The sequence below is a fragment of the Hemiscyllium ocellatum genome, chromosome 23, assembly GCF_020745735.1.
Source record: "Hemiscyllium ocellatum isolate sHemOce1 chromosome 23, sHemOce1.pat.X.cur, whole genome shotgun sequence".
In the NCBI taxonomy this organism is placed as follows: domain Eukaryota; kingdom Metazoa; phylum Chordata; class Chondrichthyes; order Orectolobiformes; family Hemiscylliidae; genus Hemiscyllium; species Hemiscyllium ocellatum.
The window spans coordinates 17,117,438-17,170,807 of record NC_083423.1 but is presented as its reverse complement, the minus strand read 5'-3'; the positions used below and the strand labels follow the sequence as shown (position 1 = coordinate 17,170,807).

General features: G+C 40.5%; 1 protein-coding gene across 1 annotated transcript; it reads right to left on the bottom strand.

Moving 5' to 3' along the window:
* Nucleotides 1–532: 532 nt before the first annotated feature.
* Nucleotides 533–49,686, bottom strand: cep41 (centrosomal protein 41). The gene is made up of 11 exons (XM_060843112.1): nt 49,524–49,686; nt 45,056–45,119; nt 34,189–34,236; nt 31,460–31,521; nt 28,638–28,704; nt 28,194–28,353; nt 25,224–25,393; nt 23,887–23,954; nt 22,575–22,689; nt 16,886–17,101; nt 533–3,605 (listed from the first exon to the last, which is right to left on the bottom strand). The coding sequence occupies exons 1-11, from the start codon at nt 49,554–49,556 to the stop codon at nt 3,505–3,507; spliced, it is 1,104 nt and encodes a 367-aa protein (XP_060699095.1). The 5' UTR covers nt 49,557–49,686; the 3' UTR covers nt 533–3,504.
* Between the last annotated feature and the right edge of the window lie 3,684 nt (nt 49,687–53,370).

Sequence of the window (53,370 nt, the reverse complement as noted above, 5' to 3'; positions counted from 1 at the left end):
AATTCCATGCAAGGACTGCCACAAACACTATGTAGGACAAACAGGAAAGAAGTTAGCCACCAGGATACATGAACACCAGCTAGCCACAAAAAGACACGACCCTCTCTCCCTCGTAGCCCTACACACGGATGAAAAAAGAAACCACCATTTCGACTGGGACAACACATGTGTCCTGGGACAGGCTAAGCAAAGACATGCCAGAGAATTCCTAGAAGCCTGGCACTCCAACCACAATGCCATTACCAAACACATAGATTTAGATACCATCTATCAACCCCTCAGAAAACGAACAGGAAATGACATCACCACAAACCCCTGGAACCCCATCCAGGACAAACATAAATAGAAAGCAGGAGACAACAGCTTCACTTCATTTGGAGGTCGCCACTGATGATGTTACCTAGCCGGGTAATGAAACGTCTCGATATCAAACTTACAGCTCAGCGAGCAAACCTACACCCTAAACGAAGTTGAGTTTTTTTTTAAAAACTGCCAACCTAAGTACAGGGAAAGATTTGCCAAACACCCTTCCAAATTTTAAAACAAATACATTTTATTTTAAAAATACAAAATGTACAGACTTCTATGTTCAAAACCAAAATCCAACATCATTTGACCAATGCCACAGTCATAATCATCTAGTTGACATTCACAAAACATGCAGAACAATTACAAGGAGCAAAATATGAAGCATCCATCTGGGATGCAGTTTTTACTAGCAGTGTGCCCATTATATAATGATCTGATCTGTTCCAGGCCTCATACTGGATGCCTGATATTAGAGCAGGAAACTCCTCCACAAAAAATAACTCAAAGACCATTAACATGCACATCATATCTGTTGGTAACATTTCACATCTTCATACAAGACAGCAGAATGTGTAAGAAGAAATGTTTTTAAAAATCAGACTAAGATGCTTACAAGCTTGATCTCTGATCTGCACTAAATCAGTAACACTCAGGGTGATGTATTAAGGTCACTTATGGTTGGATCCTAGTATCCCTGGGCTAGAGAAGTGAAAATCTCCGAGGGGTCCTCATTTAGATCCTTGTCAGATAAATTCTGTTTAAAAAAGTGCATGTCTATCACAGTATTTTTTTTTAATTGGCTCTGAGGGTTTTCAGTCCCCTGGCTCAAGATCCATGCTTTAGAAAACATGAACAAATACCTGCCAATTCTGTCGGTCTTAATGCCATATGGTGATTAGTACTTGCTTATCCAACTTTGCTGTTGTGTGTATTAAATTTTCCTCTGAAAGTTGTTGCTGGAAAGGAGAACAACTGTGCAATTGTATTTGAGACACAATTAACAATAAAAGAAAGTCCTTAGAAGGTAGCCATGGCAATGAGCTGCATTTTGTGTATATAGTTAGGAAAGATGACTCCCTGCTGGAAGACTACTGGCCACTACAAAATCTTATACCCAACAGTAATGGGACACTGCTACGTTACTATTCTCATCAACCTGTTAACACATTTAGACAATAATCACCCAATGAATGTCTGTATTTGGAAAAAGACATGTCATTGAGAAAACACTGCCACATTTTCTCAGCACAAGTAAAAACCTTTTAAACAGAGGCAGAAAACATAGACAACTTCAGCTTTGTGCAGATATACAAGTATTAATTTGGCTCATTGGGAGAGAGACATAGGCAGGGGTATCAGGATGAAACGTACTACTGCGAGCATCTATGAGTCATATTGCTACACATACATGGTGGTGGAAGAAAAAGGCCTTCAAAATTGGAAGCAAAAGAAAAAAAACTTATCAACTCATTGATTGTAGCCAGGAACTAGTCAATAAGCACAGTCAATCTGCGAATCATCAGGATATAATTTGTCGTCGGCTTGACTCACTTCATTTTCTCATAGAAGCACAGACCATCAAAATAGTTTTTAGGGTTTGCACATTCGGTTAATTTGCACATTTGGCTAAAATAGAGTTTAATTAGCTCCAGAAAAGCATGACATAGGTGAATGTTACTCTAGGTCTCACAATTAAATTAAAATCAGAGATATCACCATAACACTATTCCCCTGTATGCTAGGTCCCTATAAGTTGCCAGACTGAGATGGATCTAAACAGCATAATCACTTTAAAATTGAAAATTGGGAAAGATCACTTTGTTTTTTTTTTAAAAACAATAACAAATGGAATTGTGGAATCCTAAAGTGTTTCTGAAGATACCAGAATCTCTTTTAAGAGAGTGGAATTTAACAATTAAAAGTAATTCCACTGGTTTTGGTAAACAGAAAAGAAAGCCAAAATGTTTTGAAATACATGTAAAAACTATCAATAGCTTCATACTGTATCAAGGCAGCTGCACTGAAATTAAAAGAAAATAAATCAAAGGCAGCAATTGAAAATAAACTTAACGAAGTACAAATACCTACAAATCAAGGGTAACAATGAGAGGCACTGAGCACACCACAATCCAGTTCAGTACATGCATAGACTTCATTTCAAAGAATGCTGAAGTCATATTCATGTGCATTCATTATGTATTTACTGAAACATCAGTCAGGATATACATTTGCTCTCAGAGGCTCAGATGCAAACTGAAACAGGGTACAAACTACTAACCCAAGAAACTTTTCACATTGGTTTATGAAATGCTGCCCTGACACAATGATATATATGCCAGTAGAAATGTTCTGAGTTGATTGAACAAATTTAACAATATGGGCAGTTAAAATTTTGATAAGTAGCTCAAAGTGCACTAGGTTTATAAATACATTACTTGTATTCCATTGTAGAGTTTGAGCATGTTATATGTTGGCATGTTACCAATCTAATGTACTGTTGGAATGATAAGCATCTCTTCAACTGCTATTTAATTCCTTTGCATTGCATTAAGTACTGTTTAGGACATGTCACTAGCTGAAAAAATTTGTCAACAATTTCATTTCTGAGGTAGTCATTAATCATCAAATGATAGTTGTGGGGAAGGAAGAAAATAAAATCGCTTAAAACCAATGACTGGGATTAGCCCAGAGTTTTGTGATGAGACAGAAAAGAATATTTTCCTCATTTTGTCTTTGGAACCAAAAGGGAAAATAAAAAAAAGGACAGCACTTTGTGTGAGGGTATTCTTATGGTGCAGTAAGTATTGTATCTGTATTTCTACATCCAAATCTGTGGTGGTATTTATTGTGTATTCAAAACCTGTGCTTGACAACACAGGACTCAGTAATGTTAATAGTGCTGAATAATTTTCCCTTATTTTCCTGTTTAATATTTTCCACGCCTTTTGGATGGAGTTAAAGCTATTAATAAGATTAAAGTGGGTAATTTAAGCCCAAGTAGTGCACTACATTGCTTTTCCTCAAAACGTATGTCGGCTATTGTTTTCAAAAGCATCCATTTCTAAAGATTGCTTCAAGTTTTTTTTAAAAAGAATGTCAGTGATAACTTTTTTCTAGAGCTCTTTTGCAATACAGTAGCTAATGATTAAAAAAAGCAGAAGTATTAAGAGAGTTGAAGGATTAACATTCTGTTCATTATTTCCATGGTTTATTTTGGATGCTGCCTGTCTGGGCACGAACAGAGCTGCTGGAGGACTTCAATTGCATTCTTGATGATGAGAGATGACTGAAGCTGCCTAAAAGACATTAAATAAGAAGAATGAGAACATTTTCATTGCTAAGAAAATTGTTTTAAGCTAAATGTACTCATGGAATGGACAGCACTGAACCAAACAATGTAGCAACAATAGGAATGAATGTTGAAAATAGCCGAGAATGTCTTCTCTAATTGCCTCAGATAAAGACTCCTACCAGCATAGTATTAGGGGTGGAAAAGATGAAGTTAACAAAAAGTGATAGAGTACAGTTGAAATTATTAAAAGACAATTATTTTTCAATTTGAAAATTGCAACTTGCAGAAGACAAAGCAATAAGAAAGGTCAAATAATGAGTGTGTCCTATATTCATGCCTATTTTATAACTCACTCTCATGCCTGAAGAGGAGAACAGGTCAACAACATATAGCCAAAGCCTTCAATAGACAGCTGAAAATTCATTAAAGACTCTAAAGGGGATTTTACAAATCCACTCAAATGGTAGGAACTCCAGAGCTTTTGGCCTTAGTAGCTGAAGGCTCAGCAATCAGTGTGGTAAGTCATGACAGTAATGGACCAGAAACCAAGATTAGAGATTTCTCTTCAGAACAATGAAGCTGGGGAGGCAATTATAGAGGTAGTGAGGGGGAAAATTACAGAAGGGTTTTTAAAAAAGCATGACAATTTTTAAATCAATGCTTAGCCAGCCATCAACATAGGGTAGCCAGCACAGAGGTGATGGGTGAACAGGATTTTCCCTATTGGTACATCGTGAATAATGGCAAGATGGCTTAATTAGGTACGAATGAAACAAAACCCACAGGTTCTTGACATTGAGACACTCGCTCAATTAAGTCAGCAGGTTTTGGAGAATTCAGAATCTCACTGGTGTGTGGCAAGAAACTAATTTCAAATCATATGCATCTTATTAATATCCCAACCCAATGACTGATATTGCATTTTCAATCTTTTTCTCCCCAATCGAGAAACTTCACAAAACTTCAACTCCAAGGTAAATGAGAGTGTCAACGTGTCTTAGCAACTTCTATAGCAACTCGCAGAATGATGGTACCAACTTCCCTTCACATGGAACTGCTTTTCTGCATCAGGTCCCTCCATGGTCAATAGCCCCACTCTTCCTGGACCTTCATCCATGCAACTCCATGTCAGCAAAACACCAGTCTCACAACATTGTCATGCTTGCTCTTGGTCCAATGCAGCTACCACTTCAGGTTTCAAGCATCTACATTAGAATGGAGGAACAGCCAGGAATTGCATGCTCTTTGCAGGTCAGTTTGCACTGTGGAACGTCTTATGTTGCTACACAGGAATTTTAGGCTTGAATGAACCAGGCAGTCTCTAGGTTTTAGCCCATTTTTGACGCTCTGTACATTTAGGATTTATTGAGATACAGAGAGGCAGATTGTGTCTTAGCATGACTTCTTTTTTAAAGCACAGGAGGAGAGACAGGCAACTTACAGCAGAGGAAAGCATTCGTGAGCAAACGTATATCAGTTGGGGAGGGAGCAGACATGTGGCAAAAGCACATGTATTTGAAGAAAATTACGACGTGTGAAAGTCAAAGGTGATGAAATTTAATGGGATGAGATGAACTCCAGTAGTCAAAAGGTATAGGCACAATCAGTCAAAGGCCTTGTCTGATTCTAGCCTGTGGGTTAGCCACAGTCAGACATTTTGTCCAACGCAAGTGCAGGAGTACGTGCCCTTGCAGTCCAGGGATTGGGTAACAGTCAGTCCTCCAGGTCTAGTGCAGGCAATCTGGAGATTACATGTAGGTCAGTTGGAGTGCTGTTAAGGTATCAATCCAAGGGTAGACTGCAGTCATTCAGAGCAGCCCTGCCAAATGAGTGGGTGTAGTCAATCACTGGGGCTTGATCACTAATGGCATCTTATTAAGGGGTAATAAATGGGGTTATGAGGAGAGGGGACAAATTAAGTCTGGGATTGGGTTCAATGTCGTGGGTCACAGTGGGAACGGTGAACTGATAGGAAGCAATTGCAGATAGTTTGAGTATATGATGTTCCTTGGGATGTCAGGAAGCAGAGGGAAGAGGGGAGCACTTGCCCTTGCAGAATGCAGGAGATCACCGACCATCCTGCAGCATTTTCACACTGCAAGCAGCACTAACTTGTGCTGCTGTTTCTGTCCAGGCTGGCTGGGTCTGGTGACATAGTCTCTTTTTGTGGTCAGCAGGCAAGAGGATTAACCAGCTCTCCACCACCTTGTTTACCAGAACTTTGTTCAGGAATCAAGTTTAATTTTCTTATGTAGAATTTGGCCAGAGTGGAGAGGTAAGCACCACCAGTGTGAAGGGTAGTTTTTGGCTTGTAGTGTCTGAAGTGGTGACTAATTTGGCTTTGCATATGATGCCGGGGCCTCAGAATAAGATGAAATGCTCTCCATTGCCAAGAAGGTCTTGGCAATGGAGAGCATTTCATCTTATTCAAGCGCTTTGGGACCATTAACCAAAATTCTATTGGCTTTAAGATAGTTATGAAAAAGGATAGGCCTGGCCTACATGTTAAATGTCTAAATTGGAGCCAGGCCAAATTTGATGGTATCAAACAAGATCTTTCAGAAGTGGAAGTGGGGGAGGCTGTTCACAACTAAAGGGGCATCTGGCACATAGGAGGCTTTCAAAAGATTGATAATGGGTTCTGGATGTAGATTTGCTTGCCGAGCTGGAAGGTTAATTTTTCAGATGTTTTGTCACCATACTAGGTGACATCTTCAGTGAGCCTCCGTACAAAGCATTGCTGGTGTTTCCTGCTTTCTATTTATATGTTTGGGCTTCCTTGAGGTGATGTCAGTTTCTGCGGTGACACCATTTCCTATGGTGATGTCATTTCCTGTTCTTTTTCTCAGGGGAGTGGTAAATGGGATCCAAGTCCATGTGATTGTTGATAGACTTCTGGTTGGAATGCCATGCTTCTAGGAATTCTCGTGTTTGTCTCTGTTTGGCTTGTCTGAGGATGGATGTATTGTCCCAGTCGAAGTGGTGTCTTTCCATATCTGTTCGTAAGGATACTAGAGAGGGTCATGTCGTTTTGTGGCTAGTTGATATTCAGATATCCTGGTGTCTAGCTTTCTGCCCGTTTGTCCAATGTAGTGTTTTTACAGTTCTTGCATGGTATTTTGTAAATGACAATAGTTTTGTTTGTTGTCTGTAGAAGGTCTTTCAAGTTCATTAGCTGCTGTTTTAGTGTGTTGGTGGGTTTGTGGGTTACCATGATGCCAAGGGGTCTGAGTAGTCTGCAGTCATTACCAAGATGTCTTTGATGTAGGAGAGAGTAGCTAGGGTTTCTGGATGCATTTTGTCTGCTTGTTTGGGTTTGTTGCAAGAAATTGGCGGACTGTGTTCATTGGGTACCCATTCTTTTTGAATACACTGTATAGGTGATTTTCCTCTGCTCTGCGTAGTTCCTCTGTGCTGCAGTGTGTGGTGGCTCACTGAAATAATGTTCTGATGCAGTTTCATTTGTGTATGTTGGGATGATTGCTTCTGTAGTTCAATAAATGGTCTGTATGTGTTGTTTTCCTGTAGATGTTGGTTTCAAGTTCCCCATTGGCTGTTCGCTCTACTGTGACATATAGGAAAACATATTGTTTTCCTCCTCTTTGGTGAATTTTATGCCAGTAAGGGTATTATTGATGATCTTGAAGGTTTCCTCTAATTTGTTTCGGTTAGCGATGGCAAAGGTGTCATTCACATAGCGGACCCAAAGTTTGGGCTGGATGGTTGGCAGAGCTGTTTGCTCAAGTCTCTGCATTACTGCCTCTGCTAAGAATCCTAATATCGGAGCTCCCATGGGCGTTCCGTTGGTTTGTCTGTAGGTTTTGTTTTTGAAAGTGAAGTGGGTGGTAGGCCTTGGTCCACTAGCTTGACGATACTGTCCTTGCTAATAATTGATGTGAACAGGGCTGTTAGATTAGATTAGATTCCTTACAGTGTGGAAAGAGGCCCTATGGCCCAACCAGTCCATACCGACCCTCAAAGAGTAACCCACCCAGACCCATTTCCCTCTGACTAATGAACCTAACACAATGGGCAATTTAGCATGACCATTTCACCTGACCTTCTCATCTTTGGTCTCTGGGAGAAAACCAGAGCACCCGGAGGAAATGCATGCAGACATGGGGAGAATGTGCAAACTCCACAAAGACAGTCACCTGAGGCTGGAATCGAACCTGGGTCCCTGGTGCTGTGAGGCAGCAGTGCTAACCATTGAGCCACTGTGCCGCCCCAAAGGAGACCATTATTTCATCCTCTTCTACCTTGCTGTCTTCGATGGTCTTCAGGAATTCTTGGGTGGAGTGGATGGAGTGGCGTGAGTCTTCTACTAATTGTTTTAGTCTTTGTTGCAGCTCCTTGACCAATCTGTAAGTTGGTGTTCCAGGTAGCAAGATTATGGGTTTGAGGGGGGCTCCTGGTTTGTGAATTTTGTGTAATCCGTAGAAGAGTGCTGTGTTGGATCCATCTAGTTTCATTTTTTGGAAGTTGGTCTTATTTATTTCTCCGGATTTCTGAAGTTTTTTGAGTAGGGCTGTGGTTTGGTTCTCTAGTTGGAAGATTGGACTCAGACCCTTTGGCATCATGGTAACCCACAAACCCACCAACACACTAAAACAGCAGCTAATGAACTTGAAAGACCTTCTACAGACAACAAACAAAACTATTGTCATTTACAAAATACCATGCAAGAACTGTAATAAACACTACATTGGACAAACAGGCAGAAAACTAGACACCAGGATATCTGAATATCAACCAGCCACAAAACAACATGATCCTCTCTCACTAGTATCCTGACATACAGATATGGAAGGACACCACTTCGACTGAGACAACACATCCATCCTCGAAAAAGCCAAACAGAGACAAGCACGAGAATTCCTAGAAGCATGGCATTCCAACCAGAAGTCTATCAACAAACACATGGACTTGGATCCCATTTACCACTCCCCTGAGAAAAAGAACAGGAAGTGACATCACACCCCAAAGAAACCCAAACATAAATAGAAAGCAGGAAACACCAGCAGTGTTTTGTATGGAGGCTCACTGAAAATGTTACCTAGTATGATGACGAAATGTCTGAAAATGAACCTTCTAGCTCTGCAAGCAAACCTATATCCAGAACCTGAACCGAGCTATAAATCTTTTCAAAACTCACTAATAGATAATTAGTTTTGAGGAACAGCATGATCCTGTCAGTGTGAAGGACAAAGCTGGCAGTTCTCAGGAACATTGGATAACTAGAGATATTAAGGCTCTAGTAAAGAAAAAAGGAAGCATGAGTCTGGTATTTTTAGTTGCGATCATGTGAATACCTTGATGAGTACAGGGAGCTTGGGAATACACTTAAAAGGGAAAATCAAGAGGGTAAAAAGGGGACATGAGATAGCTTTGGCAGATAAAGATTAAGAGAATCTAAAGAGATTCTACAAGTATATTAAGGGCAAGAGAGTAACTAGGGAGAGAGTAGGACCCCAGAAAAATCAAATGAGACGATCTATGTGTGAAATTACATCAGGTAGTAGAGATCCTAAAAGAATATTTTGCTTCAGTATTTACTGTGGAGAAACACCAGAAGCTAGGGAACGTGAGGAAATAAATTGGTGATGTCTTGAAAAGAGTACAGTTACAGAAGAGGAGGTGCACGATGTCTTAAAATGGATAAAGATTGACAAATCCCCAAGACCAGATCAAGCATATCTGAGGATATGAAGCTAGAGAAGAAATTACAGGGTCCCTAGCAGAGATATTTGTATCATCGATAGCCATGGATGAGGTACTGAAAGACTGGAGAATGGTTAATATTGTGGCACTATTTAAGAAAGGCTGCAAGGAAAAGCTAGGGAACTACAAACTGGTGATCTTGATGTCAGTGATGGGTAAGGTGCTGGAGGGGATTCAGAGAGATAGGATCTACATGCATTTGTTAAAAACAAGGTCTGATTAGGGATAGTCAGCAATGGCCTTGTGCATGGGAAACTGTTTTTTGCAAACTTCTTTAAGTTTTTGAAGAGGTGACCAAAAAGTTAGATGACGTCAGGGTGGTAGAAGTTGTCTACATGGACGTTAGCAATGCTTCCGACTAGGTTCCACATGGTTGTTTTACATGGGATCCAGGGAAAACTAGCCAATTGGATACAAAATTGGCTTGACGAGATGAGACAGAGGGTTGTCATTCAGACTGGAGGCCTGTAACCAGCGCTGTGCCGCAAGGTTCAATGTTATTTGCAATTTATATAAATGGCTTAGACAAGAATGTAGGGGGCATTAGGAGCACGTGAGGACTACAGATGCTGGTGATCAGAGTTGAGAGTGTGGTGCTGTAAAAGCACAGCTGTCAGGCAGCATCTGTGGAGCAAGAGAATCGATGTTTTGGGTATAAGCCCTTCATCAGGAATGAGGCTTGTGGGGTTGGGGGCTGAGAGATAAATGAGAGGGGGATGGGGTTAGGGGGAAGGTAGTTTAGAATGCGATAGGTAGATGAAGGGGAGGGAGAAGGTGATAGGTCAGAGAGAAGGGTGGAGAGGACAGATGGGAAAGGTGATGGACAGGTCAGGAGGGAGGTGCCAAGTTGGTGGCTTGGGATTAGAATAATGTGGAGGGGAGGGGAAGTGAGAAAACTGGTGAAATCCACATTGATTCTGCGTGGTTGCAGGATCCCAAGGCGGAATAGGAGGCATTCTTCCTCCAGGTGTCAGGTGGTAAGGGTTTGGTGATGGAGGCGGCCCAGGACCTGCATGACCTTGGCAGAGTGGGAGGGGGCGTTGAAGTATTCAGCCATGGGGCAGTGGGGTTGGTTAGTGCGGGTGTCCCAGAGATGTTCTCTGAAACAATCCGCAAGTTGGCGTCCTGTCTCCCTGATGTAGAGGGAGGTGCAACAGATACAATAGATGACATTGGTGGAGGTACTGGTAAATTTCTGTCAGATGTGCAAGGATCTGACAGGGGGCATTGTAAGCTTGTGGATGACTCCAAAAATTGGTGGTATAGTGGATAGTGAAGGCGGCTCGGAGTTCCATGGAATCTTGATCAACTGGGCCAGAGGGTCATAGAATGGTAGATGATGGTTAATTTAGATAAAAATGAGGTGTTGCACTTTGGTAAGACAAACCAGCACAGAGCTTAAATAGTTAATGATAGGACCCTGAGGAATACTGGTGAACAGAGTGACCTAGGCTAGGGGTGCAGATACATAGCTCCTTGAAAGTGGATCACAGGTAGACAGGGTGGTTTGGCACACTTGCTTTGATCAGTCAGAGCATTGACTAAAGGAATTGGGATATCATGTTAAAGCTGTACAAGAGATTAGTAAGGAGAAAGTGAGGACTGCAGATGTTGGAGATCAGAGCTGAAAAATGTGTTACTGGAAAAGCACAGCAGGTCAGGCATCCCTGTGCATTATGAAATTTGTGAGTGCAGAGCTCATTAAAAATAAGTTAAAATGGTTAAAAAATATCACAGATACGCAATTTTTGGAAGTGGTATTAATTTTTGTTTTACTAAGCCCTTGGCGCAAATAAGAGAATTTGTGATTTGTGATTTCATGCGTATAGAGGATTTGCTGTAATTTGCATATTTAATAAGGTAAGATACGCATATTTGTACAAGTTAACTAGCTACAAGATTCCCCATGGGAGACTGGTTAGCAAGGTTAGATCTCATGGAATACAGGGAGAACTAGCCATTTGGATACAGAACTGACTCAAAGGTAGAAGACAGAGGGTGGTGGTGGAGGGTTGTTTTTCAGACTGGAGGCCTGTGACCAGTGGAGTGCCACAAGGATTGGTGCTGGGCCCTCAACTTTTTGTCATTTACATAAATGATTTGGATGTGAGCATCAGAGGTACAGTTAGTAAGTTTGCAGATGACACCAAAATTGGAGGTGTAGTACACAGCGAACAGGGTTACCTCAGATTACAGCAGGATCTGGACCAGATGGGCTGTGATGTGGGAGATGGAGTTTAATTCAGATAAATGCAAGGTGCTGCATTTTGGGAAAGCAAATCTTAGCAGGACTTATACATTTAATGGTAAAGTCCTAGAGAGTGTTGCTGAACAAAGAGACCTTGGAGTGCAGGTTCATAGCTCCTTGAAAGTGGAGGTGTAGGTAGATAGGATAGTGAAGGCGGCGTTTGGTATGCTTTCCTTTTTTGGTCAGCGTATTGAGTACAGGAGTTGGGAGGTCATGTTGCGGCTGTACAGGACATTGGTTAGGCCAATGTTGGAATATTGCGTGCAATTCTGGTCTCCTTCCTATTGGAAAGATGTTGTGAAACTTGAAAGGGTTCAGAAAAGATTTACAAGCATGTTGCCAGGGTTGGAGGATCTGAGCTAGAGGGAGAGGCTGAACAGGCTGGGGCTGTTTTCTCTGGAGCGTCGGAGGCTGAGGGGTGACTTTATAGAGGTTTACAAAATTACGAGGGTCATTGATAGGGTAAATAGACAGACAAAGTCTTTTCCCTGGGGTCGGGGAGTCCAGAACTAGAGGGCATAGGTTTAGGGTGAGAGGGGAAAGATACAAAAGAGACCTAAGGGGCAACGTTTTCACGCAGAGGGTGGTACGTGTATGGAATGAGCTGCCAGAGGATGTGTTGGAGGGTGGTACAATTGCAACATTTAAGAGGCATTTGGATGGATATATGAATAGGAAGGGTTTGGAGGGATATGGGCCAGGAGCTGGCAGGTGGGACTAGATTGGGTTGGGATATCTGGTCGGCATGGACAGGTTGGAACAAAGGGTCTGTTTCCATGCTGTACATCTCTGTGACTCTATGACTCTGGGCAATGGTAGAAGCAAAGCCATAAAATTTTCTTGCCATCATTCCTTTTAACTGCAAATGGAAAAAAACTTCGGTCATTGGTAAGAGTTAGGACAAGGACACCAGAGTTTTGAATGAGCTCAAGGTTACAGAAGACAAAACGTGGAAGACCAATCAGGAGCCTGTCAGAATAGTCAAGATTAGCAGTAACAAAAGCATGGGTGAGGGTTTCAACAGATAAAATGAAGAGGTTATACAGGCAGTAATAAGCCATCTCAGCAGTGACATAGATGTGACCAGAAATTCATCTTGGGATCAAATATAATACAGAGGTGACAATCATCTGATTCAGACTCAGACAACTGTCAGGGAGATGATAAGAGTTGATCAGTTAGGATGGAAAATTGGGAGTGCAGGACAAAGGCAATGTCTTTATGTCTTCCCTCTATTTAGTGAGGGCATTTCTGCATATTCAGTGTCAGATACAGGTGGCTCAGTGGTTAGCACTGCTGCCTCACAGTGCCAAGGACCCAGTTTGATTCCAGCCTCAGGCGACTGTCTGTATGGAGTTTCTCCGTGGGTTTCCTCCGGGTGATCTGGTTTCCTCCCACAGTGCAAAGATGTGCAGGAGAGGCGAATTGGCCATGCTAAACCATCCATAGTATTAGGTGCATTAGTGAGAGGGAAATGAGTCTGGGTGGGTTACTCTTCGGAGGCTGAAGGGCCTGTTTCTACACTGTCGGGAATCTAATTTAAAGAAAAGTAATCTAAAAATTTAGAGACAGTAAACGAATTAGCAGGCGGTGGCGAGATAGAACTGGGGGTTATCAGGTTTCGTAGTCAATAGCCTTAGGACAGCTTTAACATCTCATGCAAAGGATGTCTACCTTCAATAATACAAGACTGACTACTATCAAACTGCACTGGATAGTTCAAACATAAAACTGACCCAGAAAGTATAATACCGCAAGCAGAGACCAGCTCAACTTTCTCTTAAACAATGTTTGCACTTGGTGAGCTTTTAGACTTCCTTTAAGTCAGAGAAGTACAGCACAGAAACAGACCTTGCAGTCCAACCCATCCCTGCTGACCAGATATCTTAACCTAATCTAGTCCCAGTTGCCAGCACTTGGCCCATATCCTTCTAAAGCCTTCTTATTAATACACCCATTCGGATGCCTTTTAAAATGTTGTAATTGTACCAGCCTCCACCACTTCCTCTGTAGCATCAAGGGGTGGAGAATTCGATGTTTTGGGTGTAAAACATCTTCAGTTCTGAAGAATGGTTCCACCTGAAATGTTGACTTTTCCACCTCCTGATGCTGCATGGCTTGCTGTGTCCTTCCAGCCTCCTACTTGTTTACCTTGGATTCCAACATCTGCAGTTTTTTTATGTCTCCACTCTGGCAGCTCACTCCATTTCCCTCTGCGTGAAAACATTGCCCCTAAGGACCCTTTTAAACTTTTTCCCCCTCTCATTCTAAACCAATACTCTCCAGTTCTGGAGTTCCCCATCCCAGGGAAAAGACCTTGATTTACCCTGTCTACGTCCCTCATGAGTTCATAGACCTCTACAATGTCACCCCTCAGCCTCTGACACTCCAGGAAAAACAGATCCAGCCTATTCAGCCTCTCCCTGTAGCTCAAATCCTCCAACCCTGGCAACATCCTTGTCGATCTTTTCTGAACCCTTTCAAGTTTCACAACACCCTTCCAATAGAAGGGAGACCAGAATTGCACACAATATTCCAAAAGTGGCCTAACTGATGTCCTGTACAGCTGCAACATGACTTCCCAATTCCAAAACTCAATGCTGCAACCAATAAAAGAAAGCATACCCAACGTTTTCTTCACTATCCTGTCTGTGATTCCACTTTTAATGAACTATGAACCTGCACTCCAAGTCCTGCTCTGATTTGTCTTTACAAAATGCAGCACCTCACATTTATCTAAGTTAACTGCCATCTGGCACTCCTCAACCCATTGGCCCATCTCATCAAAATCCCATTGTGCTCGGAGGTTACCTCCTTTGCTATTCACTATACTTCCAATTTTGGCGTCACGTGCAAACCTACTAACTATAGCTCCTATGTTCACATCCAAATTATTGATATAAATGACGAAAAGTGGTGGACCCAGCACCGATCCGCGTGCATACCAATGGTCACAGGCCTCCAAGCTATAAAACAACCCTCCACCACCACCCTATCTATACCACCTTTGAGCCAGTTCTGTATCCAAATAGCTAGTTCTCCCCGTATTCCATGAGATCTAACCTTACTAACCAGTCTACCATGAGGAACCTTGTTGAATGCCTTACTGAAGTCAATAGAGGTCATGGCCACCCCTCTGTTCTCATCAATCTTCCTTGTTACTTCTTCAAAAAACTCTGTCAAGTTTGTGAGACATGATTTCCCACGCACAAAGCCATGTTGACTATCCCTAATCAGTCCTTACCTTTCCAAATACATGTAAATCCTGTCCCTCAGAATTCCCTCCAACAACGTGCCCACAACCAATGTCAGGCTCACTAGTCTATAGTTCCCTGACTTATCCCTACCACCTTTCTTAAATAGTGGCATCATGTTAGCCACTCCTCCAGTCTTCTGGACTATTGATGATGCAAATATCTCAGCAAGGGGCCTAGCAATCACTTCCCTAGCTTCCCATAGAGTCAGAGGATACACTTGATCAGACATAGAACAATACAGCGCAGAACAGGCCCTTCAGCTCTCGATGTTGCACCAACCTGTGAACTATTCTCAGCTCGTCCCCCAACACTATCCCATCATCATCTATGAGCTTATCCAAGGATTGTTTAAATCTCGCTGGTTGAGTTGACTACATTTGCAGGTAGGGCATTCCACGCCCATATCACTCTCTGAGTAAAGGTCCTGAGGACTTATCCACCTTTGTGTGTTAAGACATCCAGTAGCTCCTCCTCTGTAATATGGACACTTTTCAAGATGTCACCATCTATTCCCCCCACATTCTTCATCCTTCCCCACAGTAAACGCTGATCCAAAATATTCATTTAGTATCTCCCCCACCTCCTACGGTTCCACACACAGGCTGCCTTGCTGATCCTTGAGGGGCCCTATTCTCTCCAGACTTACCCTTTCGTCCTTAACGTATTTATAGAATTCCTTTGGATTCTCCTTAACCCTATTTGCCAAAGCTATCTCATGTCCCCTCTTTGCCCTCCTGATTTCCCTCTTAAGTATATTCCTAGTATCCTTATACTCTTCCAAGGATTCACTCGATTTCTGCTGCCTATACCTGACGTACGCTTCTTTCTTTTTAACCAAAACCTCAGTTTCTCTAGTCATCCTGCATTCCCTACACCTACCAGCCTAGCCTTTCTCCCCATTAGGAATATACGATCTTTGGACTCTCGTTATCTCATTTTTTAATGCTCCCCAATTTTTAGCCTTCCATTTCCCTTCAAACATCTGTCCCCAGTCAACTTTTGCAAGTTCTTACCCAATATTGTCAAAATTGGCCTTCCTCCAATTTAGAACTTCAACTTTTAGATCCGGTCTATTATTTTCCATCACTATTTCAAAGCTAATAGAATTATGGTTGTTGGTCCCAAAGTGCTCCCTCCACTGACACCTCAGTTCCCAGCCCTGCCTTATTTCCCCAAGAGTAGGTGAAGTTTTGCACCTTCTCTAATTAGGCGCATCCACATACTGAATCAGAAAATTTTCTTGGACACATTTCACAAATTCCTCTTCATTTAAACCTTTAACACCAAGGCAGTTGCAGCGTTTGTCCGGAAAGTTAAAAGCCCTTACCAGAACCACCATATTATTCTTATGGACAACTGAGATCTCCATAAATTTATTTCTCAATTTCCCACTGACTATTGGTGGGGGGGATGGGAGGGGAGGGAGGTCTATAATACAATCCCAATAAGGCGATCATCCCTTTCTTACTTCCCAATTCCACCAATTAACTTCCCTGGATGTATTTCAAGGAATTTCCTTCGTAACTCCAGCCATAATGCTACCCCTTATCAAAACGCCACCCCTCCTCTCTCTTCCCCCCTTTTCTACCCTTCCTATAGCATTTGTATCCTGGAACATTAAGCTCCTAGTTCTGTCCATCCCTGGGCCACATCTCTGTAACTGCTATGATATCCCAGTCTCATGTTCTTAATAATGCCCGAAGTTCATCTGCCTTCCCAGTTAGGCCTCTTGCATTGAAATAAATGCAATTTAATCAGTCCTACCTTGTTCTCTGGTTTGTTCCTGCCTGCTCTGACTGTTTGACTCGCTCCTTTTCCCAACTGTACCAGTCTTACATTGATCTCTCTCCTCACTACTTCCCTGGGTCCCACACCCTATCTTACTAGTTTAAATCCTCCCAATCAGCTCTAGCAAAACTCCCTGCCAGTATATTTGTCCCCTTCCAATTCAGATACAATCTGTTCTTCTTGTGCAGGTCACTTCTATCCCAGAAGTGACTCCAATGATCCAAAAATGAGATCCAAAAACTGAATGTTAATTTTGTAGAATTTCCTTACTGGGTGAGTTAGATGGTACTAGAATTTCATCCAGGTAATGCTGGATCTTGCTCAAATCATCTTTCGCAAATCGGAGTTTATCCTCTGCAGGGCGTAGAGGTTCCTGAAATGTTGATTGCCTCTGGCGAGATGGCAGAAAAACTGGAGGCTGGCATGACAGTGGAATTGATCCAGTGGTTAGCCCTTCTGGGAACGTCTGGGCAATAACTTTCAACCCTAAAATGACATTAATATTATTGTGATTTAGGTCTACAACTTCAATTTAATTATTTATAAACAGAATTTCTGGATTAATATTTTTCAAAAAGAGAAAGACACAGGTAAATGAAATAAACAAAGTATTTTAGTTTAAAATAGCATTTTGAAAGACTTAGTTATAGCCCACTAATTTAATTATCAAATGCATTATAACTGAACATTTTCTTTCCAATTTGTCTCTTTCCCTGAAGTAAACCATCCAGACTTGTGCTCAAGTTCGGGTGATTATCTGACAGACTGAGGAAGTGGCATTCTTGGTGGCATGCTTTATGCCTCAATTCAGTTTATGATGGATACGACTAGCATCAAAAGAAGTGACCATCTCAGAAATGTGCTGCATTTAAAGATTATTTAGGCAAAATAATCTGCATGTGGTTTCTCACTTCTGTGGCAAGCGAGACATTGAATATTAATAACACTTATGCGGAGGTCTAGACCCCTGGTGTTTTGTTTCACTAAAACAGCATTCAGAAGGAAATATTCTATCAGGAAAGGTCTCATAGCTGCCTCATCCCTACCCTATAAATAAAACAATTGTTTGCAGATCCCAGCTGAACCTGCCTTCCCACTAATGCCCCACAGTAAGAGAAATAGGGAGGTAATGTCAAATAGGCAAAATGAGTAGGCATGTGATAAAACTCAATGCAGAGAAGTGTTAATTCATTCGTTCTGATAGGAAAAATGAGGAAAGCCAATGTGATTTAAATGGTGTAATATAAAGTGAGTGTAAGAAGAGAGAAACATACAGACATAAATCTTAGAGAGCAGCAACCAGGTTAAGACATTTTGAAAAGAAAATCACACAGGACCCAGAGATCTTCAGCTTTATCAATACAGCAATGGAACACAAAGTGAGGAGTTGCATTAAATCTTTATAAAACATATTGATTAGGCATCAGCTGGAGTTGGTGCTCAATTCTGGGTACTGCACTTTCAAAGTATCTTAAGATTTTAGAAGCAACTAGAATTAAGTCAGAAATAGGGCCTTCAGTTATGTCAGGTTGCAGCAGAAGTGATCAAAATGTTCAAAATCATGAATATTTTTACGAAGTAATTGTGGAGAAGCTGTTTCCGTGGTCAAAAGGTCAGTAAACTGCAAACGCAGGTTTAAGTCAATTGGCCAAAAAAACCCATGAAGGAGCTTTTGAAAGCATTTAATTGTTGTGAACCAGAATGTAATGCAATGAAAAGCTGGCAGTAGAAGAAACATACGAACATTCAAAAGGGAATTGGATACATGCTTGAAGGGAAGTAAATTATAGGGCTATTGGGAAAGAGCAGAGAAGCAATGTTTACTGGACAGATTACCAAAAAGGCACTGAAAACCAAACGGCCTCCTTCTTTTCTTAATCACTCCATGATTCCTCTCCCACTCAGAACATTTGAAGGGTGGTCTAGCCTATTTGGCTTAGATCTCTATTGCGTCACTGAAGAGCTCAAAAGTATGTTTTGGCAAAAAGAAAACTCAAAGTTGATTTTAATAACACTAATGTAACTCTATCATCTTGAATCTTCATTTATAGCAGATTTATAAATAAAACAGTTGCAATGTATGTTTGAGTACATATTTAAAACTGGAATTTTTAAGTGGCATTCCTAGGAATTTGCCAAGTGCTGACCTTCAGAATAAGATTAAGGAACACTATTCATGTAAACATTGAATGAAGTTGCTAAGTTTTTAAACATGACTCTTAAGTTGCATACACAATTACAATTTAAAACTCAGTTTACTTATTAAAATGGGATGTAACTAGAATTTAAGTATTTTCTGCTTCCACTTGGACTATAGAAATGCTGTCGTCATTAAAAACATAATCTACACATCTGAGTGTTGTTCAGCTTCAGCTGCTATTAGCATAAAAATTTCCAGTTTACTGACTCGATGTTGAATGAGCAATATATAATATACTGGCAGGGAGATTTACTAGAGCTGCCTGGGAGCAGGTGGGGAATGTGTGGTGGGGTGGGACCCAGGGAGATTATGAGGAAAGAGATCAATATGACACTGGTACAGTTGAGAGCAGAAGAAGTGAGTCAAACAGTCAGGGCAGGCAGGGACAAAGCAGAGAACAAGGTAGGACTGATAAATTAAACTGCATTTATTTCAATGCAAAAGGCCTAGCAGGGAAGGCAGATGAAGGGCAGGGTTGGGAACATGGGACTGAGATATCATAGCAATTACAGAAACACGGCTCAGGAATTGACAGGTCTGGCAGCTTGATGTTCCAGGATACAAATACAACAGGAAGGACAGAAAGGGAGGCAAGAGAGGAGGGGGAGTATCCTTTTTGAGAAGGGATAGCATAACAGCTGTACTGAGGGAGGATATTTCTGGAAATTCATCCAAGAAAGTTATTTGGGTTGAACTGAGAAATAAGAAAGGGATGATCACTTTATTGGGATTGTATTATAGACCCCCCTAATAGTCAGAGGGAAATTGAAAAACAAATTTGTAAGGAGATCTCCATTATCTGTAAGAGTAATAGGGTAGTTATGGTAGGGGATTTTAACTTTCCAAACATCGACTGGGACTGCCATAGTATTAGGGGTTTAGATGGGGAGGAATTTGTTAAGTGTGTACCAGAAAATTTTCTGATTCAGTATGTGGATGTACCTACTAGAGAACGTGCAAAACCTGACCTACTCTTGGGAAATAGGCAGGGCAGGTAACTGAGACGTCAGTGGGGGAGCACTTTGGAACCAGTGACCATAATTCTATTATTTTCCAAATCGCAATGGAAAAGGATAGACCAGATCTAAAAGTTGAAGTTCAAATTGGAGAAAAGCCAATTTTAACAGTATTAGGCAAGACCTTTCAAAAACTAATTGGGGGCAAATGTTTGCAGGTAAAAGGACGGCTGGAAAATGGGAAGCCTTCAGAAATGAGATAACAGAGAAAGTATATTCCTGTCAGGGTGAAAAGGGAAGGCTGGTAGTGTAGGGAATGCTGGATGACTAAAGTAATGGAGGTTTAGTTAAGAAAAAGGAAGCATATGTCAGGTATAGACAAGACATATCGAGTGAATCCTTAGAAGAGTATAAAGGAAGTAGACAATAGACAATAGGTGCAGGAGTAGGCCATTCTGCCCTTCGAGCCTGCACCACCATTCAATATGATTCCACAAGTAGGAGTATACTTAAGACGGATATCAGGAGGACAAAAAGGGGACATGAGATAGCTTTGACAAATAGAGTTAAGGAAAATCCAAAGGGTTTTTACAAATACATTAAGGACAAAAGGGTAACTCGGGAGAGAATAGGACCCCTCAGAGATCAGCATGGTGGCCTTTGTGTGGAGCTGCAGAAAATGGGGTGATACTAAACAAGTATCTGCATCAGTGTTTACTGTGCAAAAGGACATGGAAGACATAGAATGTAGGGAAATAGACGGTGACATCTTGAAAAAATGTCCATATGACAGAAAAGGAAGTGTTGGATGTCTTGAAATGCACAAAGGTGGGTAAATCCCCAGGACTTGATCTGGTGTACCCTAGAACTCTGTGGGAGGCTAGGGAAGTGATTGCTGGGCCTCTTACTGAAATATTTGTATCATCGATAGTCACAGGTAAGGTCCACAAGACTGGAGGTTGGCTAATGTGGTGTCACTGTTTAAGAAAGGCGGTAAGGTCAAGCCAGGGAACTTAAGACCAGTGATCTTGACATTGGTGGTGGGCAAGTTGTTGGAGGGAATCCTGAGGACAGGATGTACATGTATTTGAAAAGGTAAGGGCTGATTAGAGATAGTCAACATGGTTTTGTGCGTGGGAAACCATGTCTCACAAACTTGAGTTTTTTGAAGAAGTAACAAAGAGAATTAATGAGGGCAGAGTGGTAGATGTGATCTACATGGATTTCAGTACGGCATTCGACAAGGATCCCCAGATTGATTAGCAAGGTAAGATCTCACAGAATACAGGGAGAACTAGCCATTTGGATACAGAACTGGCTCAAAAAGGTAGACGACAGAGGGTGGTGATGAAGGGTTGTTTTTCAGACTGGAGGCCTGTGACCAGTGGAGTGCCACAAGGATCAGTGCTGGGTCCACTTCTTTTCGTCATCCATTAAAATGATTTGGATGTGAGCATAAAAGAGTTTGCAGATGACACCAAAATTGGAGTTGCAAGTGGACGGCGAAGAAGGTTACTTCAGATTACAATGGGATCTTGATCAGATGGGCTGAGATGTGGTAGATGGAGTTTAATTCGGATATATGCGAGGTGCTACATTTTGTGAAAGCAAATCTTAACAGGACTTCTACACTTAAATGGTAAGGTCCTAGGGAGTGTTCCTGAATAAAGAGAGTGCAGGTTCATTGCTCCTTAAAAAAGTGAAGTTGTAGCTAGATAGGATAGTGAAGAAGGCGTTTGGTATGCTTTCCTTTATTGGTCAGAATATTGAGAACTGGAGTTGGGAGGTCATGTTGCAGCTGTACAGGACATTGGTTAGGCCACTGTTGGAATATTGCATGCAATTCTGGTCTCCTTCCTATTGGAAGGATGTTGTGAAACTTGAAAAGGGTTCAGAAAAGATTTACAAGCTTGTTGCCAGGGTTGGAGGATTTGAGCTATAGGGAAAGGCCGAACAGGCTGGGGCTGTCTTCCCTGGAGCGTCGGAGGTTGAGGGGTGACCTTATGGAGGTTTATAAAATCATGAGGGGCATGGATGGGATAAATAGACAAAGTCTTTTCCCTGGGATGGGGGAGTCCAGAACTAGAGGGCGTAGGTTTAGGGTGAGAGGGGAAAGATATAAGAGACCTAAGGGGCGACTTTTTCACACAGCGGATGGTACGTGCATGGAATGAGTTGCCAGAGGAAGTGGGGAGGCTAGTACAATTGCAACATTTAAAAGGCATTTAGATGGGGATATGCATAGGAAGGGTTTGGAGGAATATGGGCCAGCTGCTGGCAGGTGGGACAAGATTGGGTTGGGACATCTGGTCAGCATGGACAGTTTGGACAAAAGGGTCTGTTTCTGTGCTGTAAATCTATGACTCTGTATGCATTGATTCATACTGTGAGAAGTATGCACTAAATCAGTCATCAAGTGGAAAAGTTAACAAACTACTGAGAAATATATGGTAGGTTTTGTTTACTTACTTTGGTGTACACACTCTCTCTCAACTAATCATAGTCTACTAAACTTAAAAACTTGGGGGCAGGCTAGCAAGAATCCTGAAATGTGACAGTGCTGGTGTTTAGACAGCTAAAACCAAGTCACGTAACAACAATGGCAATATTATCCATTGCTTATGCAGGTAGGAGTACAAAATCAGTTTGGCCGGAAGTCATTTCATAAACACTGGCTTTTAGCGAGAATTATACAGTAAAGCTTAATTAAATTGTAATGTTAGCAGCTGTACAGAAAAGTAAATTTTAACTGCTCTGGTTTATCTGTTATTACTCATCATATAACATTTCCTGCAACACGTACCACCTGATAGCATAAAAAGATTCTCAAAACCCCTCTCGCACAGTGTTGTGGCAGCCTGACTAGCTATCCGTTCATCTTCATCATAAAGCAGGATAATTTTCCCAGATGCATTTTTCTAAAGTTCAGTGGTTAAGGCATCTTGTATCATTTTAAATTGACAAACTTCAAGTTAATGTCAAATTTGTAACAAAGCTAGTTAACCCAAATAAAGAAGGCTAGTGGGGATGAAGAAAAGGAGGAGTGTGAAACATACAGAGGAACAACATTCTGAATCCAAGTTTCACCCACAAGCTATTTTGTGGCATAACAATAAAAGCTATCTATAGATTGAGAACTCAGAATGGGATTAAATATGGGAAAAATGAGATTGGGTTTTAAAAAAAACACATTGGGGAATCCAAAACTAGAGAGCATAGGTTTAGGGTGAGAGGGGAAAAATATAAAAGAGACCTAAGAGGCAACTTTTTCACACAGAAGGTAGTACGTACATGGAATGAGCTGCCAGAGGAAGTGGAGAAGGCTGGTACAATTACAAAATTTAAGAGGCATTTGGATGGGTATATGAAAAGGGGTTTGGAGGCATATGGTCCAGGTGCTGGCAGATGGGACTAGATTGAGTTGGGATATCTGGTCGGCATGGACGGGTTGGACCGAAGGGTCTTGTTTCCATGCTGTACATCTCTGACTCTATGCGAAGGGCTGGATTTAAAAGCAGTTGTAATGGTTATAGGACAGTGACAAAATTTCAGATGCAAACATGAACATCTCTTCTCCATTGTTGCTCCAAGGTTTGCGTGGGTGGAGAGAAAGAGAATGAAAAGGGAGCTTTATTTTGCGTTTTGCTTATATAATAGCTTTGGTTTGTCCAAAAAGTCAAAGGGTTTTCTGTTTCCTAATATTAAGAAAATGTTTGTTGACCACCAATGCGGACTATTGAATAAAATGGAGGGGAAAGTACAGAAGATGGATAAACAAAATTTCTTTCTAATCCAGCTTCAGTTGTACAAAAGCAATTTGAACAGCATTACATTCCTGGAGGTGGGTACTGCATTGCATTATCATACTGCCTTTTAATCTATGCAACCATCAAATCTGTCTATTCTGATGAAAAGCAAGCTGGAGGAACAACACCCCATGTTCCACCTAGGCATCTTTCAGCCATCAGGATTTAACATTGAGTTTAACAAGTTCTGAGCATGCTTGAGATCAAACCCAATTCACCTGCTTTAGTCTCTCCAAACAGCTAATAGATTGGAAACCTAATTTCAGAATCAAACCACTAACTGCATAGATCTGAAGATTTAAAGGATACGTATTCTAGAATCTCCTTTGTATAAGGGTTCATTGTCCTGGACAGCATTGCAATAGGATAACTGTAGGCTGAAAGACAAGGTTAAACAACTTCAGTTGAGCATGGGTTGAGCAGTTTTAAGTAACAGTCCAAGTTTTACAACAACAGTCTATCCTCATAAATAAAAATCCTGTATCTAGTGTGTGTTTCTTATATTTTGCAATAATATATAAAGTGAAAATTCTTCTTATAGTTACACTTGCTCAATTGACTGAGATGTCAGATAAAAGCTAATTGCAACTAATCATTCAACAGTAGTGATTGACCTCACAATGTATAGTGTCTTGGAAGAGAGATCTCAAGTCAGTACAAATTCATACTCAGAAAAGCAGTGAATCTTAACAATGCGCAAGGCTAGTTTCTTTTACATTTCCACAGTAACATTCCATCCAGAGTGCACTGCTGTCCTAAGCAGTATTAGGGAAAAACTATTTAATTCACTATTCACTAATTTAATTGCAACGTGTATTATCCATGTGACACTTAACACTTTAAAAATGTTCAGTCATACTAAATAACTGTTGGTATTTAATATCTTCTATTCAAGGTAAGAAATATACACATTTGATACTTAAAGCAAATGCTATTGTATGGTTTTATAAGCATTATGATTTGCTCTCTGATTCAAAAGGTTCAATGATTGAGAGGATGTATTAGAAATTTGAGCAGAAAGGGCAGTTCACAATACAGGATTTTTATCTTAGTCCTATGATTCTAAGTACCATGATACCCTGAATCCTTCAGCATTGGCAGCACACAAAGGTTTTTTTCTAGGTTTTATTTTAGGTATATTAGGTACAGCCGCAAACTAAATGTTTTATTTCATATTTAATTGGGAATATTGTGGTTATGGAGTTTGTTTTAAGAATGTTAACATTATATTCTGACCAAAATAAGACAGAAAATAAATTATAAGCAGCAAATAAAGAAAATCATTTTTATATAAAGAGAGTTCATACTTCATTGACATCAGTAAGATGTAAAATTATTAGAACACATTTTCACCTTAGTTGCATGAGTAGTAAACTGGCAGAGAAAAACTCCTGCCAGTTATAGCACCTGTTCCATTGAAATCTTTGGAATGAAAATAAATTAAGCAGATGCTTTGACAGTTGGGTAATCCACTAAATACAGTTATCACACAAAGATAAGTATTTGCTGTATTCTGTCAACTTATCTCAGGAAGCTGTATTAGTTATACTAAGCAAGACAACTTAAAACAAATATAATGACTATTTAAAAGTGCATCCCCATGTATTACACCAGTGACTGACATAACTTTCACCTATAATGATTACCTCCAATAATGTGACATTGATCATAGGCATCACGGTCGCGTACATCCAAAAGCAAGTAAGGGCAGTCTGGGTACGGTCCATTTGTTTTTTCTGAACAGAGACAGAGCTCAGGTTGGGACAATTTCTGATTCTCTTTCTCCAGATCTATTTCCCCAACACCACTTATAACACTACAGAGAAAAATAAAAACTGTTGACAGATCACAGAGCAATTGTCAAACAATATTTGATCACAAGAGGAAAAATTTTTTAAAATCTTAAAAACATGACTACTAGACACTTTTGGGACAATGGGATTTTAGAAATTCTGCACCCGACTCCACAGCAGCTTATTTTGTAAAGCACTGTTTAGAAGAGAAATTATTCAAAAATATGAAGAATATTCCCTGTTGGGTCTGTGGTGATTTCTGCAAGGACAGCAATTGGAATGTAACGACTAACATCAATTGCTTTGAATTATGGAAGGGAGAAACATTAAAAAAGAAATCAATTATTAGTCAGGATTTACATTCTTGTGGCTCCATTCAAAATCTACATGTTACCAGGAGTAAATTCCAATCAAAAAGAAAACTGGTGACTTAAGAAATGAGGATGATTCGATGTCATGATCATCAAGACATTTGTAAACCATTACTTAGAAAATATTTCAAAACAATTATTAAAAATTTTGACAGACTATAACCATCTGCAAGAAGTGTTCAATGTTTAGATTTTTTACTTTCAGTGGTTATTACTGGCAAGGTCAGCATTTAGGTCAATTACTAATTGTTCTTCAGCGAGTGAATTGCTCAGGCATTTCAGAGGGCAGTTAACAGTGAACTACATTTAGGGTGTAGGTTTGCTCGCTGAGCTGCAGGTTTGATATCCAGACATTTCATTACCTGGCTAGGTAACATCATCAGTGGCAACCTTCAAGTGAAGCGAAGCTGTTGTCTCCTGCTTTCTATTTATATATGTTTGTCCTGGATGGGGTTCCTGGGGTTTGTGGTGATGTCATTTCCTGTTCATTTTCTGAGGGGTTGATAGATGGTATCTAGATCTATGTGTTCGTTTATGGCATTGTGGTTGGAGTGCCAGGCCTCTAGGAATTCTCTGGCATGTCTTTGCTTAGCCTGTCCCAGGATAGATGTCTTGTCCCAGTCGAAATGGTGTTTTTTTTCCATCAGTGTGCAGGGCTACGACACCAACTCTCTCAAACAAAAACTAACAAACTTAAAAGACCCAGTACAACCCATGGACAAAACCAACGTTATCTACAAAATTCCATGCAAGGACTGCCACAAACACTACGTAGGACAAACAGGAAAAAAGTCAGCCACCAGGATACATGAACACCAGCTAGCCACAAAAAGACATTACTCTCCCTCCCTCGTAGCCCTACACACAGATGAAAAAAAACTACCAATTCGACTGGGACAATACATCTATCCTGGGACAGGCTAAGCAAAGACATGCCAGAGAATTCCTAGAGGCCTGGCACTCCAACCACAATGCCATAAACAAACACATAGATCTAGATACCATCTATCAACCCCTCAGAAAACGAACAGGAAATGACATCACCACAAACCCCAGGATTCCCATCCAGGACAAACATATAAACAGAAAGCAGGAGACAACAGCTTTGCTTCACTTGGAGGTCACCACTGATGAGGTTAATGAAACATCTGGATATCAAACCTACAGCTCAGCAAGCAAACCTACACTCTAAACTTCAACCTGAGCTACAAACCTTCACAAACCTTGCAAAAAGTGAACTACATTACTGTGGGTCTGGTGTCACATGTAGACCAGATCAAGAAAGGGCAGCAAATTTATTTCCCTAAAAGGATATTAGCGAACCAAATTGTTTTTTATGACAATCAATGGCATTTTTGTGGCACCAGTGCTGTGACTCGTGACAGAAAAATGGTAGAGGTTATGGGCAGACTGCTTGTCCTTCCCTGTTAGAAAGTTGCCAGTAAGCTGATGTACCAAAAAGAAGCCTGGTCTTCGGTCATGTTGGACTATGGGTGGGTTAAACTAGTGAAAAGTGGGATTTCTGCCCCTCAGAAGACTCACCAACCATCCATCAGATCTATTAGTGCCAGAGCTCAATAGCAAGTGTTGTCAGGATTGCAGACAGGCTCACAAAAGAGACCTTACGGATCCCAGAATAATTTTGGTCAAGGATATTAGGTGGGGAGAATTCGTTACATCTTTGTGGGGTGGGGAGTGGGTTTTGAAGTAATGATGTGTCAAAAGGAAGGGGAGGACTGTTATCATTTGGGTATCCTTGATGGATGAAGGGCAAATGCGAAATACAGTCAAGCCCTTAATTCCTGCTGATTTAATAATTTTAAAATGTGAAATGGGTTGTTGACTTATACCTACTTGTCTTGCAACTGGTTATGTCATTGTCAGCACCCACCCACCTTCTGTGCTATGGGTGCAAGCTTGGCATAGACGGGAAGATGGAGAGCTAGCCACCAGATCCAAGTTATATGCTGTCACTGAAAACATAACCTGCAGGCATACAATATCTGGCCTAGTTTTCAATTCCAGATTCATCAATTGAATTTCAATTCCCCCATCTACTGTGGTGAGATTTGGATCCTTGTATACAAAGCATTAGTTTGGGCCTTGGATTATTAATCTAATGCCATTAACAATATGCATTCACCTTTCCCATATCTGAATGAGTGCTGTAATTTAAAATTTCAGTCAGGCTGAAATTAAACATCTAGCTGAAAAGGTTAGTATTATTGTCCTTCAAGATGCTGATTGACCCCATTGGATTCTGGACATTCAGAATTTTACTTCGCTTTTTAAAAATATAATTTATCTACCCAGAATTCATTCCTCAATATGAAACTAAGCTACAGAAGGTCATTATACAAAGAACTTCACCAATTTTCAGGCAAGTGAAACTATTACTGGGATAATAAAGAGAATCATCATTGTGATCTTTTTCCAGCATAATAATCCTCACCTTTGAAGGGTGGAGCGTGCTGAAAGTGGTTTCTCAACTGAATCTTCATTACTTATTAGTTCTATAGCGGATTTCTGATGCACTTCCATTGGACATTGTTCCTCAGTGTCCTTTATTGCAAGGAGTTCAGGCTCTGGTGCGGAAAGCACTGAATGTGAACCTGAATGAAACAAACAATAATTCAAGCTTAAAAAAAATTCAGAGAGGATTTCTGCATGGCAATTCAAAATTAAGGTGGTAAAAACTTTTAGCGACATTTCATTGAATAAATTGCATTATAAAAATACATTAGCAGATGTGATGTGTTGTTTATTGTCATGTCCTTTTAGATTTGTAAACAAGGCAAAGTATCTTACTAAATCCTTTACCTTAAAAAATGCTAGTAATTTCTTCTAATTGCAGATAATTCTACAGAATAGATAACCAAAGATATTTGATACTAACCTTCTTCCTGTTGCTGTTCGCTAAACACCCGTTCACCTTGTTCATTCACAGAAGCCACCTGCAGCACCTAAAGAACATCAAAAAGTCAAGTGAAATAAAAAAGTTAATATTAAATTTTCTGAAGGAATCAATATTTTAACATTTATTTCTCCCCAACTTTCTGCAACTAAAATTCCACATTTTACATTGCTGTACGTGTGCACTGTGGTACTGCATACAAAGGAGCAATTGCAAAGTCACTGATTTCATTAAGAATTTAGTAGGTTTCGTCACCTGCAAGACTGTGACTCAACTGATTTATAGCCATCATCGGTACCCAATATTACATTACCACCTCAGGATGAATCTTACTGTGTAACATTCACATCAGATTTAAGGATACTGAGGGCCATCCATCCCTAAATTCTAATAAGATGTCAACAACTTCTCTTTTGCCTTCAACATTTTTCACAGCCCTGGGCCTCAAACATTCCTCCCAAGTGAAATGATTTTTTTGTACATTTAAATTTAGCATCCTGAATTTGAGGTATTTTATATCGTGGATAGCCCAAACACAAATTGGGTGAACAAGTCACAAAACATGCACATCACAGGCGTAACCTTGAGCTTCCAGTCATATGTCATTTCAATTTTTACTTGATTCTAACCTTTGTTCCATCACTCTTACACTGTGGAGAGGAGCTCAATGCAGGATTGAGGTAAAGCACTGTATTTGTTAATTAGGTGTTTTACAGTCTTCCAGATTCAATACTGTGTCAACAATTCCAAATATAACCTTTGCTCCCAATTTTCACTTCATTCTTTTATTAAATATAACCCATTTAATAGTATACAGAATGCAAGAAAGCTTTCCAAGGTTCTTCACAAGTGCATTATAAAACAAAGTAGGACCAATAAGCCATGTAAGGAGATATTATGCTGAAAAAATGTGTTGCTGGAAAAGCAACTCCTGCTGCGCTTTTCCAGCAACACATTTTTCAGCTCTAATCTCCAGCATCTGTAGTCATAATATCTCCTTATGAGAAAGTGAGGTCAGGCGACCAAAAGTTTGGTCAAAAAAGTAGGTTTTAAAGGAACATATCAAAGGATAAAGGCAAGGCAGTGAGATGTTGGGAGTGAATTCAGGGCTTAGGAATTCCAGGTAACAAAGGGTGCAACCACCAATGGTGGAGTAATTAAACTCAGGGATACACAAGAGGCTAGAATAAATGTAGCGTGGGGATATGCCAAAGGGTTGTGACCGTAAACGAGATTACAGAAATAGGAAATGCCAAGGCCTTGTAGGGATTTGAAAACAAAAATTAGAATTTTAAAATCAAAATGTTGCTCGAGTGGAATTCAATAAAGTTCTGTGACCACAGATTTTTCTATTGCTCTTCATTTACTATATTTTGGCACCACTGGCAGGTATCACCAATAATTTATTGGATACCCCTAACTGCACTCAAGATAGTGATGAGCCTCCTTCTTGAACTGTGCAGAGCACGGGGAAAATTTGGGAAGGGACTTGCTGCAAATTAAAAGACAAGCAGCAACGTTTTGGATGAGCTCAAGTGTATGGAGGGTAGAATTTGGGAAATTGCAAGAGTGCATTGGAATAGTCAAATCTAAAGGGAATAATTGATGGAAGAGGTCTTCACAGCAGATGTGTGGAGACAAGCAAATTCAGTTTATGCTATGGAAGCATAAATAGACAACTGTAATAATTGCACAATTGTGGGATGGAAGGCTCATCTCAGGGTGAGATGTGAGAATAACATTGTGTACAGAGGGTCTAATCTCACATTTGTCAGAGAGATGACTGGAGTCAGTAGCTAGGAACTAGAATTGGACTGAAACTAGAGTTTCACATTTCCTAATATTCAATTGAAAGAAATTTCTGCCCAGTTGTGGATATGGAGAAACAATCTAATAATTTATCAACAATAGAAGACATCGAGAAAGGTAGGGCTGGATGGCATTAATGCATGTAAAAATTGCTGTGTTGCTGAAAGAAAGATGGGGCCAAGATCCATGCGAAACAACAAAGGGAACCAGTGTGGGAGCCAGAAGAGAAGCCATGAATAGATAAATAAGAGTGGCACAGAATAAGAATACAAAAGGAATAAGATTAATTTCACCCACTTGGCTACAATGGACAGGCCTGAGGAGGAGGATGGTATTATCAAGCACATCAAATTAGACAGATAATTTGAAAATGACAAGGAAGGAAAATTTACTTTCTTCACTGATACTGATTCTTGCTTGATTCCATCCTCTCTTTTTATATTTATTGCTCCTGCTTTTCACTCAATCCCTTTTCTTAATTCCTCCTTTCTCTCTTTGTCTGTATATGCTAATAATTGCTGTGACTTGAACCTTTTCCAGTTATGACAGGTCAGCCACTTGAAATATTAACTTTGCATCAAACTCCACAGGTTTGCCTGACCTGCTGAGTGTTTCCAGAGTTTCTTTATCTTACCTGTTAAACCTCAGCAGTTAATTCAGAGCAGCACAAATAGAAATCAAAAATGAAGGAGAGAAAATACCTTGAAAATAATCTTATCTCAAAGAAATATTAATGAAATTTTAATTTTGAATTAATGTTGTAAACTTTATGTTGACCCAAGTCTTTCAAACTGAAAAAAATTGAGAGCAATAATATGTCTTGTCAATCTCACAGGGCATTTACTTTATTGTTGCTGAAAAGAGAAATAACAATATAAACATTATTGAACCATTACAAAGAAGTATATCTATATTGAAACTCAAATGATTCAATATTTCAATTAAGACATCTCGTAAATCCCATGAGGCAACAAACCATAAATGGGAGCACTTACCAGCTGGGCAAATGTGGTGACTTTCAACCTTTTGAATAATTCATCTCTTTTATATCTATAATCTATTAAGAGGAAAAAAAAATATTCAAAACCCTCATTTCAACACTGCAAAATGCATAAAAGCTTAATTTTGCAATGAAGATCCATTTTGCAACAAACAATTCTTGGAGAGTATGGAAAGGTATCTACTGTATGGATGTGGAGACCTCAAATCAAATGCTAAATACTCAATTTTATTGATTACATTAGTAGTACAATTAGATGATCTTGACATTGGACCAATGAGCTGATCGTGAACTATTAAATATTGATGAGGATATCCAAACCTTCACTGTACTTTTCAGCTTCTGTCACCTTCAGGACCTATCCACTGATAACTCATTTCAACAGTATACTGAGCCAGACCAAATATTCCCACTAACTGACACATTATACAAATGAAGGAAGTAATAACTGGGACCGATTTGGAAAATAAATTGCTGCACTCATGTAGCAGTTAGACAATTTCAATATGGAATAATTAGAGCTATTGAATGTTTATGCTAAGAAAGTAGATTGATATTTAACAGGATCAAGCTCAAAACTACTTTATTGGTTTTGCCTCCATTTCAATAAATGGTTACGTAGTTATTCACATACCATGTATGATCAGTGTGATACTTACAACAAAATGTCAAACTATTTAAATTGTCAGCCTTCTCAGAGAAAACCTTCTAATATCAAATAATTCTTACATAGCTTTATACATTAGATTAATTTTATTTGTATTAATAATTTCAGGCTTAGTCAGAATTTGTCCTTGTCCATCTGGACAGATGTGGCTTAGTTTCCTCTAAATTGGCAGTATATGATAGGTGATTTATAAAGACAAAGAATTCTGCAAGTTTGAATTCAGTTTTCCTCAATTTTGGTCTGTTTTAGATGATTTCATATCATGCTTGCAACAGGAAATATTTTAAATCATTCATACTAGCAAGTTAGTCTGAAATGGATGAAAAGGCAAAAGAAAATTTAAAACACTTTTAAAAGTTTGTATAAAACTCAATGGTGTTGTGGGGGGCCAATACAAATATATTGGCTTGGTATGTAACAAATATCTGACAGGCTTTCAACTACTCTCTTCCTTTCGCTCTAATTATATGCTGGATTTGAAGCTTTTCCTACCAGGGAGTGTAGTTCTGCAATTTCACATGTTTTGTGAATCCTCTCTTCATGCAATTCTAACCAGCACATTTTCACCATTGCACTTCACTATATTATCATTCCCTTTAGAATAATTATCACTGAGACTGCGTGAATAAACAAAACAACAATCTTACCTTGATCTTGCTTACTATTTGGTGATCCATCACAGCTCATGGTTGACATTACGCACGTTTACTTTCAAGCCAACCTTATATTCAAAAAGTATTTTCTATTTTAGCTGCTGATAAACACCAACTTACTGGTGTTGTTTAAAACATCAATTTTGAGTCTTCCTACGGGTTGCTAAAAATGGACTATGCACTCAAAATGTTGTGCTCAGTTTGCACATCTTATGTGGAATGACTTTATCTTGGATAACTAAAGGGCCATTTATTGAAGGCTATTCATTAAGCACTCAGATTACCTGCAACATAGTGAAGTTACTGTTTTGACCAATGCAATTAACAGTGTTAACAAAGGAGACAGTGTTGCTTATCCATGAGAAAATCTGGCATCTTTTCAGAGTCCATCTTTAATTCCTTTCACCAAGAGAAAAGTCCCAATAAAGATTTACAAACTCAATAAATTTTGTGAAGATCACTGGTTATTTGCAGAGTGGTTCAACATAAACAGTTGTTTAAAATTATTTCCTATAAAACAAAACTTGTTAAAAAGGAAAAAAGGAAAACTGTTCCTTTAGCTCTCATGTGTGCCTGACATGGTGAATTTCTGACATCAAAACTACTTAGAAAAGGTTCTGAAAGGGCTTTACAAGAAAATTTACAATTGCAAAGCTACAGCATTAGGTACAATAGACAGTTCTCCTGAGTCACAGAGAAATCAGATTAGTCACCTCAGGCATGCTCTCATGTGCACCCTGTGAGCCAGTTACAACACGACACTAGATGGCAGTTACACCATTCAGGATGAAAAATGGTGCTTGGAAAATGTTTCTTTCACTTTTTTTAAACTGTATTTTCGTGTGTTTACATTCAAAATCCATATTTTGATAAAATGGCAGGAAGGTACATTAATTCATTAACTTTCAGTGCATTGTTCTGCACCTGGTAGGTGCAAGGAGGGTAAAAGAACTTAAGTATTTAGCTCAGAATTATTCTGGTGGATGGGAATGGGAGAAAGAAGTACAGAAAAAGACTGCCTTACATGGCAAAAACCCCTATTGCATTTTAGTCCTAATATTTTCTTGCATAATAATAGTGACCATGCTTTAAAATAACCTATTATTATTTGCTAGCTCGTGAAATGTCTTGAAATGTTGAGTTTCTCCACATTGTGTTGGTTTCTCTTTTTAACTAGCTTTTAATGTGTTGCTCTTGTTTCCCCTTTTGTTTGAATTTGCACCCTATGCCAAACTTTACAATAACAAACATCTCATCGATAGCCGAGGACCAGTGTGACAACTATTGGGAGTGTCATTTTAACTCCCTGTTCATTGTGAATATTTATATTACATACCATTCTAGACTATTCACCACTTGCCATCTCAGCACAATTATTCCTCAATGGGAAAAAACATCACTTACTTTTTCTTAATTCTTCAATTTTTTCCATATACTTTGAAAGGCTATGTCCTGCAAAAAAATAAGTAAGTATTTAAATTAAAATACATCAAAAGTCAGAATGGTTACACAGCAGTTCATAGGTATTTCAAGATTAATGACTGAGCCTAAGAAGAGGCTCCACTGAGCAAAGTCATTTATTGGAGTGAGATTTATTTCACAATTTCAGTATGAAAGAAGTCACAGATTTCACAGGCCTGCATGAAATGTTTTCCATCTATGATACCATTGAAGAATCACCTGAAGATAACTCAAAAAAAACTTGAGATAACAATTGAATACTACAACTAAAATTAAGCAATATGGTCCACCTGAGATCACTGGTGAACTTTGATTTGAACCAGTACTGGTAGCACAGTTGTCTACCACACAAAGTGGTAAGGCAGAACTCTCTACCATTGATTAGAAAACCAGGACAAATAACACCAAACATGATGAAGACGTCCACAATGTCCAACCTCTGAGAGGAGCTACGTGTGTGGCCAGTACATGCTACTAAAGATGAAAATATTTCTTTCTTCACAATTGTCTGCCATGAAGGACATCCTTGAAATCAAAGGTCCTCCAAGTAAGGTAATGGATCACCTTATTTCTTCTATAAGAACTTCCTCATTGTCCTCTACACTGTTACTGTCCTAATTATGTTAGGATAACTGACATCCCCATTTTTGGTTCATTCTCTTAGAGGGTTGAGTGTCTTTGGAACTCATTGCCACAGAGCTGTGGGGGCAGAATCCTTGTGTATATTTAAGGCTGAGGTATATTGATTCTTGATCAGCAGGCGAATCCAAGGATTTGGAGAAAAGTCTGGAAAGTGAACATGCGGAATGTCAGATCAGCCATGACCCTGTTGAACGGCGCAGCAGGCTCAAAAGGGCTAAATGACCTATTCGAATTCCTTAGGGTCTATGGTCTGACTAGCAGCTGACATAAAAGGAAACACAAATGTCTTTCATTAATATATTAATAGTGAAAACATTGTCAAAGGAATAGGGGGGTCAATTAGGAACCAAAAGGATAATAAGTGTATGAAGTTAAAGAAAATGACTAAATGTACAAAATGAGTACTTTTTATTTGTCTTCACTATAGGAGAATGTTGTCAATGTAGGAATAAAAGCGAAATGCAATATTAGACAAAATAAAGATGATAATCATGCTGGAAAAGCTCAGCAGATCTGGCAGCATCTGTGGAGAAGAATCACAGTTAAAGTTTTGGGTCCAGTGAGCCTTCCTCAGAACACTTCAAGTGTTCTGAGGAAGGGTCACTGCACCTGAAACACTAACTCTGATTTCTCTTCACAGATGCTGCAAGACCAGCTGAAGTATATAATGGGGTTGCCCAGTGACAGTAATAGAACCACTATTCTTTTCAACAGAAGGAACAACAGTAAAACTTTCACTCCCTTGAGCCTTTTTGGCCAATCTAGATAATAGTTCGTCATCTACCTTGATCCTGTTTTCCTGTGCTATTCTCATATCCTTGGTGTTATAACTACCCAGAAATCAATCTACTACTGTCTTGTACTTCAATGAATGAACATCCACAGCCCTCCAGCACATTCAATTTCAAGCATTCACTACCAAGTGAAGAAATTCTTCCTCATCTCAGTCCGAACTGGCTTGTCTTTTATTTTGGGATGGCGTTCAGTTGATTTGGACACTTGGAACACTTTCAAAATTTGGAGATTACAGGAATTTGGAAATACAGTTTGTAAAGAGTAAGGAGGACAGTAACAGTCTTCAGGAAAACTGTATGGAGATAGACAAACATCTTGCAGATTAAATTTAATGTAGAGAAATGAAGTGTCGAGTAATATTTTTTGGCAGGAAGCAAGGGGAGAGAGCTTTGAGTTTATGCAGACAAATGTTTAAAAGGTGGCAAAACAAGTGTGGAAGGCTAGTGTAGAGAGAAACGTATGGATCCTTGTGTTTGCTTTAAAAAGGCAGAAAGTACAAAAGTAAAGAGGATATGCTAAACCTTTATGATCAGCTGATATTTAATCTCCACGAGTTTTGTGCCCAATTCTGATGATTGAATTTAAGGAGGATCACAAGATGTTGGTAATGAAAATGCAGAAAATATTTCCTAGACTTATGTCAGGATTGTAGAACTTCAGTTATGTGGGAAGACCGAGAAGCTCGGACAGTCTCCTTAGAGAAGAGTATTCTAGGAGATTTGATAGAGGTGATTTGATTTAGGGGTCAATAACCACAAGACACAGGTTTAGGGGGAAAGGGGGTTAGTTGAAGATGGTGGTGTTCCCATATATCTGCTGCCCTTGTCTTTCTAGATGGGAGTGGGCGTGGGTTTGGAAGGTGCTTTCTGAGGAACTTTGAATTTCTACAGTGCAACTTGTTTTCCTGTGCTGTTCTCATATCCTTGTTGTCATAACTACCTAGAAATCAATGTACTGCTGTCTTGTCTATTAATGAATGAACATCCACAACCCTCCAGCATATTCAATTTCAAACATTCACTACCTCCTCATCTCAGTCCCAAATGGCTTGTCTCTTATTTTGGATGGTGTTTGATTTGATTTGGATATTTGGATCTGCTGCTACTGAGCATCACTGGTGGATGGAGTAGATGCTGGTGGATGTGGTGCCAATCATGCGGGCTGCTTTGTCCTTGATGATGTCAATTTTCTTGAATGTTGTTACAGCTGCACTTATCTAGACAAGTGGGGAGTTTTCCTTCCCACCATAAGATTTGTGCCTTAGATGGTGGACAAGCTTTGGGGACTCAGGAGGTAAGTTACTCGCACAGTATTCATAGCCTCTGACCTGATGTTGAAGCCACTGCTTATGTGGAGAGTCCAATTGAGTTTCTAACCAATGATAATTCCCAGGATGTTGATAGTGGGGGATTCAGTGAATGTCAAGGGGTGTTAGCTAGATTCTCTTGTTGATTGTCATAGATTAGTATTTGTGTGGTGTCATTGTTGCTTGCCACTTGTCAGCCCAAGCCTGGATGTTGTCCAGATTTTGTTACATTTGGACATTGATTGCTTCAGTGTCTGAGTCGTCGTGAATGATGCTGAACATTGGGCTATCATCAGTGAACATCCCTAATTCTGACCTTATGATGGAGGGAAGGTTATTAATGAAGCAATTGAAGATGGTTGAGCGCCACCCTGAGGAATTCCTGCAGAGATGTCTTGGAGCTGCGATAGCTGACTTCCAACAACCATGACCATCTTCCTATATGTCAGGTATGACTCTAACCACCAGCATGTTTTCCCCCTGATACCCATTGATTCCAGTTTTGCCAGGGCTGTCGCTCTTGCCACATCTCTGGAATTCAGGCCTTGTGTCCGTGTTTGAGCCAAGGCTGTAATGAGGTCAGGAGCTGAGTGGCCCTGGCGGAACCCAAACTGGGCATTACTGAGCAGGTGTTGTTTGATAGCATTGTTGATGACACCTACCATTATTTTATGATTGACAGTAGACCGATGGAGCGGCAATTGGCCAGATTGGATTTGACCGGCTTTTTATGTATAGGACATACTTGGGCAATGTTCCACATTATCGGTTGGATGGCAGTGTTGTAACTGTAGTGGAACAGCTTGGCTAGGGGAGCGGCAAGTTCTGGAACACAAGTCTTCATTAGTATTGCTGGAATGTTGTCAGGGCCCTGAGCCTTTGCAGTATCCAGTGCCTCTAACTATTTCTTGATATTACATGGAGTGAATAGAATTGGCTGAAGACTGGTATACGTAATGCTGGGGGCCAGTGGAGGATGCCAAGATGGATCATCCACTCAGCACTTCTGGCTGAAGATTGTTGCAAAAGCTTCAGCCTTATCTTTTGCACTGATGTGCTGGGCTCTTCTGTCATTTGGGGTTATTTGTGGGGCCTCCTCCTCCAGTATGTTGTTTAATCATCCATCACCATTGTTGCTGCTCAATGGAGAGATTTTGAATCTGCCATTGAGAAAAATGGAAAATCCTGTCTGGATATTGAGAATCAGATTTTGTCATTCTCATGATATTTTCCAACATTGCACTTCCTCACTCCACTCCACTCCAGGGACGGGAACACTCCACCTTTCAGTTCATTGAAATAATGCTAAGTACTAAGAATAAATAGCACAGAAGCATGTCATTGTCCCCATGCTAGCTGTTCTGTTAAGTTGCCTGATTCATCTTTGGTCTGCCCCTATAACCTGTAAATTTTTACCCTTCAAGTATTTATTCAATTCCAATGTTGCAGCTGAGTTTGCTTCCACCATTCTTTCAGGCAATGTGTTCCCACCCTTGCTTTGGAAGCATGAGTGTTTCTTTATGCTGATTCTAATTTTTATAAACATCACTTTAAACCAACACGGTATATAATGGGGTTGCCCAGGTGACAGTAATAGAACCACTATTCTTTTCAACAGAAGCAAGGAACAACAGTAAAACTTTCAGTCCCTTGAGCCTTTTTGGCCAATCTAGATAATAGTTCGTCATCTACCTTGATCCTGTTTTCCTGTGCTATTCTCATATCCTTGGTGTTATAACTACCCAGAAATCAATCTACGTATATTCAAAAAGAATGGGTACCCAATGAATAGAGTCCGCCGATTTCTCAGCAACAAACGCAAACAGACAAACGCATCCAGAAACCCTAGCCACTTCTCCTTTATACCAAATATATCTCAGAAATGACTGCCAGACTACTCAGACTCCTTGACATCATGGTAGCTCACAAACCCACCAGCACACTAAAACAGCAGCAAATGCACTTGAAAGACCCTATACAGACAACAAGCAAAACTAATGCCATTTACAAAATACCGTGCAAGAACTGTAACAAACGCTACATTGGACAAACAGGCAGAAAACTAGCCACCAGGATACATGAACATCACCTAGCCATTGAACGACATAACCCTCCTTTCACTAGTATCCTTACATACAGATAAGGAAGAACACCACTTCGACCGGCAAACACATCTATCCTAGGACAAGCCAAACAGAGACACGCACGAGAATTCCTAGAAGCGTGGCATCCCAGCTGGAACTCTATCAACAAACACTGACTGACTTGGACCCGATTTACCATCCCCTGAGAAAAAGAACAGGAAATGACATCACCAAATGACATCACCAACCAAAAGAAACCAGAACATTCTGAATAGATAGCAGGAAACATCAGCAGTGCTTTGTTTGGAGGCTCACTGAAGATGTTACCTTGTATGGTGATGAAACGTCTGAGAATGAACCTTGCAGCTCAGCGTGCAAACCTACATCTAGAACTTCAATCTGAACTACAAATCTTCTCAAAACTTGCAAACCAGTAACATTAATAATAAGGTGAAGAGTGGACGACTGCATCTGGGTCATGGCAGACCAGATACCATGAAACTTAGATGCCAACACATTTACTCAAAGGAAAATTCTGCCGAATGTTTCAGCTGTGTATTTATTTACCACTCATTAATTTCTTGCTCCACTGACCTGACTCCACTGACTTTAAATGAATATGCTTGGTGCGCCTTCCTCATGAATTATTTGATATATGAATATACCTCAATTGACTGAAGTGGTGAATATTTTCTGCAAGTTCTACAATTATCTTATCCCCTTACAGCAAGGTCTGTTCCTTTCACTTGACATCATTTTCCAGGCATGCATGCCCTTTTTGAAGTACCCAATCTACATTTTCTGTTTCTTTTATAATGCTAAATGAAAATTCAATGAGTTTACATTTCTGCATCTGGGATGTATCATGTTGATTCCTGGGTACTTCATTCACCAGTTCCTCATCACATCCTAAATCTCTCCAGTACTAAAGACCCAATCCAACATTCTAGATTTCCTAGAATTTAGTTTCGCAACTAATTTTTCATGACAGCCCTTGTCAATAACCGAAGTTTAAAAAAACTACAATGTTAGAACCTCTGCTATTAAAATGAGATTTGTTAAATAGTATCTTTTCTCCTAATCCCTTGCTGGTCACGAATGATATCTTAGCATTTTCAACTTCTATGTCTACCTTTAAGGCGATAATTTACAACATGCAAAAGACGGAACAGGTTAGCCCTGATTTTGAACCTGCCAGCAGACAGAAGAGAATTTTCTTCAATCACTAAGAGCACATTAAAGTAAATGAAATAACTGCAAATATATTTCAATGTAACTCTGCCATCAAAAGAATTTTTCTAATATATATTCCTTCTTAAAAATGTAAACTTTGTCTCAAGGATGACTTGCTTTTTCATTCATTTAATAACACTTTACCGCAACTGATAATGAATAATTTCACTTAACATTTTAGAAGAGACTTATCATTTGCCACTAATAACTTCATTCATAAAAAGGTTAGAGAGATTAAATAACATTTTAGCAAATAGAATCATAAATATGTACAGCATGGAAACAGATCCTTCAGTCCAAACCGTCCATGCCGACCAGGTATCCCAACCCAATCTAGTCCCACCTAACAAACCGATGTTTAACCCTTCCAATACTGTACATGACTTGTAGGAGAAAATAGAAATTAACTAGCCCTTACATAGCACTTTTCATATTCCAAAAGAACATCATAGCCAACAAAATGTGTAAGAGTAGTTACTACTGTCATATAGGCAAAATGGGAGCAAACTTGCTCAAACAGTAATGTTGCAGAATAAATTGTGACAATCCTGGTTTTTGTTTTGGAAGAGGTGGCTAACATTGTGAACAGTGATTGTCTAAGGATGTTATTTATATAGACTTCTAGTGACATTTGATAAAGTGACTCATAAGAAATAGTTAGCAGAAGTTGAAGTTGATAAAACTGAAGGTAAATTATTGACTTGGATGTAAAATTGGATGAATAACAGAAGAGAGAAAGTAAGGGTAATGAGCAACTACTCCAATTGGCAGGATGCAACTAGCTGTGTTGGGGCTGCTGCTGCTGCTGCTGCTACTACTACTACTACACACTCACATATAACACATTTAAATGCAAATGTGGAGAAGTTACAATGCAGCAATTAATACCTGGTTGGATCTCACTTGGAGTATTGAAAACAGCTTTGGAAAGCACATCTCAGTAAGAATACGTTGCTTTCAGAGAGATTATAACATAATTATACCAGAACGATGCCTGATCTCAGAGTTAAATAGGAGAGATTATGAGAAGTAGAGTTGTATTCTTAGGAGTTTAGAAGGTCTGGGCAGGAACAGTAGCTTAGATGGCAACAAAGTATTCTGCTTGCTGAAAAACACAGAATGGTGGGGCATAATGTAAAATTTAAAACAAGACCATTCAAGTATGAAGGTAGGAATTAGTTCTAAACAAGAATTAATTCAAATTGTGAACACTTTCACAAACAGCTGGTTTAATTATTCATTTTATTCGGAGATTGATAAGAAAATGTTATTTGGTTATTTTTTGTTATCTAAAGGTATTGAGGATATGGAGCAAAGTATATGTAGTTATGAATAATGATTTAATTGAATGGTAGAACAGGGAGAAGGGCCTAAATGGAGTACTTCTCAACATCAACTCAAACAGCGTGGAAACAGGCCCTTCGGCCTAACAAGTCCACACCAACCCGCCGAAGCGCAACCACCCATTTACCCCTTTACCTAACACTACAGGCAATTTAGCATGGCCAATTCAACTGACCTCCACATTGTTGTGACTGTGGGAGGAAACCTGAGCACCCGGAGGAAACCCACGCAGACACGGGGAGAATGTGCAAACTCCACACAGTCAGCCGCCTGAGTCGGGAATTGAACCCGGGTCTCTGGCGCTGTGCTAACCATTGTGCCACCGTGCCACCCACTCTGTTCCTCAATATTATCCAGGACACCAGAAGAATTTACCTAGTCTTTTCCAAACCATGCCATGAGATTCCTTGCATTTACCTCAGACTTATGGCTTTGGTTTAAACACATCATTCAAAAGAAGCCATTTCCTAAAGCATAGCACTCCATTTGTACTGCACTGAGATCTCAGCCTAGGTTATACCGTAATCTCCCTGGAATAGAGATTGATCCATAACTTCTTGTCCCAAAAGGACAGAATGCTAGGATTGAGTTAAGGCTGATAAAGATATTGAGCATTTCTGTTACATTGTTATTACGCATCTGCTGCATTTATGCATCTTAAAATATTACTAAAAATAGTTGTTACACAAAAAACAGGAGTAGGGCAATCGAGTCAAACCTGATACCCATTTAGCTAGTAGCTCTGTCTAAATTCTTTAGCTTTGAACTAGTAGACCTGGAATCAGAAGTGTATAATAACAGTTCTGACATGTTGAACAAAAAAAAAATGTCCAAATTCTGATTTCCTCCCCTCACTACATAATTTTAATACTGGATTTTCCCAGGTAACTTTCCATCTCGATTTTAAGTTCATCAATTGACTTTGCACATGAAACTTCCAGGAACAATGTGTTCCACATTCTTTCCACTGTTTGTTTAATTCTTTTTCAGCAATTGCTTTTAATTGGATTAATCTTTATGTATCATGGAAGTCAAAGTTCTATCAATATTTTTTCCTTATTTTGAACACTGAAATCTGATTATTCTTTAATATTTACAATTTTAAGGAATAAAAGCTAAATTCAAAAGTAAATTCACATTACTCCAATCAACTATCAATGAACTCCCTCCTAATCTAGAGCATCAGGACAAAACGTGGAGTTGTTAAAGCGGAACATAAAAAATACCTGACCAGTAGCCTATACAATTTGAGTCCAAAAACAAGGTTGAAATTGAATTTGATGAAGCAGCCCAAAATTGGTGATGTGATCAGCTGCTTGTTCTAAATGTCAGCCTAATTGCCTTTCCACTGACTTCAATGGCCTGTCAATTAGATCACCGGGTAAAAAATGAGGTCTGCAGATGCTGGAGATCAGAGCTGAAAATGTGTTAAAGCACAGCAGGTTAGGCAGCATCCAAGGAATAGGAAATTCGACGTTTCGGGCATAAGCCCTTCATCAGGAATGAGGAGAGTGTGCCAAGCAGGCTAAGATAAAAGGTAGGGAGGAGGGACTTGGGGGAGGGGCGATGGAGATGTGATAGGTGGAAGGAGGTCAAGGTGAGGGTGATAGGTTGGAGTGGGGTGGGGGCGGAGAGGTCAGGAAGAAGATTGCAGGTTAGGAGGGCGGTGCTGAGTTGAGGGAACCAACTGAGACAAGGTAGGGGGAGGGGAAAATGAGGAAACTGGAGAATTTGAGAACGTGGCTGAAGAGCTTCTGTGCAGAGGAGATGACCTGGGGGGTGCAGTGAGAGAGGGACTCACTGAAATCCTTGTAGAGGAGGAAGAGAGCTTCCTCCCAACCACCCCGTGGCTCAACACTTTAACTCTCCCTCCCACTCCACCGAGGACATGCAGGTCCTTGGACTCCTCCACCGGCAGAACATAACAACACGACGGCTGGAGGAGGAGCGCCTCATCTTCCGCCTGGGAACCCTCCAACCACAAGGAATGAACTCAGATTTCTCCAGTTTCCTCATTTCCCCTCCCCCTACCTTGTCTCAGTCAGTTCCCTCAACTCAGCACCGCCCTCCTAACCTGCAATCCTCTTCCTGACCTCTCCGCCCCCACCCCACTCCGGCCTATCACCCTCATCTTGACCTCCTTCCACCTATCACATCTCCATCACCCCTCCCCCAAGTCCCTCCTCCCTACCTTTTATCTTAGCCTGCTTGGCACACTCTCCTCATTCCTGATGAAGGGCTTATGCCCGAAACGTCGAATTTCCTATTCCTTGGATGCTGCCTAACCTGCTGTGCTTTAACCAGCAACACATTTTCAGCTGTCAATTAGATCACACCCATTTTACATCCTGTCCGAAACAGCAAGTTCACATGTTCGTTACTTAGTGAAAACCAACATGAATCCTAACTACTCAATGTAAACCAGGTTATCCTAAGCCAGCAGGGCTTCTCCTGAATTATGGAGATTGGGTGTAATTGCTCTCCAACTACAATTTCAGATCTGGTTTGAGTACAGAAGCCACAGCAATGCTCATACCAAGCTAAACAAAATTAGGGGAAAGGAAAAACTTGAGATTTTCAGGTTTTTTAATAGCACCAGAAGGAGCAGGAATGTTTAGGAAAGATTAGGCTTCACGTGCCAGAGACTGAAATGTTCCTCCACTCAAACTTTCCTGAAACCCCCTTATAAAATCCATATGTAGCTAGCCCAGAGACAAGAATGCTACCAGTTGGGTCAAATTAGCTGTGATTTGCATGATTGCGATTCCTACTTATGATACTCTCAGATTTTCCATGATTAGGCAGTTTGTGCAGAATATGTTATTCCTTTATAATCAGCAGTGAAGTAAAATCCAGAAACACTGCATTTTAAATCAGATGGTTCATGACTTAACATGATATACATTTAGTTCATCTACACATTCCATTAATTGGCCAAGATAGATAGGAAAACAAACCTTTGGGAAAGAAATGCTCCCTTACATCTCACCTTCATCAAAAATGTTATGTCAAGGCTGCAGTGGGTCTCAGAAACAATCCGATATGATCAACTCATAAAATTAGCTAGAGTATCAATGCCGTTTGAATATTGCACCACCATCGTCGAACATGCTTTTTCCATTCCCTTTTGGTTATAAGCATGGCAATTTCTGGACCAAAAAAATGTAGTTCATCATGCCTCTGTCAGTGCAGAGCTGTCCATTCTAATTTAATTTCTCTGCTTTCTCTATGCCGTTTAGTGATTTTCTTAAAAGATCCCTCAATTTTTTAAAATGTTTGATGGACAATTGTTCATAAAATATTCCACATCCTAACAAGGTTATCTGGATTTTTTTTCAATGTCCCCAGAATATTTTGATAACTCAACTGGAGTTGACAAATCATGGCAGTTATTTAGTCCACTTACCAGTATCAATTCGTGCTCGAACATAATGATACTTTGGATTTGGTACAACTCTTTTCTTCAGAAACTATAGAGAAAAAGATGACAAAAATAGTTATTACTGTTTCTATTTATTTTAATATAGTTATGGAGAGGGACAAAACTGGTCTAAATTGGGTAAGTTTGTTGGCAGGCAATGGGAGGTTTGGCAACTGGGAGGCCTTTAAAAGTGAGGCAGCTAGAGTTCAAGGTGTATATGTTCTCTGGAGGGTGAAAGGCAAGGTTGAGAGGAATAGGGAACCCTGGATGACAAGAGATATTGAGATTTTGACGAGAGAAAGAGAAAAAAAAAAGAGGTATGGCTCAGGTGCAGGCAGCTGAGATCAAGTGAATCCCTTATAGGGCATACAGGGGTTTACTGAAGAAGGCAATCAGGAGGGTTGAAAGGGGGCATGAAATAGCCTTGGCTGAGATGTTTGGGGTGAATCCAAAGAGATTCTTTAAGTATATTAAAGGAAAAAGAATAACTAGAGAGAGAATAGGACTCCTTAAGCATGAAAATGGTTACATATGTGTACAACCACAGGAGATGGGTGAGTCCTCAATGAATATTTCTCCTCCGTGTTTACTGTGGAGAAAGACAAGACAACTTGGGGTTATTAGTGGCAATATCTTTGGGATAGTCCATATCATAGTGGAGGAGGTGTTGGATATATCAGAATGTATGAAGGTGGATAAATCTCCTGGTCCTGATCAGATATATCCAAGAATACAAACAAAAGGCTAGAGAAGGAATTGCAGGGTCCCTAGCTGATATTTTTACATCACTGTTGGCCATAGGTGAGGTCCTGGAAGACTGGAGGGTAGCGAATGTTGTGTCCTTAATCAAGAACAGCTGCAAAGAAAAACCTGGGAACAATAGATCAGCAAGCCTTACACCTGTAGTAGGTAAGTTGAGAAGATTCTGTGGGATAAGATACATATCCATTTGGAAAGACAGGGTTTGGTTATAAATAGTCAGCATGGCTTTGGGCATGGAGATCATACCGTACAAATTTGTTAGAGCTCTTCGATGAAGTGAACAGGAAAGTTGATGAGGGCAGGGAAGTAGATATAGTCTGTATGGATTTCAGTAAGGCCTTTGAGAAGGTTCCACATGGGAGGCTGCTCTGGAACATTAGAACACATGGAATCCAGGGGGAGCTGGCAACCTGGATACACAATTGACTTGATGGTAGGAAACAGAGGCTAATAATGGAAGGATGCTGGGACCATTGCTGTTTGGTATCTGTATCAATGATCTGGATGGGAATATACAAGGCATGATTAGTAAGTTTACAGGGGACACTAAAATAGAAGGTATTGTGGACAGTGAGGATGGTTATCAGAAATTTCAGCAGGACCTATATCAGCTGGCGAAGTGGGCCTAGAAATAGCAAACGGAGTTTAATATAGTTAAGTGTGAGGTCTCGCATTTTGTAAAATCAAATCAAGGTGGGAGTTCATGGTGAATGGTAGGGCCTTAAGGAGTGTAGTGGAACAAAGGGACCTTGGAGTTCAGATGCACGGTTCTCTGAACGTGGAGTCACAGGTAGACAGGGCAGCGAAGGCAGCTTTTGGCACACTAGCCTTCATCAATCAGGGCATTGAGTATAGAAGATGAGAAATGATGTTGTAGTTGTACAGGTCATTGGTGAGGCCGTACTTGGAGTATTGTGTTTAGTTTTGGTCACTTGCTACAGGAAGGATGTTATTAAATGGGAAAGAGTGCAGAAAACATTTACAAGGATGTTGCCAGAACTTATGGTCTGAGTTATAAGGAGAGGTTGGACAAGCTAGGACATTTTTCTTTAGAGCGTAGGAAATTGAAGGGGCATCTTATAGAAGTATATAAGATCACAACAGGCATGGATAAGGTGAATGCACTCAGTCTTTTTTCCAGGGTTGGGGAATCAAGGACTAGAGGGCATCAGTTTAAGGTTAGAGGGGGAAAAAAAATAAAAGGGACCCCGACGGGCAACTCTTTTTTTATTACACAAAGTGTGGTACACATATGGAATTAGCTGCCAGCAGATGTAGTTGAGGTGCGCACATTAACAACTTTTAAAATACATTTGGACAAAAACATGGAGAGGAAAGGTTTGGAAGGATATGGGCCAAATGCAGGGAAATGAAACAAACAACCCTACCACAAATCCAACCCAAACTCTGGATCAGATACATAGACGACACTTTGTTATTATTAACAGAACAGAAATTGAGAACACAAATCGGATCATCAACACCATACTCACAGGGATCAGATTTACAAGAGAGGAGAAAACCAACAATCAACTCCCATTCTTGGATATGATGGTACAGAGAACACAGAATGGTGAATGCACCACAAAAGTGAACAGGAAAGCCACACACACTGACCAGGTTCTGAATTATAACAGCAACCACCCAAACACACACAAGTGAAGCTGCCTTAGGACCCCGTTCAAAAGTGCTACAACACATTGCAGCACACCTGACCTACAAAGAGAAGAACACCGCTACAGAGTCTTTGCCAAGAATGGATATCCTTACAACTTCATCTGCAGATGCCTAATAGACAAACAACGTGACGAGGACATGCCAAGACCAAACTCACTTGCCATGCTACCTTACATAAAAAACATCTTGGAACTGACAGCCAGACTACTGGGATTCACAACAACCCATAAATTGATAGCAATGCTCAGACAACTCACCAGGACAAAAGACCCGATAGCCAGTATGTGCATAACGTAATTTACAAGATACCATGCAAAGATTGCACAAAACACTATAAAGGCAAACAGGCAGCCAAATAATAGCCACTAACACCATTTAGCCACTAAACGTCACAACCAGCTGTCCCTAGTAGCCACACACACAGATGACAGGAACCACAAATTCGACTGGGACAACACAATGATCATAGGACAAGCTAAACTGAGGACAGTCAGAGAATTCCTGAAAGCACGACACTTATCCATTGTCTCTATTAACAAGCACATTGACCTGGACCCGATATACCTGCCACTACAATGAACAACTGGAACCGGCAAACGGAAGCACCAGAAATGGTTCCAAATAAATTCCAGAAGACACAGTACAGCAGCACTTCACAGGAGGCTCCAAAGCACTGAAGATGTCACCTAGACTGGGAACGAAATGTCTACAAATCAACTTCCCATTAGGTGAGCATAGCCACAACCACGACAGGGAAATGGGGTTAGCATTATGGACATTTTGATCAGCATGGGCCAGTTTGGGCCAAAGAGCCTGTCTCCATGCTGTAGGACTCTATGACACTAAAACTACAAAAAGAGCAAGATATTTGAATTTTGAGCTCCAACAAGAAACAAAGAATGAGCTGCACTTCAACATATGAGTGGGCAGACTGAGGGATTCAGAGAAAAGAATGAAGGATCTTGAGAGAGAGAGAGAGAGAGACTCACTGACTGAGATGGTATAAACTTACAAGAGGCAATAGATAGAGATAGGAAGACAATTTTCACCTTGATGAAGGGGAGTCAATGATCAGGGACCATAGATTTAAAAGTAAGGAAAGATTAGAGGAGATCATATAATCTCTATAGTGTGGAAGTGGCCATTTGGCCCATCGAGTCCACACCAACCCTCCAAACAGCATCTCACCCAGAACCACCCCATCCCTGTAACCCTGCATTCCCCATGGCCAATCCAGTCAACCTGCACATCCTTGAACATTATGGACAATTTAGCATTGCCCAACCACCTAATCTGCACAATTTTGACTGTGGGAAGAAAGATGTGATGCTGGAAAAACACAGCAGGCCAGTCAGCATCTGAGGTGCAGGAGAATCGACATTTCGGGCATAAGCCCTTCTTCCTGATGCTGCCTGGCCTGCTGTGCTTTTCCTGCACCACATTTTTCAACTCTGATCTCCAGCATCTGCAGTCCTCACTTTCTTCTGTGGGCAGAACACAGAGCACCCAAAGAAAACCCACTCAGACACTGGGACAACATACAGACAGTCACCTGAGAAGGAAACTTTTTTTTCCCATCCAAAGGGTGGTGGAATCTGGAACTCAGACTGTAAAACTGGTCGAGGCTGAAACCCTTATAACATTGAGGAATAATTTGGATGTATACTAGCACAAGGTCAGTAGGTTGGCTCTTTTTGATCAGCACAGACTCAAGTGGGTAAAGGGCCTTGCAAACCTCTGACTTTCCCGACTATGGGCACAACGTGCAAGATGCAAGAGGGAGTGCTCAGGGCAGATCATTACAGGAATGGCCGAGGACACAGGAGAATGGCGAGTGTACGAAGGGACAGGCTCATCAAGACGAGGAGCTCGGGTGTAGGTATTGGTGGGGAGACAGGGGTCAGCCAAACTGTGAGGCCTACACAGTCGAATAGCCGTATGCCCTCCTTTCCTTCTCTTCCATCCCATCCCCTCCCATCCCCTCCCCTGACAGAGTTCAAGCCTTTCCGCACACCTCAGGATTCCCAATCGAACTCTTCACTGACATCGCTTAACCCTCGGCCTCCGGCTTCTTCGACGGACCGAACAACCAAACAATAAATATATTAATTAAATAATTAATTAAGTAAATTCATTGAAGCCCTGACGAACACAGCGGCAATAACCGCCACTGACATTTAAACATCGCTCTGATTGGCTGCTGCGTTTGAAAAGGACCAATGAGAAGACCGTTTATTCCAAGGTGCCGTAACCAGGGAGGGAGGTGGTTGCTGGGGCAACGCGCGGGATGCTGCTGGATCCCAGGGGGAAGGGCTCATGCACAAAACGTCTATTCTCCTGCTCCTTGGATGCTGCCTGACCTGCTGTGCTTTTCCAGCAACAGATTTTCAGCAAACTAGCGGAGAAATAATGTTTTCAAGAAAGGTGGTCGTCTATACTTTCATATCATCCAAAGCTATTTTCTTTTTTAAAAAATTATATTATAAGGGAAAAATAAGTTGCTGCATGGCTTCCCCCGCAGAAATAAAGTCGGGACTTGCAAGTTACGACTCCACGAAAATCTCAAAAGAGCTTTGCCGCCAATTCCGGACAAAGATTTATGATAATCAGCAAAAAAAAACCCAAAGGAGGCTCATGAGTTTTATGCCACAGCTTGTTATAGGTTGAAATGCAAAGTCTGGAAGAGGAGATGGAAACAGATTTTATGACTTTCAATAAAAGGGACCTGGACAAATGTGAAAATACAGAGTTAATTATAAAAAGTAGGGGAATGCAACAATTGGATGGTTCTTCCAAGAGCTGCAAAGGCTTAACGGGTGGATTTTTCGTTTTCTCTGCAGTATCAGTCAATGAATCTACAGTACCTTATGGGATTTAACATTACTTGCTAGTTCTGGACCCTTCCACTTGCGTGATTGGTTTACTTAGTTTATCGAGTGAGGTAACTTTTTTTAGCTCTGAACTTTGAAAGCTCAATGTTATGACTTGTTCGCAATTGTCGAATTAAAATGTTGTAACTTCATGTATCCTTTTTGCTGTGCTCCATGTAATAGGTGGGCTGACAATTCCTGGGCACTGCAGTGCAGCAATAAAATGTGAAGCTCTGGATGTACATTCAGAGTTATTTATTTGTAAATAATATACCAATGATTTCATACAATTCCAACAGTGCAGATAGAGGCCATTAAGCCCATAGATTCTGCACTGACCCTCTGAAGAGAATCCCACCCTACCCCCATATTTACTGTGGGGTAGGATATTTACCAGCCTTCACATCACTGGACTCTACAGGGCAATTTAGCATGGCCAATCGACCTAACTTGCACACCTTTGGACTGTGGGACGAAACCAGAGTACCCAAAATAAAGAAACAGGGAGAACGTGCAAACTCCAATCATGCAGTCACCTAAGGCTGGAATCAGACCCTGGTCCCTAGTGCTGGGAGGTATCAGTGCTAAACACTGTGCCACCTTAATTTCAATTTTTAACATATTGGATTTTCAACACTTTTATCTGCAACAAATATATATTTATCTCATTGTATCTAACAGATTGAGCTTCCATGAAACATAGCTTTGATTGTTTGATCCTGTTTGTTTGGTGTTTGCCTTTTGTGTAGGACTGTTTTGCGTGATCAGGTTATGGGTGTGTGTCAGTTGGGACCTTGACGAGATTATAAGGTGGGTTTCGATCTGTGAGTCATGACCATTGTCTAGTCTGGTGTGTATTTGGATCTGTCTTTGGGCCCCCTTCTCCTGATCACATGGTCGGGCTGGCAGCTGCTGTCTTAAAATGAATACTGTTTGTTTTAAAATGGATACTGCTGGCTTTCCCGATGTGGGCCTTGCTCCACGGTAAACACAGGGCGGTTTATGCCCGCCTTCACTCCCAAACTGTCTAGATCCTTCTGTAGCCTCCCCACTTCCTCAGTACTACCTGCCTGTCCACCTAACTTCGTATCATCGGCAAACTTCGCTAGAATGCCCCCAGTCCCTTCATCCAGATCATTAATATATAATGCGAACAGCTGCGACCCCAACACTGAACCCTGCGGGACACAGCTTGTCACCGGCTGCCATTCTGAAAAAGAACCTTTTATCCCAATTCTCTGCCTTCTGTCAGACAGCCAATCCTCAATCCATCCCAGTAGCTCACCTCGAACACCATGGGCCCTCACCTTGCTCAGCAGCTTCCCGTGTGGCACCTTATCAAAGGCCTTTTGGAAGTCTCGATAGACCACATCCACTGGTCTAACCTACTTGTCACCTCTTCAAAGAATTCCAACAGGTTTGTCAGGCACGACCTCCCCTTACAAAATCCATGTTGACTTGTTCTAATCAGACTCTGCTCTTCCAAGAATTTAGAAACCTCATCCTTAGTGATGGATTCTAGAATTTTACCAACAACCGAGTTAGGCTAATTGGTCCATAATTTTCCATCTTTTGTCTTGATCCTTTCTTGAACAAGGGGGTTACAACAGCGATCTTCCAATCATCCGGGACTTTCCCTGACTCTAGTGACTCTTGAAAGATCTCAACCAACGCCTCTGCTATTTCCTCAGCCACCTCTCTCAGAACTCTAGGATGTGTTCCATCGGGGCCAGGAGATTTATCAATTTTAAGACCTTTTAGCTTTTCTAGCACTTTCTCTTTTGTAACAGCAACCATACTCAACTCAGCCCCCTGACTCCCTTTAATTGTTGGGATATTACTCATGTGTTCCACTGTGAAAACTGACGCAAAGTACTTGTTAAGTTCTCCTGCTATTTCCTTATCTCCCATCTAGGCTTCCAGCATCAGTTTGAAGTGGCCCAATGTCTACTTTTGCCTGTCGTTTGTTTCTTATGTATTGAAAGAAACTTTTACTATCATTTCTAATATTACTGGCTAGCCTACCTTCATATTTGATCCTCTCATTTCTTATTACTCTCTTTGTTATCCTCTGTTTGTTTTTGTAGCCTTCCCAATCTTCTGATTTCCCACTGCTCTTGGCCACTTTGTAGGATCTCTCTTTTTCTTTAATACATTTCCTGACTTCCTTTGTCTGCCATGGCTGTCTAATCCTTCCCCAGATAATCTTTCTTTTCTTGGGGATGAACCTCTGTATAGTGTCCTCAATTATACCCACAAACTCCTGCCATTTTTGCTCTACTGTGTTCCCCGCTAGGCTCTGCTTCCCGTGTATTTTTGTCAGTTCCTCTCTCATGCCCTCATAATTACCTTTATTTAACTGTAACACCATTACATCCGATTTTGCCTTCTCTCTTTCAAACTGCAGACTGAACTCTACCATATTAAGATCGCTGCTTCCTAAGGGTTCCCTTACTTTAAGATCTTTTATAAAGTCTGGTTCATTGCAAAGCACTAGGTCCAGAATAGCCTGCTCCCTTGTGGGCTCCATGACAAGCTGTTCCAAAAAGCCATCCTGTAAGCATTCCATGAATTCCCTTTCTTTGGATCCACTGGCAACATTATTTACCCAGTCCACCTGCATATTGAAGTCTCCCATGATCACTGTGACCTTGCCTTTCTGACATGCCTTCTGTATTTCCCGGTACATGTTGCGTCCCTGGTCCTGACCACTGTTAGGAGGTCTATACACAACTCCAATAATGTTTTTTTTTGCCTTTGTGGTTCCTCAATTCCACCCACACAGACTCCACATCATCCGACGCTATGTCATTCAATGCCATAGATTTAATTTTGTTCTTAACTAACAAGGCAACCCCACCCACTCTGCCCACCTCCCTGTCTTTTTGATAAGTTGAAAATCCTTGGAGGTTTAACTGCCAGTCCTGACCCCCCTGTAACCACGTCTCTGTGATGCCTACCACATCATAATCATTCACTATGATCTGTGCC

Excerpts from the sequence above, each read along its gene's own strand:
- cep41 (XM_060843112.1), bottom strand. The coding sequence starts at position 49,556 with ATGTCAGTGAAGAGTTCGATTGGGAATCCTGAG. Across the intron at positions 28,354-28,637 it reads CGAACAGCAACAGGAAGAAG|GTTCACATTCAGTGCTTTCC; the intron begins GTTAGTATCAAA and ends TGTTTCATTCAG. Across the intron at positions 23,955-25,223 it reads TCAATGTCACATTATTGGAG|CCTACAGTTATCCTATTGCA; the intron begins GTAATCATTATA and ends CTTGTCTTTCAG.